Source organism: Nuphar pumila, chromosome 4 (genome assembly GCF_984573655.1).
Source record: "Nuphar pumila chromosome 4, dmNupPumi1.hap1.1, whole genome shotgun sequence".
Classification (NCBI taxonomy): domain Eukaryota; kingdom Viridiplantae; phylum Streptophyta; class Magnoliopsida; order Nymphaeales; family Nymphaeaceae; genus Nuphar; species Nuphar pumila.
Genome location: NC_143252.1, coordinates 31465675 through 31537763, shown reverse-complemented (window position 1 = coordinate 31537763; position 72089 = coordinate 31465675). Strand labels below are relative to the sequence as shown.

Genomic DNA, 72089 nt, shown 5'->3' with positions numbered 1-72089 from the left:
CCGCTTTGGGACTATTATAAAACACTCAATCGCGGCTGGAAAAAAAAATGTGGCTAAGTCTTAACATACGTAAGCATCCTGTGGTCACCATGACTTTGGCATGGATACAGGATATGAGTAAGCTGACATTTGAACATAAATGAAATAAAGAATTATTATATGGTGGAACTGGGTATACCGGAAGATGGGTTTATGTTACTGGTTCCATCGGGTTCTGGGTACATAATGATGGTGTATGTTACTAGATTCTCAGGTTCTGGGTATATTGGATCACAATGTATGTTAGCGGACCCATGGTCCATTTTAGAGAGAGTGGGTGGTATACACTCCGAGGGACAACTTTGTGTTGTGAGAGCTAGGCGTCTCACTCGGTCCCCCGTCCTCGGAGTTAGGGGACCAGGACCACCAGTGAGTTCTAGGTGGTCGGTCTAAGTCTTCTGCAAAAGTGTTTTAGGTGCATCCGATGTTGTTCTTGCCAATTGGGGATCTCTCTCGGTCAAGCATCGTGCCCCTTTTGGGTATCCGTACAACTAGATTATACGGGTTATAAAATAATGAACCCCGTATAGTCTCAGTTCGCTACGATGTTGAATGCATGTGCGTACCCACAGGGTTAAGAATGATAAGAAGAAAGAGATCAATAAAAGTGGTAATTCTTGTTACACCGGTAACGATCTAGTCATACAGAACTTAGAGTGAAAACTAATAGGATCACAAGTCCAATAATTTGAATAAGAGGTGAACATCAAAAAAAAAAATTATGCATATAGTTCTAAACATGTAAGAAAATTCCTATCTCATACACATATTTGTTCACATGACATTGCACATTTGTAAATAGCACTGTATCACTTACTCAGATAGTGGTAATCTGATTTTTTGTTTGGTTACACTTTTCAGGGGATATTTCACATGAGCACGCAGAGTGAAGGCAGCGACGTCGGCGGCGACGGACATGATGCTAGTATTTTTTGTTTGGTGTTCTGGACTCTGAAACTTATGTAATACATTATTGATGATGGAATAATATCAAGGTTTTCTTTTTGTAGCTCCTCATTTATCCTGCTTGCCTTAAAAAAAAATCTTCTCAAATTTTCCACTTTAAATAAATGGGGCGTTACAATAAGAGTTTTTTGACAACATTAGAACATATATAAGCATGATTGTGATACAGAAATATTTATTTGACAACCTTATAACACATATATGCATGCTTGAATCACTATGATATTTTTTTGACAACCTTAGAACACATATCTGCATGATTGAATCACTATGAATTTTTTTTTGGTAGCCTTAGGACACATATGAATTCTGTTAATGTCCTTCACTTTATTGCAAGCTAGTCTATGTGTAATTCATCCATGTTACTTTGATTGCCTTAGATTAGGTGCATTGCATATAATTTATTTTATTATATTTTGTTTATCAATACTGACCTTTATTTTCTCTTGTAGGATGCTAGAGATAATCAGCGTAGAAGAGCTGATGGAAGCATGGATGAAGGGGCAGATCGAGACAATGAAGAAGATGTTCAAAATCTTGGCGATGATTAGATTCATGTGTTGAATTTGTTGTACATTCTTGTTGTTTCAAAAAAAACTCTTTGTAAATGTTCGCTAGTAAATAATTAGAACTTGGCGAGGATTATAGTGGATCGATAAATTGTTTCAGCTGCTTTGTATATGTATTTTTTATGTGTACTTTGTTTTTTATACAGAGGATATATAAATTGTATAACAGGAAAAATCTTCTCGATATTTATATTTCAAACAATTTTTTTTTATTTTTTACGATAGATTAGCGATGAATATTATCCATCGCTAATTAGTATCGGCCTCCAATTTAGCGACGGATTAGGGACGGATATTTATGCATCAGAAAAATGAATCGACTGATATTTTGCGATGGATTGTAATTCGTCGTAATTTTGTCGCTACAGTAGCGACGAAATTACTGGTGGATGTGTATATGTCAAAAAACCAAATCTCTGCAAATTAACAACGGCCTTGCAACGAATCATGGCATTCGCTAATTCATCATAAATTAGCGACAGAAGTAGCGACATATATTTTTCATCGCTAATTAGTGACTAGAAAATTGCGATGAAAGATATCCATCTCTAACTTGTCGCTAAATTGTTCAGCGATGGATTACGACCGTCGCTAATCCATAGATTTCTTGTAGTGAATATCCTATTTTCGTTGTGCACCTATGGATTGCGCTGCTACCTCTCTCTCTCTCTCTCTCTCTCTCTGTATATATATATATATTGAAGCTGAGGTTGAACGTCCTGGAGGTGAAGGAGGAGAGGATGGAAAGAGAATGGGAGTGGTGTGAGATTGAGAGAACAATGACAGGTGGCAAGCTCCGGGAGGCCTGGCGATATTCAGTCTGTGCCAAAAAAGTGTATGAATATCTAATTGATAGAGAAAAAAGGGCCTTTGGAGGAAGAAGTTACAAGTGCTAGGGTATCTATTGCACTCCTGCAGTAGCAGGTGTCCTCCAGCTTATCGCAGTTTGCCTTTGTCAGAAATGTCTGTGGGGAATACATTGGTGTCAAATGCGGGATTTCAACAATGGCTTCCTCCTCTCCCTCTGTCGAAAATCGAAGAACCATTCTGATCGTGGCTTGGATCAAGATTTTTTCCTGAAGCTATCTCGAACTCTTAAAGACTGTCTCGATGCTGGTTCTATTGATTTATCATGTGTTCAATCTTTTTTATAAGGGATTCTCATGCAAGTCTTCCTAAAGCATGATGTCAAGGTCTCGCTAACCTTTCCCTTTTCCTATTTGCATTGTCCCAAAGACTTCAAGTATAAAAATGGAATCAAGCACAAGAGTCATGAACGCCAAGCTTCCCCAATTATTTGGAATATCTTGGCTTCCAAATCTTGTGGTGCAACTCTATGAAATCTGGAAAGACTTTGTGAAGCTTTGTGCGATTGGGGATTGCACCATCTAACTGACCAATAAAGGAGAATTCAGAAATCACCTCTCTCACTAAATGGCATGTTCTTAGATAATCTTTCAACACTTTTTCTGGATTGATCTCTCATTGCCAATAATGTTGCATTGTTTATCAAGAGAATTCCCTGGGAGGTCTTGGTTGTTAACTATGCATGTGCAAGTATCAAACCCCCATTCTTCATATATGAAAAAGAAGAAATGGAGCATGGCTGAACAAAGGTTGAATCTAGGCATGATAAATCATTGAAGGCGCTTCTTTGAAAGGCGCAATGCTCGCAAGGAATGTCTGGAGATTGGTGGTGTGGCTTCTGCTTCACCATGAATTTGAGAAGAAGATTTAAGTGCATCACTTGTGGTTTGCCAGTTCTTATGAACAATCTTAATCTCATAGTACGTGGTTCGATATGAAAAAGCAAAGAAGTGTTTGGAATATTTGAGAACCAAACCATCAGATTGAAAGAGATCAATCTACCCTGAGGAGGGTTTCTTTCAACCCTATATCTATCATAAGAAATGGAGGTCACCATCCTTTTCAGTCAATCAAAGTTGGTTCCATTTGGGTCCCTATTCGGAATTGTCTCTCGCCACAACCATATGCATCAACTGTATTAATGTCCATTGCTGGCCAACCTACTAGAGAGACCCATGCACATATTGATCCTGTTGTCGATGATGCTTTCATCTCCTTGTCAGAATCTAATCGGACCTGGCACCGCCAGAGACGCTCTCCCACTACTGGAACCCCAACAGTCGAGACCCTCACATTTAATGCTGCCACTAAAGCTAATCAAGGTACACATCGATTTCTAACTTCTAAAACTCTTTACCCAAAACCCAATCATCTTCCCATAATTATGCCGCAACCCCTTTGGAAACCCAAATAATTTGTTCAACCTGCCTCTCAAATCGAGCACCTCTCAACTGCTCCTATGTTGGATTCATTATCTGTGACCCACTCTGATCTGGCCTGACCTAGACCATATAATGTTCCTAACCTACCCTCCTCGGTTTGACCTGACCCAGCCTCATTTCTGCTTCAAACCCGACCCTCTCTGGTTTGGCATGACCCAGACTCACTTTTGTTCCAAACTAGTCCTGCTTTGGTCTGGCCAGTTCGAACATCTAGGTTGTACCAAGTTCGATCCATCCTGGCCTGGCCCAACCTAGCCTCATTGTTGATCTAAGCATTTCCATCTCATATCCAGACATCCATTCCACTACCATTTCAGTGGCTCAAACTCTCTCGCCTCAACCATGCTATCCCTTTGTCCCCATCTCTGCATGTTCAGCCACCCATTCTTATTTTGTGCCTGTCTTCACTGACCGGACCCGTCTATCTGAACCCTCTGTCAGCCTTGTTCAAGCCTAGTTGTTGTTGCAACCATGTTCATCATTGTTGTAAGAATATATGTCCACCTCTTTCTTTCAATATTGATCCATCTTGGGCATTTAAATTCACAACGAATATCAATTATCAATCGTTGCTGGAGGTTGATTGTAATCGAGTCTCTGACACAATTGACAACACATGGGAAGAGGTGCCACTGGAACTCTCTGATCAACTATCAATCGATTTATACATCAACATGGGCGAGGAACTAGTTAACATGCATCCCACTAATTGGAATACAAATCTTTGCACTTCGGTGAATGAGCTTGAGTCTTGTTTTGGTGTCACTCTACACCAAATTGCCAAGGACCATATCAGAAATGACATTGTTGACCATGCAACTTTGTTGGCTGCTAAAGGGGTCTAGTATTGTCCTCCTCTATTTGCGGGTTCGGGTCAAACTTTTCTCAATGAAGGTGGGTATGTGGAATATGTGTGAACTGGGCAGCCACAACAAGCAGGCTTTCTTTTCCAATTGGATAAATCAAGAGTGTTTTGACATTTTCTGTGTGTGAAACAAAGCTAGAATCAATCGACAGTTGTTTCATTCAACAGTGATTTTCAGTTCATTCCTTCGAGAGGACGATCCGGAGGACTACTTGTTAAGTTGAAGGATGTTTACACCTCAAATGTTTTTAAAGGGAACTACTCACTTACATTGGACTTCCATTTACCACTTAATCATGAGGAGTTTTGACTAACCTTTGTTTACAGTCTAGTAACAAGTTATTGTTTTGGAGAGAATTGTTGGACTTGACATCGAGCTCATTGCTCCCTTGGATTACTGGGGGAGATTTTAATACCTTACTTTCCATATCTGTCTCAAATCGGTTTTGCTAGAGCACAAGATTCATGAGAAGGTTTAATATGATTTTCTACTCTCAAGCAACTTGCATGTGATTCCAATAGATGGGGGAACCGTTTACTTGGTCCAACAAGCAATGTCCTCCTGTTTTGAGAACATTGGACAAATTTGTGCTATCACAAAGCTTCCTTAATGTTCACCATGATGCTCATGTGTTTATTGGACCATTTACAGTGTTCGGCCACACACCAATTGTTTTGTCTTGGGATGTTGGGAACCATAAACAAAAAAAGAATATTCCAATTTGAATTATGGTGGCTCTGTGATCCCGATATTATAGCATCTATGGCATCATGGTGGCTCCATCCTCAGCAAGATAACTGGGCTACACAATGGATCCTAAAGAAAATTGATTATGTGAGGAGGAAACTCATCCATTGTTCCCAGGAAAAAGGTAATACAAAATTTCAAGAAGTTGAGAGTTGGGAAGATCAACTTGTGCTCTTGAGAATGAAATATGTGTGGAGTCTAGTCTTGATGCGGTTGCCTACTTAAAAGCTAAACATGAACAAATTGCTTCATTGGTGGAGAAGTGGTGTGTCAAAAAAAGTTAGATGGAGGCAAAGATCACCAATCACTTGGCTAAAGGAAGGAGATCTTAACACACGATACTTTCATGCCTATGCATCAAACCGAAGGAGAATAAATGGCATTTCTTTCTTTGATTCCAATGATAACCACATTCAAGAATTGGAACTCTTGGACTACTTCACCACCAACTTAAAGATAGATTCACATCTCCCTCATGGCCGAAAATTGACTTGGGAATCGATTTTGACCCCGCAAGGAGGAACAAGTAAGTCTCATCTCAACTAATTTTGATATGGATGAAGTAAAGAAGGTTATTTAGTCTATGCCTTTGGGTAAGGCCCCGGGGTCGATGGCTTTCCTATTGAGGTATTTAACTGTATTTGGGACACATGCAAAGATGATTTTGTCTCCTAACTACAAGAGTTTCATGTCAATGTTGTCCTCCCTAGAGCCCTTGGACGATCTCTTATGGTTGTCATTCCCAAAGACGGTTCCCGTGAAAACAATAACAATTTCCAGCCAATATCTCTTAGCAACACCATTTACAAAAATATTATCCAAAGTGCTAGACTCTCGCCTTCAATCAGTCATTGATCACATCATTTCAAAAAATCAAATTGCATTCATCTCAAGAAGGAAGTTACACAAGGGTTCGTCCTAGCACATGAAGTTGTTCACTCAATACATCTTTCTTGCTCAAAGGCTTTTTTTCTTAAGCTAGACTTATCTAAAGCATTTGATATAGTGTGATGGGACTTCTTGCTTGCATGTATGGAGAAAATGTACTTTGGAATCAAATGGTGGTCTTGGATCAAGGAGCTTCTTTGTATTTCGGCATTGGAAATCACCATCAACAACACCCAAGGTTCAGTTTTTTAATTTATCTTGTGGTCTTGAACATTGTGACCCTTTGTCGTCCCTTCTGTTTCTCATTGTCATGGAAACCTCACTTCCATGATTGATTTTGCGATCGATGGTGGGCTGTTCATTTGGTTGGAGTTGTCTAGCCTCCCTACATTCTCTCACATCTTGTTTTTTTATGATATTCTCATCCTTGGCAAGGCCACCAAATCCAACATAGCAAACTTGTGGGTAATGTTGTGTATGTTTTCCAAGCTATATGGATTATCTATCAATGTTCTTAAGTCGAGCTTCATTCCTTTTAATGGGGAGGGGGGGGGGGGGGGAGGAGAAAACCACATTATGTGCATCTACCATTTTTGGATGCCAAGTAGGTGCACTACCTCTCAAGTACCTTGGTCTTTCACTCCATCAAAAAGTCATGAGAGATAGATTTTTGGAAAGATGTCAAGGACAAAATTTTTTGGAAAAATGATTTTTTGGGTTGGTTTCAATCTTGTCATTGCTCCAAGGGTGACGCTCGTGAAGCATGTGCTTACTTCTTACCTCCTACATTTTGTGCAAATCTTTCACATCCCAAAAAATGATCAATAGAGCTTTCCAAATTTTCATTTGGTCTAAGAAAGTACAAAAAGAAAAAACTCATTTGGTGTCTTGGGATATCATTACTCTAAGCAAAGATGAGGGTGGTTTGGGAATTTGAGTAGGTAGATGAACAAGACACTATTAGTAAAATAGATTTGGTATCAATCTTAACCATCGACAAGCCATGGGTGATAGTATTCAAGCACAAGTATAAGCTCCTTGGCTAGCTATGGGAATGGCATGGGCGTTCAAAATGTATTGGAGGATCCAAAATTTGAAAAGGGATGATGAAGATAATTCCTGAATTTCTTGAAGCAATTTTTGTGCAAATGGGTGACAGTTCCAAAACAAGATTTTGGAAGGATGCTTGGCATCAAGGGTGTTTGAAAGATCTATATCCTGCCCACTATTGGGCTTCCCGAGGTAGAGAAGAACCAATATCATTTTGTTGGGACCAAATTCATGGTTGGGGTATCCAATTATGACGTAATCCTTTTCATCAAGTGTTCCATGAGTGGATGGATCTAATGAGGAAATTGTTTGCATTAAGGCTTAATGATTCTTTGGATTCCTTGTGTTGGAAACACTCCAATGATGGTGCTTTTACCATTGACTCATGATATCGGATACTCGGTCATCCAACCATGCTTTGGATGCCCACCAAAGCGTTGTGGGACATTGCATTTCCAATCCATGGATCTATTAATGCTTGGATGATTCTACATAATCGGTTACTCACCCACCAAGTGCTCAAATCTAGAGGTATTCATATTGCAAGCATGTGTACTCTTTGCAAAAGGGAAGAGGAGTGTGTTACATTTATGTTGGGAGTGTGAATTCATTAGAGAGTGCTTCAAATTGGTTTGACAAACTGCAGCTCCACAGTGGAACGCACCAACGAACCTAAGAAGTGTCCTCTTAGCTTCTCATCTCCTAGATCGAGGCAAAAATTTATCTTTGTGTGGAGATGCTTCGTGCTTCTTATATGTCATCATATTTGGTTGCAAAAAAATCATCAAGTACATTCAGATGGCAGCCATCATTACATTTCCATCGCGAAGACTGCTCTTCATGAACTTCTTTTTCTAAGCAAATTTAAATGGGGTGATTTGAATGTTTCATTTTTAAAGGACCTTGGGTCCTCTTGATTTTTGTTTAAGTGACATCTCGTCACTTGGTGATGTAATTCTTTAAATTATGAAATGAATATATGGATATTTTTTCTTTAAAAAAGAATTTGAGAAATAGAAATATGAGCATTTCCAACACTTTTTTTGCAAATCCAACCATGTGGGTGTGCTTGTCATGGTGAATTTGCTAGGAATCAACCACTAGATCATGTATTTTCGATGAAAAATGTGATTTTTGAATGCTAGAATATTTATGAAGATTATGATCCATTGATTTTAAAACCTTAAAAAAATCACATTTATGTTGGCTTTCTAAAATAACACTGGAATGTAAAATGCAAAAACACATAGTGATAGTCACTATGATCGAAAGGAGCATTGACGGGAGTGCTCGACATTCTCCTCAGCCTATTGACGCCCTTGATGAGTCCGGGCCTTAAGTTGAGAGGAGTGCAAGACCCTTGAACCCTTGTGTAGCACTCATCACACAACCATGAGTCTTTATAGACTTCTAAGAGAAGCCTGTAGTGGAGGTTATAGTGAGAGGTTGCCATAAACAGTGGTTACCATGCATGGGCAGTTGCAATAACTGCCCTATAACTCCCATGAGTCATGCTATCTCATGATGTACCCATGTCAAACTGGGTCACATCAGGTTGGATATGATTCATATTCCAACATTATTCCACTTGACCCATTGATATGGAAAAGCACTTATCAAGGTTTTGTTGTTATCCCGATTCAATTTTCATGTGGATTCACATGCTATCTTGTATCACAAGAATAAATCATACGACTCATGGAGATGAGCATCTCTATATAAGATATCATATTTTCATGTACTACAATATTATTCATTTTCAGTGTTTAGCATGTTAAGAATACATTTATGAATAGGTTGGTCTCTAATTCATTCTATTGGTCCTTTCAATATTATTATTCTGATATTCTTTCTTTTCAAAATAAGAGACCCCTTACACAAAATCAATAATACACAAAGCTATAGAGAATCAATTTACCTTCACAAATGTGATCACATATAACCATAATGCATTGTCATACATCAGAAGGGATCAAATAGACCCATCCACTTTACATGTTGAAAATACAATCCTGGTGCTAGCCCTTTAGTAAGGAGATCCACAGTTATTTTCTTCGTACCGATTGTTTCAATACATACTAAATGATTATCATTCTTTTCTTTAACAATAAAGTACTTTAACTCCATGTGTCGATACAAGATTGAGCTCTTGTTGTTATTCAAGGACACGTAGCTTCATTATCACATAAGATCTTTAGTGACATCTCAATAGAGTTCATTATACTAAGACCCATAATGAAGCTTCTAATTCATATGGCCTGAGATAAAATCTCGTTTAAATCAATAATTTCTATCCCAATAGATTTCAAAAAAAAATTCATTGTCCTGCAGTGAGAGATGGTACCTCAAATATTCTTAGTCATTCGCGATTGCAAAAGCAATAGGCTAAGATTATTTGATTACTCTCACTTCTCATAAACAACCTTTAGAGCGATTGTTCTATTCTTCGTATGAGTGAAAGATTAATCGCTCTATATAAAATTTATATTGAAAAGAAAAATGTGAGACTCTTTATTATTCACATTTTCTAAGACAAGCATAACTAGGTCATTGTCGTTCCACTTTGGTGGAAACGATAATACTCATAGTTGTTTTGTCTCCTCAATTCACAAAAAATTGACTTCAATTGGTGAAACTATAAGATCATGTAATCATAAGCAATTCAGCATTATATTTTTGGATACGAACATGGTCCATATACATTTACTATTACACCCTATGTGAATTTGGAACACAATGACCTATCTTTGGATAGAATCATTATTTCATAAAGTCACACACAATCATAATATTGAATCTTAACACGGTTCAAAGAATTCTCAATCAACACAACTGAGATCACTTTGGTGATTGCATGAATCAGTTAATCAAGATCTTTTATCACAAACATATTCATATTATAGAGCATGTTGCATGTATATTCATGACAAAATATGTATTATGTCATCAAAAAATATAAATTCATGCTTCAACTTATATGCATAAATAAATTTTGATAAAAATACATCACATATATTAGAAATTTAGTCATAATTTATGCTTAAATATCACACAAAACTTAAATAAGATAAAAGCATATACAAGATATGCAAAAGTCATGTTTCTATGATAATAAACACCTATAAAGCATGAAAATTGACAAAATCATGCTTTTATGGGTAAAACCCAAGGTCTTCATGCTAGAACCAGTCTGAAATGGCTCCGAACCAGTAAACTAAGGGCCTAAACCGGTCCCAAAATAGTCAAACTTGTCTAAAACATGTACAAAATCCCATAAACCCCTAAACCTGAATGAAAAAATCTCTCATTCACAGATTCATGAAAACATACTTTCTACATTCAAGAACCTATGGAAAACTGATAGGAACAGATCAAAAAGGACTCTGAACCAATCCCTAAATAGCCTTTATCGGTCACAAAACTAGTTTAGTTCCTTAAAGGTTTAAATAGTACATGGGCCTTATTTTGGATCTGATCTGATTCAATCTATATCCGTATCTAGTTTCAATGGATCCTAGGTTGGATCCCCCGATCTGGATCCAGACCCATTTATGATTGGGTCCTGAGTTGGATCATACGATCCATGACCCGATCCAGATCCATATCAAATCTAAACAGGATCTAATTCAGATCCAGATCAACACCCCGATCCAAAAACCAGACTCGGTCCAAACAGAATCTAGGTTGAATTTGAGTCCTCGACCCGATCCCGATCTGATCCATAAAGTATCCAAGTTGGATTTGTATCCTCGACTCGGTCCATAAAGAATCTGGGTCGGATCCAGATCCTAGGTTTAGTGTGTCTGAGTCAGATCCAGACCCGAAACCTCAAATGGGTCTAGGTCCGGTCTCCAGGTATGAGTCTGACCCAGACATTGGGTCCAGACCCGATCCACCCGGTCCATAACTGTTCTCGGTCCTGGATCGAGTCCACTAGCATACGTAGATTTGATACCTGATCTGCACAAACCGGGTTTAAATCGGGTCAGTCGCCCGGGTCGGGATGATTTTGGTTTTTGAGAAACTGAAGCTTTTCGGTTTCTCAGAAACTAAAAAATACTCTGGCTACTCCTTAACCCCCCCCCCCCCCCCCCCCCGCCTGGTGTCAGACACCCTCCGCCCGCAACGCCGATGAAGGGAAGGGGAAGCCCTTTTTTTTTTACATCCATCGTCGGTTACCATCGCCACCGGTGGCCGGCCACTGCAGCCGACGACAATGGTCGATCAACGGTGACTAATCGGCGGCGGCCACCACCGCCGAAAGACTGTAGAAACAAAAATCCACTTTTTTTTATGGAGGGTTTACCCCTTCTATTCGGCATTCGCTGGTTGCCATCGCCACCAGCAGTCGGCCACAGCAGCTGACGGCAGCTACCCTCGGCGAGGGCGACCATCCTTTGTCGGCCAACCCTATCCACCGGTGATACCAACGACGGAGGAAAAATGGCAGAAACATTTTTTTTTATTTTTTTGCAGAGGGTTAATGCCCTCTTCCCAGCGTCCGGTTCCGGATGTCACCGCCAATAGCATCACAACATCGATGATGACTGTCTACTGTCGGTGACAACTTACCCCCAGCAGCTGCCACCGAAAGCTGGTCTACACCGTCAGCAGTGAAGGCGGCCGTGCCGGCGGCTAGCTGCCTATGAGAATGGTCGCACTACTGGTTGTAACATCCAGTAAAGAGGCTTGCAGTCTCGAGAGGTGGAGGGTAGACACAGGGAGATGACGAGGCAAAAAAAAAAAGAGAGTAGAAAACCCAAATTCTAGCGAGCGTCCCAAGAATGTCAGCACACTCACACGCTCAGTAGAATGCGATGTGTGGGCCTATAACCCAATGTTGGCTTTCTAAATTAGCACCTAAATGTAAAAAGCAAAAACACGTAATGGTAGCTGCCATAAAAGAAATGAGCGTTGACCCTGATGCTCGACGTTCTTTTGAGCCTATCGATGCCCTCTCGATGAGCCCAGACCTTAAGTGAAGAGGAGAGCAAGACCCTTGAACCTCATAGAGTGAAAAAACAGTGTCACATGTAGTGTTGTTGTGTAGCACTCATTGTTGGCAAAACCCTGTAAAATCAACATGGACAGGAAGTGTACCTGAATTCGCCATAGTTCGTGTAGGAAGTTTGGTGTTCTCCTCAGCCGGTCGACGCCCACAATGAGCCCAGGCCTTACGTCGACGGTGAGCAGGACCCTTTCCACAGCGTCCGAATGCGGAACAGTATTTTGGCAGAAAAATGCTACGAACACTTATCATCTTCGCAGCCTCATAACCCTTTATATAATGGGGGAATAAGGCAGTTACGTGAATGTGGTCTCTCCACATTCAAGTAACTCCCACCCACTAACCCCATTATTTGGCCACTAATGTGACTCACTAATGGTTGTGTCAAACCAGGTCACACTGTGGGTTGGACCCTTAAACCCAAAATGTTCAACATTCTCCCACTTGACCCATTGACACCTAAAGTGTACTAAATCGAGGCAGAGCCGTACCTGTGTTTTATGGGGCCTGAGGTGGAGGGAAAAAATGGCCCCCCTATTAATAGTAGGAGTTGGGAGGCAGCGCCTCCGATTTTTTTTTAAAGAATCAAAATAACAATAAAAATTTGCATTTACATTAAACAAATATAATATTCTAAATATTTATATTATATTAAATAAAAATGTATAAAGTATTTATATAAACTACCTAAACAATGGGCCCCTAAAATTTTTTTGGGCCCAGGGGCCCTGAGGCCCAAGCCTCATTGGCCTCTTTATAGGTCCGGCTCTGAATCGAGGTATATACCGTTATCTCAATTTAATTCTTCATGTGGGTTCACATGCCACCCTTTATCACAAGGATGAATCGTATGAGTCAGGGATATGAACACCCCTTTATGAAATGTCATATTTCTTTGTACTACGCTACAATTCACCTTCAGTGTTTAGGCATGTAAAGAAATTACCTTTATGAATAGGTTGATCTCTCACCTATTCTATTGGTCCTTTAATATTGTTATTCTGCTATTCTCTCTAACCCATATGAGAGATTCTTTATACAAAACCAACAATAACACAAAACCTTAGAGAATCAAAACATAAACACAAATGTGATCACATAATGTATTATCATACATCAGAAGGAATAAAAAAGACCCATCTCCTTTACATGTTGGGAATACAATCCCGGTGCTAGCCCTTTAGTAAGGGGATCCGCAATCATTTCCTTCATCCCAATTGTATCAATACACACCAGATGATTCTCAGTCCTTTCTTTAACAACAAAATATTTTAACTCCATGTGTCGACACGATGTTGAGCTCTTGTTGTTATTTGAAAAGGACACGGCTGCTTCATTGTCACAAAAGAACTTTAGTGGTCTCTCAATAGAGTCCACTATACCAATACCCATAATGAAGTTTCTTATCCAAATGGCCTGTGATGAAGTCTCGTATAGAGCAATAAATTCTGCCTCCATGGTATGAGCAACAGTGGTAGACCGTTTTCAACTTCTCCATGAGACAACACCACCCGCTAGAAGGAAAATGTATCCAGTAGTGGATTTTCTATTGTCAATACACTCTCCTAAATCTGCATCAGAGTATCCAACGATCTCTAGGTGGTCAGCTTTCCTGTAGGTCAACATATAGTCTTTCGTTCCTTGTAAATAGCACATGACCTTCTTCGCTGCCTTCCAGTGCGCAATGCCTGGATTTGACTGATATCTACCAAGCATTCCCACAGCAAATGCTATATCAGGTCGAGTGCAAGTCTGCGCGTACTGTAAACTCCCAACTGCTGAAACATATAGGACAACATCCATCTGAGCCTTCGCAATATCATCCCGAGGATAGTCCTTTAAGCTTAATTTATCCCCTTTCACTATAGGTGCCGAACTAAGAGAACCATTCTCCATCCCATATCTTTTAAGAACCTTAAGGATATAGGATTTCTGAGATAGGTCAAGGACACCCTTAGTTTTGTTACGACGGATCTCGATTCCAAGGACATAAGTGGCCTCACCCATGTCTTTCATATCGAAATGAGAGAAAAAAAAAATATTTTGTTTCATGTAAAAGACTCAAATCATTAGTTGCAAGAAGAATATCGTCAACATATAAAACCAAAATTATGAACTTACTCCCACTAGTCTTAATGTAAATACACTGATCAACAATGTTTTCAGTGAATCCAAAGTTCATTATTACCTGATTGAACTTCTTATACCACTGGCGGGAGGCCTGTTTATGTCCATAAATTGACTTATTCAATTTGCAAACTAAGTTATTCGAGTCATCTATACTGAAAACAGGAGGTTGTTGTATGTATACCTCTTCATCCAGATCCCCATTCAGGAAGGCAGTTTTCACATCCATCTGATGTAGCTCTAAATCAAAATGAGCTACGAGGGTCATGATTATCCTCAATGATTCCTTAGTTGAGACAGGAGAAAAAGTCTCATTATAATCAATGCTCTCTATCTGTGTGAAACCTTTTGCAACAAGCCTAGCCTTGTACCTCTCCACATGACCTTTAGAGTCTGTTTTGGTTTTATAAACCCATTTACAACCAACAGGTCTAACTCCATCAGGTCGAGGTACAAGATCCTACACTTGGTTCTTTGCCATAGAGTCAAACTCTTCTTTCATGGCATTGATCCAATGTGTTGATCTTTCACTTTCAATGGCTTCTGCAAATGTGAAGGGATCTTCATCAATGTTTATGAAATCATTTGACTCTTGTAAATACACCACATAGTCCGGATGGATAACAGATTTCCTAATTCTGGTGGACCTTCATACAGGTGCTATAGGTGGTTCAAAATGAGCCTTTGTATCCTGTTGTTGTTGTATATCCTCATCAACAACCAGATCTAGTTGGGATTGATATTCATTAACTGGACTTTCTCTTACATTACTCGAATGAATAATGATAGAGAAAATCGAGTCTTTATTCTTAGCAGGTGTGAAACCTGAATCATGCATTTCCTCAAAATCAATATTTTGAGACGCATCTATCCCAACAGAACTATTTTCAAGAAATCTTGTTTTATTTGTTTCCACTAACTATGGTGTATGAGATGGACAATAAAACCTAAAGCCTTTCGATCTTTCTGGATAACCAATGAAGAAACCACTAGTTGTCCTAGGATCAAAATCTTTTATATGTGGGTTATATAATTTAGCTTTAGTTGGACATCCCCATATGTGCATATATAATAAAGAAGGTTTTCTACCTGTCCATAACTCGTAAAGAGTCTTTTGAACAGCCTTCGTAGGAACCTTATTCAAAATATGCACAGTTGTCCTAAGAGCTTCACCCCCACAAGGTCAAAGGGAGGTTTGAGTGATTCAACATCGCTCGAACCATTTCTTTAAGTGTACGATTTCTCCTTTCAGCTACACCATTCTGGTAAGCACTATCAGGCATGGTATACTGAGGTACAATGCCTTCCTCTTTTAGAAACCGCGCTAATGGACCTTCATTTTGTCTCATCTCAGTGAAACAACCATAATATTCGCCACCTCTATCTGATCTGACAACCTTAATAACTTCACCAGTTTGTTTCTCTACTTCTTTCTTGAAGTCCTTAAAAACCTGAAAGACTTCTGATTTTTCAGATAATAAGTAGAGATACATATATCGTAAATAATCGTCTATAAAAGGTGACAAAATATTTTTCACCCGTATAACACGGTGAAAAAGGGCCGCATACATTCGTATGCACTATTTCTAACTTTTCATTAATGTGTTTGGCATCTTTCTTATATGTGTTAGACTGCTTAGCCTTTATGCAGTCAACACATGGCTCTATATTCGTAAAATCAAGAGATCCAAGGATTCCCTCTTTCACGAGTCTTTGGACTCTCTCTTTCGAGATATGTCCTAATCTTCGATGCCAAAGTAAATAGGATTGATCATCATTTAGGCCACGTTTATTGTCAATTATTGTGTTTTCAATGGAATGAGATTCCTGAATTTGGAATTTGGTTCTTAATCGATACAAACCATCACACATATATGCAGAACCTATATTCATTGAATTTTTCATAATAATAAGTTCAGATTTTTCAAATTTAAATACAAAGTCAAACTTATCAAGTTTTGAAATTGAAATTAGGTTCCGACTATAAGATGGAACATAAAAAGTATTGACCAAATCCAATATAAATCCCGACTCCAACACAATTCTGCAGGTCCCAACGCTCTTGACATGCGAACGCATCTTATTTCCTGATAAGATGTTTCTTTCATGCTCTGTTGGTTCCCTTTTGTTCAGAAATGCCTGCAAAGAGTTGGCAATGTGCACCATGGCACCAAAATCAATCCACCAACTATGCAATGGAACATGAATTAGATTGCACTCATGAGAAATGAATGACCTATTACCTTTATTTTCTAGCCACTTCTTGAACTTCAAACAGTTCACCTTCTTATGCCCTTTCTTTTTGCAGAAGAAACAATTTATAGAAAGGCCTTCTGACTGGGATCTAGCTTTCTCCTGAGATTTTGAACTCTCCCCAGTGTCTCTCTTCTGATTCTTTCTTTTGAAAGAGTTTTTTTTTGGCCTCGACCTCTGTTTATCTTTATGAGAGGCCATATGTGCACTTGGCATCCTCTCACCCTTCAATCTCTCCTCTTCCTCAACACACTTACTCAAGAGGTCATTAAAAGACCACTCATCATTATGTGTGTTGTAAGAGATTTTAAAGGGTCCATACTCAGTAGGTAACGAGGTTAAGATCAGATGGACTAAGAAGGAGTCAGAGATGGCGAACTTCATGTCATTCAGTTGAGTCGCAATATTCTTCATTTCCAAAATGTGTTGTCGGATGTGACTGTCACCAACATATTTCATAGACACTAATTTGGACATGAGCGTACTGGCACTTTCCTTATTAGAAGTGACGAACTGAGCCTCAATGGCTCCCAGAAATTCCTTAACAGTCCTACAATGAGGAATGGCGCCTCGAATGTTCTTAGCCACCTGATATTGCAAAAGCAACAGGCTAAGTTTGTTCGAGCGCTCCCACTTCTCAGAGGCAACCTTATGATCGGTTGTGCTCTGCTCTGTAAGAGCGGGAGGTTCGTCAATTCTAAGGGTCAGATCTAAATCCATATAGCCCAAAGTGAATAACACGATTTCTTTCCAATCAGAAAAATTTGATCCGTCTAAAATAGGGATACTACTTGAACCGTCGATATGGAAGAAACCTGATTATAAATCAAGGAATGAAAATGGAAAAACATTACTATTATTACTCAGACGAGACTCGTGTTGAAAAGGTAAAACTGAGACCCTTTATTTTCACCTTTTCTGAGACAAGCATAGTTGAGCCATTATCGTTTCACTTTGGTGAAAACGACAATACTCATAATTGCTCCGTCTCTTCAATTCTCAAGGAATTGACTTCAGTTGGTGAAACTAGTAGATCATAAATCTAGAGGCAATTCAGCATTGTACCTTTGGGTACAAACTTGCTTCAAGGGCTGGAATACAGATCTACTATCACACCTTGTGTAAATTTTGAACACAACGACCTACCTTTGGGTAGAATCGATGTTTCATAAATTCATACACAATCATAATTATGAATTTTAATACGGTCTAAAGAATCTTTAATTAACACGACTCAGATCACTTTGGTGATTACATGAATCAGTCAACCAAGATCTTTTACCAAAAATTTTATTCGTATTATGGAGCACGCCCATGCACACATTTTAATGCATGTATATTCATGACATAATATCAGTTCATACTTCAACAAAAATACATAAACTAATTGTCATAAATTTAGTTACAATTCATGCTTAAAATTATCATGCATAACTTAATCAACGCAAAATACATAAATTAACATGCATAAGTCATGCATTATTCAAAATAAATACTTTATAAAGCACGAAAAATAACAAAAACATGCTCATATGGGTAAAACCCAGAGTCCACAAGTAGGAACCGGTCTAAAAACACTCTGAACCGGTCTGAAACCGCCCCGAACCGGTCATCTAAGGGTCTGATCCAGTTCTAAACCTTATAAACCGATACTTAATATGAACAAAAGTTCATAAAACCCTATAACCAAATACCAAAATCCCTGTATCTCTTTATATTAATGAAAATAGGGTCTCAGCATCTCGAAACCGGTGAAAAATTGGAAAGAACCGGTCAAAAATGGCTCCGAACCGGTTCTGGAAAGGGTCGGATCAGGTTCCTGATCTGATTCAGTCTTAATAGTGTTCAGATCCTGCTTACATGGATCCAATCCGGTTTAAATGGGATCCGGGTCTGACCCGACCCATACTTAATACAGATCAGACCCGGACCGAACAAAACCCGGGTTAGACTCAGTCCGTAACAGACTCGGGTCGTACCTGGTCCAAAATGGACCCGGGTTAGACCCGGTCCGAAACAGACCCGGGTCGGACCCAGTCCAAAATGGACCCGGGTTAGACCCAGTTTGAAAACAGACCCGGGTTGGACCCGGTCCAAAATAGACCCGGGTTAGACCCGGTCCGAAACAGACCAGGGTCGGACCCGGTCCAACACGGACCCCGGGTTCGACCCGGTCCATAACAGAACCGGGTAAGACCCGGTCCTAAATGGACTCTGGGTTCAACCCGGTCCAAACCGAACCCCGGGTACGACCTGGTCCATAACAGAACCGGGTTAGACCCGGTCCTAAATGGACTCCGGGTTCGACCCGGCTCTTAATGGGTCCGGATCGGACCCTATCCAAAACAGAATCGGGTCTAGGTCTGATCTGGATAGTGAATAGCAGACTCAATCCACCCAAAAGGGTTTGGATCAGGTCTGTCATCGGGTCTTCTCGTCGGACCCGATCCTGTCCCTTTATAAAAAATGAAACAGAAACCCGATGGGTTTCTGTTTAATTTTTAGGGAAACCGAAAAGAGGTTTCCACCCTTTTCGGTTCCACGGCGACCTGCGTCACCCCACGGTGACGTCGATCCGACGACAGCCCCCCGTCAGAAGATGTCACCCCACGACGACGTTTCGCAGCTTCGTCGTCCAATGGCAGAAGTCCGGCAGCGCCTGCCAGTCCGGTGGCAGCCCCGGCGAAGTCAGAAAGGCTGCTGCCGACTGATGGCTGCCCTTGCCGGCAAAACGCCCCATGGCAAACCCTCTTCCCCTGGCAACCCTCCCCCCCCGGCGACAGGTAAGGGTTAAACAATTTTTATTTTTATTTTTATTTTTATTGTCGCCGGTTTACAGGTCACTCCGGCGATGAGGTTGGGTAACCTGGGGGCCGGCAAGACCGCCGTTGTCACCTTTGCAGCTTTCCGGCAAAAGTCCCTTGCCCAACGGCTGAAATTGAAAACAGAGAAGAAAAGGGTTTTTTTTCAGGCGACGGCTCACCGGCAGAGGGTAAACCCCTCTGCAGCGCAATGGCCACAGGCGATTCGGGGATTTACATCTGCTGGTTATCGGTGGTTGTCGCCCCACGGCGACTCCACCGACGCCCAAATCACTGAAATAGCCTACACGGCCACACGCAGTGGAAATGCGTGGCTTCGTGGGCCCATAACCCAATGTTGGTGAAACCCTGTAAAATCAACATGGACAGAAAGTGTACATGAATTCGCCATAGTTCGTATAGGAAGTTCGGCATTCTCCTCAGTCGGTCAACGCCCACAATGAGCCCAGGCCTTAGGTCGACGGTGAGCAGGATCCTTTCCGCAGCGTCCGAATACGAACAGTATTTTGGCAGGGAAATGCTACGAACACTCATCATCTTCGCAGCCTCCTAACCCTTTATATAATGGGGGAATAAGGCAGTTACGTGAATGTGGTCTCTCCACATTCACGTAACTCTCACCCACTAACCTCATTATTTGGCCACTAATGTGACCCACTAATGGCTGTGTCAAACCGGGTCACACTGTGAGTTGGATCCTTAAACCCAAAATGTCCAACACTCATTAAACTACCATGGGTCTTTATAGACTTCTGATCCAAGCCTGTAGCGGGAGGAAGCCTGTAGCGGGAGGTTACCATAATCAGTGATTACCCAGCATGCTTTGTAACTCCTGTGAGTTATGTTATTCTACGATATACCCAAGTCAAACCTGGTCACATGAGGAGCTTCTTATAAAACCAAGCATGTCCATACGGTTAGATTCAAAAGAAAAGAACAAAAAATCCATCAAAATAATGGTTCACACATTAGTTCTCATATTTCCAGTTCTCATATATATATAAAATAACGGCTGCTTAATTGTCATCAGCTTCTGCGCTGAGCTTTCAAAAAGATGCGGTAATTTGCGAGAAAAGCGCCTTGAAATCATTTGTAGGTGGGCCAGCATCCTCTGGCTTTGATGTCACGTCAATTGCCTTATTCCTTGCCTCAGGGTGCAGCAGTGCCTATAAAAATGAAACCAAAGCAATTTTCAGGCAGAGAACAGGATACCTGTATGATGTATGAGGAAACCTGAAGCAAATTAACATGTCGATGCATGTGCATCTGTGCACAGCAGCTATTAACATACCTGAATGCAAACCTCTGCTAAATCATCCTTGGTAACTGCAATTGCTTCTGTTTCTGCAAGCTCATCATCTTGTCCAAACATCAACTCACGTCGACCGCCTTCTTCTTCCAGCAACATTCCAGGTCTTGAACACAGAGGACAAATAGCAAATAAGTATGAAGATGAGAGGGAAATTGTACTCATTTAGTCTAACCATGTTGTGTCTGTGCATGTGCATCAAACATGCAAACACACCAACATGACTATTCTCTACTTTCCATAATTGATGGCATCCGGATTGCTGTGAAAGTACTAGTTATTGAGTATAGGGCTATGAATATTAGGGGTGTCAATGGGTCAGAGCTGGTTCAGACTCATGTGGGTCCAGACCAGGTCCAATCAGGTCTGCTATACGTAGAACCATACCCAGGTCCTTGAAGAATTACAAGAATTATATATATGTATGTATGTATATGTATATATAGAATGAGTGGTAGGTGCTTGATCCATAGGTGCTTAAACAAAAAGCACTCATGATGACCGTCCATTCGTGCACGCGTCTTAATTGGGACTCTGATTGGTCAGTAACTGATAAAAAAATATTTTTTTATCTTTTTTACATTAAAAACGCTGGTCTTGATAGGGACTCTGATTGGGCCCAAGTCTGATATGAAATTTTACAAACCATAACCAGCTCCATATACTAATTGGACCATTCAGATCCAACCTGGATTCTAATGGGACCTCTTTTTTTTATCACCAAACCCTGACACTATAGGGTTTGGTATGGGTCGGGTCTTGTCAACCCTAACCTTATGCACCAATGACTAGGGGTGGCAAAACCTGACACGACCCGCCAACCCGCCTCTTAGGCGGGTTCGGGTTGGGCTTAAGCCAACCCGTTTATTAAACAGGTCGGGTTTGGGTTGGGGGTATGCCAACCCGCCAACCCGGCTGACCCGTTTAATAAACGGGTTAGGCGAGTGGGTCAACCCGCCAACCCGACCCGTCAACCCGCCAACCCGACCCGAGAACCTGAGAACCCGTTTACCCGACCCAACCCATTTATTAAATGGGTTGGCGGGTCGTGTCGGGTTACCAGTTTATTAAATGGGTCGGGTTTGTGTTTGCCACAGCCGACAAGTTTAATAAACGGGTCGGGTTTGGGTTGAGGTATGCTGACCCACCAACCCGTCGGGTCGACCCGCCAACCCGTCAAAGAACAATAATGAGTACAACGGAGAAGTGCACTTATTATTTCAGCATTAAACAATACACAAGCTTGATAAGATTTGAGAAATAGGGCTTATTATTTCAGCACTTATTATTTCAAGCACTAACCAACTTTTGCTTGGTCGGGCTTGGGGCTGGGAAATGAGATAAGCCGCGTCTGGTTTAGCTTGTGTTGAGCTTGGGGCTGGGAAATGATATAAGCCGCTTGTGGTTTAGCTTGTGTTGGGCTTGTGAAAAGCTTGTTCGAACTCATAAAATAGGCTCGACGAACATGAACAATAGGTTCTCATATTAGCTCAGCTTGTATAAGCTAATTAAGCAGTAACAAATATAATTTAGAGATATTTTACATCACTAGAACAAATAATTGAAATATATGGCTTGCAAGAAATAGGCATAGATATAAAATCTTATTCCTTTAATTTATCAGCCTGTCGTTTTGTAGTCCTATTGCTCTTTACTCTTAAAAAATGCATTTTTTTTTGGTAAATAAGCGAGCTTGTTTTGCTCGTACTCCTTATGAGCTTGAATGCTTCAAGTTTGGCTCATTTATCTCATTTACCAGCCCCACTCAGTCTCATAATGAGCTTGAGCTTGTTAAGCTTCAGATCATAAGAAATTCTAGAAGGTACCTTATGAGTGTATATGGTACACCTGTGTTTACCAAATATTCCTCGGACTTACGCTTGCAAACCTGAAAGCACAAAACATTGTCAATTGACATTCAATTTCAGTCCCCTACAAAGTTGCATCAATCTTCAGTAGCAAAAAACACATTTCTAGATGACATTATTAATATCCTGACCCCCCCTTTCCCCAAGAAAAAAAAAGCTAACCATCAATAGAAAAATAGCCAAACACCAATTAAACGGAAAGAAAAATACAGAAGCACTAAGAGATGATACTTAGCCTATCAACGGGTCAGGTTTGGTTCGAATCCAGGTGGAACCAGACTTGGACCTGATTTTTGGGTATAATATTGGGTTCGGACTCCGGTCTATTCGGGTTCACTATAAGAGAAAACATACCCGGACCCAATAAAAACTATATAAACCAGACCCGGGTTGGGCCTGGGTCTGATATAAAATTTCATAAACTATACCCGGATACATATATTAATCGGGCCTTCGATTCTGGACCCAGGTCCTAATCGTGTCTTCTTATTTATCACCATACCTGGACCTTATAGGGTTTGGTCCGGGTCAGATCCGGGTATACCAGACCCATTGATACCCCTATAGCCCATAATCAACTAACAAATCGTCCAATAGGGACTCCAAAAGAGTTTCTAAACAAAGCCAACTTACCAACATATTACGATATAGAGGATTCTCAACAGTACTGATATAATGATCTGTCCCACCCATGGACCCCACCAAAACAATGTGCTTTATTCCCGCATTTACAGCTGCACAAAAACTCTTTAAGTAAATAAACATAAACCGCATTAACATGACACTAAAGGGCCCTCTCAAAAGAAAGAGGCTTCCTTTGAGTGAGAGTGTAAATAAAAGACTACTGCATGGAATCAAACTTTTATTTTTGACGATGGAAAGTGACTTCCACAACAGGTGAAAAATGACGTTCTTCCACCCGCAACATAGGGAGCGTGTAAATAACACCCAAAACCAGGTTGAAAACAAACCTGGTTTTGGATATCAAACCAGGTTTCTCATAAAACCTGGTTTTAGAGTGTGCTTCCTTCATTCTTTTGTGAATTCAGACTGTGTGATTCATGTCATTCAAAGAATAATTTTTTTTCCATCTCTCCATCATAGAATGGGTTTTAAATTGCATAACCCAAAAATAATAAGTTATTGAAAAAAGGAAAAAATAAAAATACCAACCGGCATCAATCTGATGTTTCCCTCCCCACCAATCAATCTAAAGTCCAAAAATAAAATGTAAATACAGTTGCACATAAAATACTCCAAAAAAAGTTTATGATGAATTCCACAAATCAAACTCCTGAGGTACCTGTTCAGGATTTGCCTTTGGGTCGTCAGGTGTACTTGTGAGAATCACCAATGCATCAATACCACCTTCAAATGCTGGAATAATGCTGCTGGCGTCCGTAATATCACCAACGAACACATCGTCACCTCCTCCTAGTTGCTCCTTACTCTCTTCCCTTCTAACCAAACCCCTTGCAACGAACTGATCACTCCTCTCCTTCAGTTTCTTATACACCAGTTTACCTGCAATCCCACAAAACACTCATTCAAAATGAATCCTCTTACAGCCAAAAAGAGAAAGAAACGTTAAAGGGTGATTTGGGTTTCCCCTAAAAAACTTTTACCAGTTCCGCCGCCGGCTCCGGTGACCAAGACCGTCATCAAAGCCATGGCTGGAAAGGCGAACGCTTGGGTTTTTTCCGACGAGGATGAGGGGCGCTATCCACTGCAGGGAATAGTGGCGACGTCATACACAGAAGGGAAGGTACATGAAACACAGGTGGAAAAGCCATCCCACGAGGAAAAGCCATCCCACGTGATTTGTCTTTTTTTTTTGGATAAACAAAGCTGCGGTTAGAACCCTACCACATGTGCAATAATAACTTGCAAGGTGACGTGCACTTAACAGTTTCTGTCTGACAAAAGGAGCCCTCACACGTGGAGGCATCCCACGTGATTTTTTTTTTATGTCATCAGGGACTTTTTCCTTAACAAACAAACACTACAAGAAAAATGCTACTTAGCTACGGAAATTTGTAACAGATTTTTTTTGTCGTAAATTTACGATGGATTAGCTAGAGAAAACTATATGTCGCTAACATTCGAATGATTTGTGGAATTAGCGATGAAAAAAATTCGCTCATGAATTCGTCACTAATTAGTGACGGATTCGCAATGAAAAAATTCTCATCACTAATCTGTTGCTACTTAGCGACGGATTCACGACGAAAAAATTATGTCTCAAACTCCATCGCAACTTAGCGACAAAAAAATTTCCATCGCAAATTCGTTGCTAATTAGAGATGGCATTTTTTCGTCGCTAATTCTCAATACAAGAAAACGTTAATTAGCGACAAAAAACTTCTGTCGCAACTTCGCGACGGATGAGCAACAAAAATTTTCTATCACGAATCCGTCACTAATTAGCGACGGAATTAGCGATGGAATTTTTTTTGTCATTAATTAGCAATGGAATTCGCGACAGAAAATTTTTTCGCTACTTTTCGATTTAAACCGACCCATCTAGGGCGCAAAATTTTCTCTCTCTCCACGTACGAAATTTAAACTGACCCAAAAGTCGTTCGATTTAAACCGGTTTTTGGCAGGGCGTTCGAACGAGGATGACTTCATGGTGGAGGAACGCAAGGAAGAAGAGGAGTCAGAGTCGTCGACACTGGAGGACCAAGCCGGCCCGACCTCTCTGGTCTCAAACGACTCTTCTTTCATCTGTTTCATCGACATTCTTAACGACAACGCGTTTTCCGTCCCGGTAAGTGGTTTTCTTTTTCGAGCATGGCTTTCCATTCCCGACCTCTATTTTTTTGGCCTAACGATTTTGTTGGGGTTTCTGGTTTGAGGTCGACGGACAAGCGAGGGAACCAAACAAGCGAGGGAACCAGGTTGGGAGGCCACCGGACAGTGCGCCGATTCGGAGGTGCAGCCACTGCCTTGTGCAGAAGACCCCGCAGTGGCGGCCCAGGTCGAACAAGCGAGGAACCAGGTCGGGGAATAATTATTTATCAATGATGATAAGTTATCATCACGATATTTATGGTCGATAATGATGTATTTTCTTATAGTGTGAGAGAGAGAGAGAATATGGTAGCTGCTAACCACTTTTCTAACTATTTATCATGCTAATCGGGCTTTCAAATGGTTTTTTCTTGTTTTTCGTAAATTTGACCATACAATTGTGTTCTATATGCTTGATTTTATAGGAATCAACTCTTGGATCATCTGATTTTGATACGTAGGTAGGTTTTTATAAGGTGTAAAAAATCAACGATCTAAGATATTTTTAAATATTCAAGGATTAAAAGATCATGCTTTCATCAAAAAACACGATCCAAGTATCGTTTCGTAGTAAATCAATCATGTCGAACACATTTGTACTATCAAATTTAAGTAATAAATGAGAAACACCTTTCAAAACCCCGGTTAGAGTGGTGGTTAGCAAGTACCACCTTTTCTCTCTCTCACTCACTCACTATATATATATATGAGAATTGAACATATTAGGCTCCATTTCTAGTTCTGCCTCATAGGTTTTAAGTATATTATGATAGATCTAAACCATTAGAGGTATTTATCTTGCTCGATTTAGTGGGAACCGACTCTTGGATCTTGTTTTTCGATGAAGAAACATTTTTTTCTAAGTTGGGAAAAATTGGTACCTTCATAGCCATTTATTTTGGATCAACCAAAAAACTTGTATACAAGTCAGATTCTAGAGATCCAAAAGCCAGTTCTCACTAAACAAAGCCTATAGATCACATCTACGGTGTTAAACACGAGAAAAAATACTTTAAAACTATGATTTTTTGAAGGGCCTGACAAGACCTAATGAAAAAGGGGGCCTAATTTATACATTACTCTTTATATATATAAAAAGAGTAATGCATAACGGGGCAGAATAAGAAATGGGGCCTAATATGTTCAGTTCAACCCTATAGGTTTTAAGTGCTTTATGGTAGATTTGAACCATTAGATGTCTTTAGCATGCTTGATTTAGTTGGAATCAACTCTTGGATCATGTTTTTTTTATGAAAAAACATGTTTTTATGAACCAAAAAAACTGGTACCTTTACAGCCATTGATTTTGGATCATTGGAAAAACCTATATACAGGTCAGATTTCGGCGATCCAAAAGTTGGTGCCCTCTAAACAAAATCTATAGATCACATCTATAGCATTAGATGTGAGAAAAAAATACTTAAAACTACAATTTTTGAAGGGGCCTAAGGAACGCATTACTCTATGTGTGTGTCCCAGGCCTCCTATTAATTTTTTGGTTTCGCCCCTCATCAATTTTTGTTTTGATGGTTAAAGCATATAAGGCCACCAAATGACCAGGTTAACCTGTTCTGTCATTTTATGGTCTTGCCTTGTGTAGGGGTGGCAAAATCTGACACGATCCACCAACTCGCTTCTTAGCCTCGACCCGCCTAACCCGTTTATCAAACGGGTTGGGTTCGTGTTAGGGGTATGCCATTTAATAAACGGGTTAGGCGGGCGGGTCAACCCGTTTACCCGAACCCGACCCACCAACCCGTTTACCCGACCCTGACTCGCCCGCCAACTCATTTACCCATTTACTCGTACCCGACTCGCCAACCCGCCCGCCAGTTTACCCAAACCTGACCCGCCAACCTGCCTGCTAACCTGCCAACCCGTTTACCCGACCCGTTTATTAAACAGGTTAACCGTGCCGTGTCGGGTTGCCCATTTAATAAATGGGTCGGTTTCATGTTTGTCACAGCCGACCCGTTAAATAAATGGGTCAGGTTCGTGTTGAGGTATGCTGACCCACCAACCCGCCGACACGACCCACCAACCCGGCCCGATTGCCACCCCTATCCTTGTGTAACTTTCATGTAGTAATTGGTTGTAGGTTATTCAGCAGGCCCCCGCATTTTGATTTACAGGTTATACAGTAGGCTTTCGGACTCTGGCCCAATCTAATCGATTGCATATATATTTGCCTCATCTTCCCATGTGACATTATTGGCTGTTGTGGGTGGGGGGGGTTTACTGTTCTAGGAGCTCATGCATGCATATTTGTTTAGGGGTTGCATGTGATACTCGTTTTTTGCAAGTACCATTTCTGAAATATAGAACCTAAGTTTCAGAAACTTTTGTGGGAAACTCATGGGAAACATGTGAAACTTATTTTGCATGAAAACTACATTTTCAATGTATATTTTACTTTAATTAAAAGTTATATATATATATATATATATATATATATATATATATATATAATCACTAGAATATGAGAACTAGAAATACGACCATTTTCACACTTTTTTTGCAAAACCAACCATGTGGATGTGTTTGGCATGGTGAATTTGCTAGGAATCGACCATTGGATATTTCCTTTTTCAATAAAAAAATGTGATTTTTGAATGCTTGAATATTTATGAAGATTATAAGCCATTGATTTTAAAGTCTTAAAAAATCTTGTCTAAGCATCAAAATTTGACGATTCAAGAGCAGGTTCTTATACAACCGAGCATGCATATCACATATATATGATTAGATTCAAAATAAAGGAATAAAACATCTATGAAAATCCTGGTTCACATATTAGTTTTCATATTTTTAGTTCTCATATTCTAGTGATTATATATATATATATATATATAATGAGTGGTAGGTGTTTGATCCACACGTGCTTAAACAAAAAGCAGTCATGCTGACCATCCATCGTGCACGCGTGATAGATGGTGAGCATATAAAAAATGCAAAAGAAGATAAAAAAATGGTGCTTTTGAATTGCCGCTAAAAACAATCTTCATAATACCAGGTGCATCCCCTGCTAGGCATTTAATAGAGTTTTGAAGCACTGCTAAAAGCGCCTTTGTGTGTTTTTTGTATTTTTTGTGTGATGATCGTCTATCATGTGCACACGATGGATGGTTAGCACATGTATAACGCCCCAAAATATTAACTTAAAAAATTACATGATTTTTTTTAAATCATAGCAGAATTTTCTTATTAAGAGTTTTGTCAAATATCTCGAGCGAGTTACAATTGGTTAATAGACACTTTCATATCAAAAAGCAAAATGTCATAAACATCGTTTTGATCAATTACATGCCAAGAAAATTCTTAAATAATAAAGAAAATTATTTAAAATAGAGTTCCACAGGATATAGGCAAAATTGTATGGTCTCATGTTGCCACCCACATTGATGCATGCATCTGCTCCATGCTGGTCATTCTTTATCTGAAAATTTTTAAATATTGGGGTCATACTACAACCTAAACGAGAAACATAGTGGCAATATGATGTTCATAGTATCAAGTATACAAGTATACATGCAAAGCATCAGAACAGTAGAGTATAACGTCAAAAACACATTCAAGACATGAAATTCAGCAAATGTAACATCTAGTTATTTGGCAATTAAAAGTATCATTTATAGCTATTCATCATAGAATAGAACACAATCATGTTACAACAATCGTAATATCAAGGCATGTATCTCAAAACATAAAAAGGAAATTGACCAATTATATCTTTAGATTTCTCTTTTTAACTTTTTTTGTGGGTACACATAGGTTCAAACATTATAGCAAACTGAGACCATACAGGGGTTTGTTATGCTTTTCTTGAATAACCCAAGTGACTAACCGTATGGATATCCAAAGAAAATGGTTTGTGATAGAGAGAGTACTCCCCAATGGCAAAAACTAGAACAGGATACATTTCAATACTTCTGCAGAAGATATGAATCTACCACCTAAGACACATCGATAGTCCTAGCCCCTTAACTCAAAAGATTGGGGACCGAGTGAAATATATAGCTCTTACAAAAATAAAATTATCTCACAGAGTTTGTACTATCTACCTTCTCCAAGGTAGACCACAGGTCCAGTAACATATATTGTCTTTCAAGTATACCCAAAACCCAGGAAAGTTGGTAACATATATTGTCTTTCAGGTGTACCTAGAATCCAGTAACTTAGGTTATATGTGCATGTATTCATTTTGTTTATTTCTTGGTGCGAGTCATAGCACCTCAAGGGATTATCGCAACCCCAAACCCACACCTGGGGCAATCTAAGTGTATGCACACCAACAACCTCAGTGCATATAAGGCACCACTATAGTTTTCTCATAATATAGGCTCATATATGAGCCACGCACATGTGCATGCATACAGGTAATAACAACATGTGTATCTCAATAAACAACTTCATATGATACAGGCCAGACATTAGTTTAGGTTATATGTGTGTGCAATATTTAATTTTATAAGTTTGGGTGTATGTATTGTACCCCATTGGTCTTTTTCAACTACATGGACAGTCTTAAAAATAGTATCGCACAATTGCATCATAACACATCCATAGCATGTCACACATATATATCTCACAAGTGCTCGTGTGACACCACAAAGGTTCTATAAGAACCACATGCTCAGTTTTGAGCTTTCACATAACTATGATCCAACAATTTCTCATATTGAGCAAAAAAATTATCAAGAGCATGCATTTATCAGTAAGTGGTCCATACACTGGACATGGTCGTGACATTCATATTTCAATCACATGCATAACAAATGCAGCATTGATATCTCATTCTTTTGCCAAGCTCAATAACAACATAACATTCGTTTCATACGCATGTAACAAATTTTCATTTTTTACGAAACCATGCCCATGCATGCTCATTTTCAGAACATGACGGCCAAAACAATAGAATAACCAATCTTATAATATTTTATCAAGTTTTCAAATGGAACAACAACCCTGAATGAGTGTACAACCATAGCTTGAGTATCCAATCATGCAATATTTTCATACACGTAAAGAGCATCCCTTTCAAATATATATATATATATATATATATATATATATATATATATATATATATATATATATATATATATATATATATATATATATATATATTGACTAGGCAATGGATGACCACTACCAGCCCTATCACGCACCCGTTATCAATTGAACCCACATCATTTCGACACCCAATAGCATGCACTATCAGATTCTAAGGGCAAGCTTGGCTATGGCAGAGTTGTTGTATGCCACAACCCCATGGCCTAGAGCACACCAGTAGGGTGGCACGCTCTGCTGATCACCTGCACAGAGGAGGAAGGAGGCTGATATTTAGTAGTGTTGCACCCTATATCATGGATGCAATGCACCATCTCAGGAGCAGAAGGTTGGGGTTAGGCAGACCCTGGTTGTTGCACCTATATGGGTGCAGTGTGCTACAACAAGCTGCAGGCTGGGGTTGGGCAGACCCTGCCTGCAGGTACCTGGATGGGGCAGTGTTGCGGCACCCAAAGAAGGGCAACAAACTGGGGTTGAGCCGACCTCAGTCGGCAGCTCCCAACGGGGTGTAATGCACTCTACAACACCCTATGGAATTTAGATCAGGGTCAAACAGACCCTGCCCCTACTGGAACAGTCTGAACTGACAACTAGTGAATAAAATCAGACATTGTGAGTGGGTTGGGGTCAAAAAGACCCCTACCCGTTCCCAAACACAACCCCACATCATGCATATATATAACAGAAAATAAATGAGCAATATCAATCGTATGGTAGTCAATGCATATCTATATTTTTTTTAACTAAAACAAGGAAAAATCTTAACGAATCATGCAAGGTGAACAAGTGCCTGTGTAATCAATATGACATAAGAACTACATGGATGTGAAATCATGTATTCATTCTTTTGAATCTAAATACAAAAAGAGTGAATCATGTAAAATACACGAACATGGTTTTTTCAAACTCATAACCAGTATGAATAGATTTACATGATAATATATATAATACATATATCTTTTTCTTTAAGAAATCTATTTAAAATAAGCATACACGATTCATCATGAACATAATTGTATGCATAAATGTATGTATGATACACTAATATCTATATGTATCTATTTCCTTCTTTTATTCATTTACTATTACACACATATTTTTGTAAACTAGCTACATGCGTTATGCTATCGATCACACCATTTAAGGCAGATCGACACACATAATAATGTGTTCCAACATAGTCATATATGTTGGTCCAATATTTACATATCAAGGTTCAATTAGATCCTACATCAGCCATGGCTAAGACCCATGCTAAATATACATACGCATTTTCATACATATATTCAGACGGTGCACAACATACATGTGTTCCATGACACCATGGACACACATAGAGATACTATGCCCTTACCTTAATCGACGAACCAAAAACCTGAAAAGAAGACCGTGTAGGTGGATTGGTTAGTTGATCACCCTCCTCCAAGATGCACCTAGTCCAGCATCTCCAAAATATGTGGAGGAAGGAGAAGAATAAAAGAGAAAAAGAGCAAAAGGAGAAGAAAAGGAGAGAGAGAGAGATCTTCATATAAATGCTAAAGGGGAGAAAGGCAGCTAGGCATGTGATGTTGTCCTTCCCTAGTGAGCTCACATCGAAAGGGAAAGAATGAGGGAGCACACCACTCTCTTGCCCATTAGATGTCCCTCAATCAAGGTAAGTATTGAATTCTTTTAATTTTGCTTATCTTTTGGTTTTTAATTACTTTGCTTTCCAAAATGATATATATGCATTTGAGGTAGGTTGAGTGTGTGAGAGTGTGGCACTTTCCTTGAGGATCACTCGCAAAAACTGGAAATAGAGAGGGACGCTTTCTATTTCAGTATGCTTTTCACACTCAAGGTGACTCCTTGAATTGCTTACTTCCTTTATTTATTTTCTCTCTTATTATTGTTGTAATTTTCTTTCTATATATATTGAATTTTGTCTCACATGCCAAAATAAGAGAGAAAGGGGGTTGATTTTCCCCATTTTGATAGGTGGGTCCCACTAGCACCCTTTCCTCTATAAACTTAAAAAACATGTTTAGTTTTAGTATTAATTAAAACTCTCATTTTAAGTTTTCTAATTTATCCAGGATCCAAATTTAGATTCTATTCTATTTTGGATCAACCAAAAATCAAAATCCAATTCTAAAATGGATTTCATATTTCTCCAAGATCCAATACCCAAACTTCAGATCCAATATAATTGGATTGGATCCCATATAATTGGATGAGATCCAAAATAAAAAATTACTAAATCTAATTTTTCATTAGCCCCTAAAAGATCAAGACTATATCCCAATTAATTTTTCTTACTTAACCTACTTGCCTTAAATAGTTTTTCTTGATTTAATTAACACCAAAAAGACAAGGAGGGGTGTTCCACTAGCAGACACTAATATTCAACTCAATTTCAAACTCAAATGAAACTCCAAGTTAATTTCACTGAAATGTCAATTTAAATCAACTTTAAATGAAATTCAATTTTACTTTAAATTCTAATTCCTCTAAAATTAAAACAAACTAATTCTAAATTAAACCCAAAATTAATTAAATTAAAATCCTACTGAAATTCATATTAAATTCACACAAAATGGTTGTTTTAATATGGATCAAATCACTTTGAATTCAATCTAGATTCAAATTTATTTTAGGTTTTCAGGTAGAATTTCAGATCCTGAATTAAAATCCAGTCCAGTTTGGATCCTGGATAAAGAGTCAGTTTAAACACTCAGAAATAATGATCCAAACAAGGCAATCAATTAAAAATTCAAATTAAATTAGTGAAAAAAATCTTTAAAATTCTTAGATGCATCCTCTCCCCTTAAAGAAATTCCGTCCTCGAAATTCGTTATACATACTACTCAAATAAATGGAGGTACTTCTTTCGCATTGTTGCTTTGAGTTCCCAAGTACATTCTTCAAGACTATGATATTGTCATCGCACCTTGACCAACGAAATGGTCTTGGTTATTAATATTTGTTCTCTACGATCTACAATCTCAACTGGCCTCTCCTCTACTATCAAGTCTTTTCGTATATCTATGTCCTCAAACTAGATCACATAAAATGGGTCATGCATATATTTCATCAACATCGTTACATGAAAGATATTATGAATTTGTGCAAACTGAGGCAACTCTACTCAATATGTTGTTTCACGGATTCACTCCAAGATCACAAAAGAGCCAACATATTTGGAACTTAGCTTACCCTTTTTACCGAATCTGAATACACTTTTAGTGAGAGACACCTTCACAAAGACATAATCCCCCACTCTAAAGGTGAGTTCTCTATGACATTGATTGTCATAACTTTTATGCCTTTTCTGTGCAGTGCATAATCGGTCTCATATCATTTGTATATATTGAGTATAATGTTGGAGTACCATCAGCGATTCCAATTTTTGCTCACCAACCTCATCCCAGTATATCGGTGATCTTCAGGGCCATCCATACAAAGCTTTAAAAGGAGCCATTCAAATGCTTGTGTGGTAGATGTTATTATATGCAAATTCAGTTTGTACCAAGTGTGTATCCCAATCACCCTTCTAATCCAGTATGCAGACTCATAACATATCCTCCAGAGTTTGTATCGTTCTTTTTGACTGACCATCAGTTTGAGGGTGAAAAGTCGTGTCAAACTTCAGTTTTGTGCCCAAGGCCTTTTGCAACTGACCCCAAAACTGAGAGGTAAATCATGCGTCTCGATCAGATATGATCAGAGCAGGAACTCTATGTAATCGCATGATCTCTTTGATATATAAATCTGCCAAACTTTTAAGGGATTGTCCTTTCTGAATAGGCAAAAAGTGGGTCGATCTGTTAAGTCGATCAACCATAATTCAGATAGTATCATGGTGTCTATGGGTTCGTGGTAAACCCATCACAAAGTTCATAGTAATATCTTCCTACTTCCACTAGAGAATTTCCATCAACTGCATTGTTTCACCAAGTCTTTAGTGTTCGATCTTGATTTGTTGACAAGTCAAGCATCTCGAGACATATCTGATAATATAAATCAAATTTTATACTCTTATTTTGAGACAACAAAATAATGGACTTGTTAATCACTAAATAAATAATTCTAAATCAGATTATATAGTGACATATCATTTTATGCTAATCCATCAGTACCCACATTGTATTAAACATCTTCGTACTACTCGGGTGGATGGTATACTTACTCTTATGTGCTTCATCTAATAATTCTTCTCTCAACTTAGGGTCATTTGGCACCCAAATTCGCTCACACATCCATATGCTTTCATATTCTTTAAGTCAGAAAGAGGAGTTATCCAGCTAGGTAAGCACCTTTAGTTTTTCATACTAAGGGTCTTCTTTGTGTCCAATAATTATCTTTACTAGAATTTTTGGTTGAGTTGTCAATCTAGATAATCTTACAACACCTTGGTCGCTGAAAAATGGCATCTACTTAACAAAGTCTTCTAACAGTTTTCACCCTATACCCACCAAACTGGCTAATGTACCCTCAGTCTTGCGGCTAAGGGCATCAGCTACCATGTTTGCCTTCCTTGGGTGATAGGAAATAGTGAACTCATAATCATTTATAAATTTCAACCACCTTCTTTGTCGCATATGTTGTTTTCTCTGTGAGAACAGATACTTCAGACTTTTGTGATCTGTAAACACTTCAAATTGTTCTTTATATAGGTAATTTCTTTATATCTTCAGGGTAAAGACTAGCGCCGCCAATTCCAGGTCATGAGCCGGATAATTCCTTTCATGAATCTTCAACTGTTGTGATACATAGGCAACAATGTTTCCAAGCTACATTAAAACATAACTCAAGCTTATACCTGAGGAAACTGTATAAACTATAAATCTGCCACTGCCCAATGGCAAGGCCAGTACTGGTGTCGTTGTGAGCTTTGCCTTCAGCTTCTGAAAATTCTCTTCACATTTCTTATTCTACTCAAATTTAACTCCCTTTCTTTGGAGCTTTCTCATAGGCATAGCGATCTATGAAAAGTCTTCAATAAATCATCAGTAATAACTTTCCAAGCTGAGAAAACTCCTTATCTCACTTATATTTTTTTGTTATACCCAATTCATTACCGCCTCAACCTATTAAAATATTCAAGATCTATTTATCAGAATCTATTAAGGTAAAGAAATAAAAAAAATTATCTAAATTTTCAATGGGGATAGTCATTCATCTTCATTGGGTCCACTGGGACTTCATCCTTCTAGATGACATGTCCTAAGAACATGACTTCATCGAGTCAAAATTCACATTTTAAGAACTTGGAGTATAATTGATGCTCTCAAAGGGTCCCCAATACAATCCTCAGATGATCCTAATGTTGCTCTATATTCTCAGAGTACACTAAGATGTTATCAATAGAAATGATCACAAATATATCTAGACAAGGCCAGAATATCTAATTCATCATATCCATGAAAGCAGTTGGTGCATTGGTGAGTCTGAAAGGCATCACCTCAAGTTCGTAATGTCCATACCTCGTCTGAAATACTATCTTCGAAATGTCATATCCTAAGTTGATGGTACCTAGACCTCATGTCAATCTTTGAAAAGACTTTGGCCTTCTGCAGCTCATCGAATAGGTCTTCTATGCAGGGTGCGATAAGGTTCCCTTGAAATCATTGTTATTTCAGACACCAACTCAATCCCAAACTCCACCTCACGGTGAGAGGGAGTTCCTCCAGAAACATGTCTGGAAATTCATAAACAATATCCAAATCTCTGATATGTATTGGTTTAGACTCCACCCCCATTACACTGACTAAGAATGCAGGGTCACCTCTCTACAGGTACTTTTGAGCCTTGAGGGCACAGATTAACCGATGTTTGAGAACAGGTCTCAAAAGACTGAATTTGACCTTCGACATACCAGGTCGAGAGAAGATGACCTTCTCTTCTCTACAAAGAACCCTGGCATAATGCCATTATACTCAGTCATATCGAGTATGACCAGATTAATGGGTAAACATTGTTCTCCTAATTTTATGTCCACATTCGACATATAATTTACATAAACCTCATTAAAACCAAGCAAATTATACATGACTAATTTATGTTTCAATGACTAGAGTGGGTTGTTTAGCAAAATTTGGCAACACCATACCGTGTTTAGCAAACCAAGCAGTAAATTGTTTCGCAAAATTTATTGATATAAAAGAGTGAGTTCCACCATAGTCAAATAAGACTAGAGTCGTTTGTCTAGATACTAACACCATACCTTGAACCAAGTCACCCTATTTCAATTGCTCTGTGATGGTAGCATAAACTCGACTAGACACCTTCTTTTGGGCTCCCTGTGGCTATTGTTGTTGTTGTTGTCCCCTGGTTGCGTACCTCATATCAACAGCTTGTTTCTTGTGTCACTCCTTGATATAATGTCTCATCTTTCTACAGTAGAGACTGGCATCAATCTCTTAGGGACGTTGTCCATGGTGAAAGCAGTTACACTTTTGGCATTGTTGGTTCTACATCTGCCCTAGTTTGTTTTCACTATTTTGCCTATGCTTCTTTGCCGATGGAGTGAACATATTTCCACCAAACCTCTTCTTGAATTTTTGTTTTCAATCTCTAAACTTATTCTGTTTAGACTTTTGTCTTTCTGTCTAGTCATTGTCTAGTAGGGTTGCAACCTGCCTAATATCAACATGTGCCTCAAGAGTGAAGTCGATATTTCTCAGAATTATTTTGAAGATCTATTGGACTTAAATATATGTATTACCTGGATGGCCTCATCGAGTGATTTTGGCCCTCATGTATACAGATAGTTCCTCAAACCCGCCTTCAAACCATGGGCAAATTTTATCGCCCTATCCTCTTCTATCAAGTAGACATTTAGACAATTTCATTCTAAACTATGAAACCTGGTGATATACTTGGCTAAGGTCGAGCCACTCTGCTGCAGGTATAAGAGCTTGTGTATCTTCTTGCTCCGTTCATGATTAGGAAAATAGGCAGCACTAAAAACCTCTATGAACTAAGCCCAAGTCACTAGTCCATTATAGAATCAGAATTCATAAGTGGTTTCCCACCACTTTTTTGTGTGCTCCTAAAGTCTATAGGTCTCAAAGTTGACCTGACAGCCCTCTGGAACCTCAAGAACCCAAAAGATTCATTCAATCTCGCGTAACCAATTCTCTTCTGCCTCTGGATCCATTTTTCCATAAAGGCAGGTTGATCCATGTACATAAATTTCTTATATAAAACACCACCCTCTACAGTCAGCCTGTTCTGAGCCACTTGCTGCAAGTTTGCTCCCATCTGTTGCATGCCAGCGGCTTGCTATCCCATAACCTTGGTTAGATTGTTTAAGGTGTTCATGACATCAATACACCTATTTTCCCAGGCCATCTATTAAAAAAACTAAATTATAGTAAGTTCTAAGTTTATCTGGATTATAAACTTGCTAAATGATGACCCTATTAATATTTCTAGGTTCTTATTCACACATACAAAGTTTGTTTTAATTTCTTAAAAAAATATAATAGTAACTCAGTTACAATATACTTATAGAGTTGTGCAGGGTCGCTGGAAGGGCCATGAACTATAAATTCTTATCCTACTTTGATACAAAGGTTGTAATGCCCAAAAATAATTAACTCAAAAAAATTATAGGAATTTTTTTTTTAAATCATAATGAAATTTTCTTATCAAGAGTTACGTCAAATATCTCAAGCAGTTAATAGAAACTTTCATACCATAAAGCAAAATGTCTTAAACATCATTTTCATCAATTACATTTCAAGCAAAATCTTGAATAATAAAGAAATTTATTTAAAATAGAGTTTTATAGGACATAAGTAGAATTGTATGGTCTCATGGCGCCACCCGCAGTAACGCTTGCATCTGCTCCATGCTGATCATTTTTTATCTAAAAAATTTTAAATATTGGGGTCAGACTACAACCAGTTTAAGTAAGAAACATAGTAACAATGTTAGTGTTCATAGTGTCAAGTATACATGCAAAGCATCAAAACACTAATGTATAACATCTAAAACACAGAAACATAGTAGCAATGTTAGTGTTCATAGTGTCAAGTGTACAAGTATACATGCAAAGCATCAAAACACTAAGGTATAACATCTAAAACACATTTAAGACATGAAATTCACCCAATGTAATATCTAGTTACCTGGCAATTAAAAGCATTATTTATAGCTATGCATCAATCGCAATATCAAGGCATATACCTCAAAACATAAAAAGGAATTTGACCAATTGTATTTTTAGGTTTATCTTTTTAACTTTTCATGTGGGTACACATAGGCTCAAACATTGTAGCGGACCGAGACCACACGGGAGGTTGTTATGCTTTCTTTGAATAACTTGAGTGATTAGCCGTATAGATATCCAGAGGGGACAGTCAGTGTCAAAGAGAGTACTCTCCAATGGCAAAAACTAGAATATAATGCATCTTGAGACTTCTACAGAAGACATGGATCTACCATCTATGACACATTGGTAGTCCTGACCTCTTAACTTCGAGTACTGGAGATCATGTGAGATGCCTAGCTCTCATAAAAAAATGTCCCATAAAGTTTATACCATTTACCCTCTCTAAGGTAAACCATAGGTCTGATAACATATATTGTCTTTTAAGTATACCCAAAACCCAAAAAAACTGATAACATATATCATCTTTCAAGTATACCCAGAATCCAATAACTTAGGTTATGCAATGAATATTATTGTCATACATTCATCAATACAATTGATCACTTTCAAGGTCGATAGTCATCAACACGGGCACAAACATGTATATAATCAAATAAAAAATCCTAAGATTTTAGATTACCACTTTGGGGTACTAACACATATCAATTCAGTCGACCAAACATAAGGTTATGAGCCATTATCCAGACTCGAACATTCAATTGATTTCAAAAGATCTATCGCATATCTCATTTCATATATCAATCAACATGCATGATATCATATATCTTGACATTTAAATTATAAAATCACATATTCAGCCAACAAGGTGTCATGAACCATAGCTCAATCTTAAGTCTAAATATTTATTGCATGCATTCATAATTTTACATAATGTGGCATTTAACAACATATAGACGTTTGTCATAACATAGTCATATGAAATCATCAAGATTCAACAAAATCTACATATTCATAGATTAAACCTTAACGCATGCATAGATAAAATATGAATTTCATGCATGCGTATGTGAGCATGCACATTCCATAATACGAAGCAACTAAACTTCAACATATGTAACTCTTACGCATTTCGAGTTATTCACACAACATGAAAGTCGTATATACATGTTTCACCACATGAATCACTATGCAATGTAAGCATTTCATGCATTATATATATATATATATATATATATATATATATATATATATATATTACTAACATTAACATATAATTCACTTAAATCATGGTTCATTCACGAGAGCACGAGACATATCAGTCCATGCATAATGGCATTTGCATAATCCTACATGATTTGTTCATAACATATATGACATGTTTTATAAAAATATTGTTTTGTATAAGCAATTTAATTTGGTTATGTTATCACATCAATCATGAAACATTCATTTTATTAATGCATGCTCAAACATGTACCTATAACAAACACACTCTGTATTCTACTAACTATAATCATGACAAGCATGATCTCCTAAACGACAACATGAAAAATATTTTTATTCTCATATATTCAAATCATGTTCAGCATGTTCTTCAAATTTCAATCATAGCAGTCCTAGATATTCACAACTAAATGTGGCGTGTACACGTAACCATATTGCAACACAACATAAGCAGTTTAGATATATACAACAGCCTTAGATATGCACAACTAAGTATAATTAAGTGATAGATAAAGTGGTCACTACTCATATAGGCAGCCTGAAGGAAATATTAAAGAGGGGGCTACTATTCCAGCTCTTTCCAACCAAGCTCTCCCTACTCCCTCTTTTTCCATCACGTAACTAAAGGAAGGTTTCCTTCCCTATCTTATTTCTTAACCAATAGCTCACATTTTTCCTCCCCTCTTGTGCATCACCAAGAAGCCTAAAAAGCGCAGCCTCCCTCCCACCAGAGACCCTGATCACCCTGACAGTTCTGACTCATATTTGAATAAGATCCAATGAGATAAGGTTGAATCCAAATCCAAAGTGTGGTGATGCTGGGGCAGTTAAAAAAAGTTAACAATAATCTCTTTACATGTTAAAAAATGCAACCAGATTTTGATCCAAATCTGAATCAAATCTAACCTCAAATGCTGATCTGTATCCAAAAATAATTATTTTAGCAAATCTGAATAAGATACTAATGCACATTCTGATCTCACTTTAAGGATCTGGATTTGGGAATACATGTTGGATTTGGGTCCGATATCAGACTATATCCAATCCATTTTCACCCCTATCTCTTGTGGTTGAATTTGGGATTATACAGCTAGGAAAGCCCAACAAAAGTGAGAAGATTATACCGATAATCTACCTGCACTTGGTTGAACCAAACCCGGGCTTTCAGCTCACAACTTCATCTCACTCGATCTGAGCTGGAACCTCAACCGTGTTTGTTTGAGCTTGATTACCCAGTCAACATTTTGCACTAGTCCGGCCTGTTTTAGAACTTGAACTCATGACTCGGGATGAGTCTTGATTTTGGTAGATGACTTACAATTCGAACAACTCGGTAACCGAACTATATGTGTGTGTAAGAGATTCTTTGAACAGATAGCAAATATCCAATAAGAGTATATATATATATATATATATATATAGAGAGAGAGAGAGAGAGAGAGAGTGTGCATATGCGCCTATATAATAGTGATAAATTAAATAAAACATATACCATATGAACTTACAATTTGTATATCAAAAGAGAGAGAGAGAGAGAGAGATCAAAGCGTGGTATTCCCGAACAAAACAACCGAAAACATTATTGAACATTATCAAACTTGGAACGCTTTTTTTTTCTTTTTGGAGGACTCAGCATGCTAAGGCATGCAATGTATCCACGTAAGCAACTGTGGACCCCACAATCTCATACCCCCATAACCAAAGAGTAATTTCCAATTGGCCCAGCAACCCATACCGTAATCCGGTCGGAATATCACCGGACCCTTACCTGGTGTGCTTCTTTGGATCCACCCCACAAGCGATGGAGCACTCGCATCCGCCGGCGAAGCACGAGCACAACCCTCCTTTCCTTTCCCTGCCACCACCATCACCAACAACACTGCCCCCAGGCGTCGTCTTCCAACCGCTCAGCTCCCGGGACGAGTCGGCCTGGTAGTCGTAGACCGACGGAAACTCGGAGCGCCACTTCTCCAGCTTCTGCCTGAGCTCCTCCCGCCCGCCGCTGCTCGGCACACTCCAATTCTCCACCGAGGCGTCCACCTCCGCAGGGTAGAAATCCACTACCGACTCGTCGACCACGGTCTCGGTCCCGCCGAACGACGATGCCTTCCCGACCTTCTTCAGCTCCGGCCCCTCGAAGGCCTCATCGTACACCGAACCAGCTTTCTTCGGCAACACAGAGTCGTCGGAGGGGTACATGCCCTTGTTCCGCCGCATCAGCGGGAAATTCTCTCCCATGAGATCCTGGTAGCCAACGGCTGAATTCATCCGCGCGTAGAGCGGCCGGATCGGCCCGTCGAGCACGGAGGCACCGATGTTGATTATCCCCTGCGGGCGGCCGGATGACCGCCAGACCTGGAGTGCACTGAACTTCATGTTCGACTGCCCGGTTCCCTGGTTCGGGAGGAGGTTCCCGACGAGGACCCGGGCCGTGCCAAGAAGGGTGTCCCGGAACCAGCCCGTGCTGTAGATCTCCACCATGATCGCCGACGTCTCGTTTTGGAGGAACGACTGGTCGACTCGGAAGATGAACTTGTCGTTCCACTGCGGGGCGGTGTGGTTTCCCGAGTCAACCCGGGTGGCGAGCTTGTGGTCCGGGTGGACCCAGGTGACCGCGTAGGTCGACATGGATCGGCCCACGGGGTGGAGGCCCTGGGCCGAGATGATGTTGATCTCGAGAAGCTGGAACGACTGGGCGGCAATGCTGATCGCCGGTGCCTTCTTCGTCATTCCCCTCCAAACCGGAAGCGGAGCAACCGAACCGGTGGTGGAGGGGTCCGACTAGGAAGGGGAGAAGGCGACCAACAATGCAAGAGCCTTGGGTCCCTTGTGGCAATATAAGGGGTGGACCTTCAAACCGCGTTTAGTTGGCGAGGTGGGGCCACACACGCGACAGAGAGGAGGATGCCTTATTTGGTCATCCTGGCCGTTGGCATCCTCCTCACTCTCTCTTGTCACCGTTGATTCTTTACAGCACAGTAAAAATCGTTTTAATAAAAAGAAACAAAAATAAATCTGATCTGGTATTTGAGTATACGCTCCAATCTCAGATCTCAGGTATATCAAATGCAGAATTTCAAACAAAAAGCCGCCACAAATCTGAGATTCTTTCTTTGTGATATAATGGGAGAGAAAGGAGGATATGAGATCTCACTTAGGGGGTTGGACCTGTCTTCATATCTCATATTAGAGCATATAGGGGTGGCAATTTCTGACACGACCCGCCAACCCGACCCGCCAACCCGCCTCTTAGGCGGGTTCGGGTTGGGCTTAAGCCAACCCGTTTAATAAACGGGTCGACCCGCGTAACCCGTTTATTAAACAAGTCGGGTTCGGGTTGGGGGTATGCCAACCCGCCAACCCGACCCGCCAACCCGTCTGCCAACCCGCCAACCTGCCTACCTGCCAACCCGATCCGTCAACCCGCCAACCCGACCCGCCAACCTGACCCGCGAACTTGAAAACCCGTTTACCCGACCCAACCCATTTATTAAATGGGTTGGCGGGTCGTGTAGGGTTACCCGTTTATTAAACGGGTCGGGTTCGTGTTTGCCACAGCCGACCCGTTTAATAAACGGGTCGGGTTCGGGTTGAGGTATGCTGACACGCCAACCCGACCCGATTGCCACCCCTAAGAGCATATATCACAAAGAATAATGATTGAGTCTTGGGCCGACCTCAAAAAGGAAATGAGAGAACATTTTCTTCACCACATTAACAAGAAGATTGCTCGTGACAAGTTGATGACACTGAGGCATATGGGGACTATTCTAGAATATGTAGCTTAGTACTCTCTTGTATACCCAACTGATTTGTTAGTTCATGGACTATGGCCCTCAACTCTTCGACTTCAGCCCTTACATCACTATCTAACTTTTTGAAATCATCTTGTGTCCTTTTAATAGTGTTGGCACATGCACGGGGACATCTTATGACTAACGGTTTTATCGGGCAAAGGTGCTTGAAGCTATGGTTTTTTTAAGGGTCTTAATAGGAGATTCTATATAGAGTGAGAGAGAGAGAAAACTGGAAATCAGAGATCTAATGTGAATCATGATTTTCATAGATTTTTTGTTATTTTTACTTAAATCTAATCGGATGTGATCGACATGTTTGGTTTTATAAGGACCAGGTCTTGAATCATCATATTAGATTATGATGCACAAATAAGATTTTTTAAGGCTTTAAAATCAATCACTCATAATCTTCATAAATATTCAAGCATTCAAAAATCATGTTCTTTTCATTGAAAATACATGATCCAACATGTGACTCCTTGCAAATTTATCATGTTGAACACATCTACATGGTTGGATTTAAAAAAAATATTAGAAATGCACATATTTCTAGTTGTCATATTCTAATTTTCATATTTTCAGTTATATATATAGGAATAATATTTGGCCTTATTGAAGGCACAAAACAATTGAGCTAGAAAGCATAGGTTTATGCTCTAACGACTCAGTATGACCACATAAATGTGTTCAACATTGTTTTGTGCTAAGATCAAACCTTGGATCATGTTATTTTAATTTAAAAATATGATTTTTTGAGTAGGAGAGTTGTTGATTTTTGAAGCACTTAAAAAACTCACATGTCACGATCTCATGATTTAACACTCAATTTCTTCAAAATAACCTTGTAGATCACATTCGTAAGGTTTGATCAACAAAAATAACAAAATTTGAAAATATGAAAAAAGTAATTTATACTCAATAGCTTTAATAGCACCGAAGATATACGTTAAATAATTGTATTATCCTTGCAAAATGGAATGCTTCTCAAAATACTTAGCAATTTGATAAAATCTCACGCATATCCAAAATCACGCCTATAGTATAAATTCATTTGAAATTCAACTCAAACTCAAATTCACACTCAAATTAATCAATGAATTGCAAGAATCAAAGTAGTTATCTTAATGAATGTATGTTTATACTAAGACTAGTTATCCTCAAAACATGTTTCACATGTATATGATAAATTAATCAATGAATTACTTATTCAAAATAGTAATCTTACATACATGTTTCATATACACATATATAACATTTTAAATATTGAATTACAAAAATTGGCACAAGCACATATATATGACAATTTAATGAATGATTGAATGTAATATTAAAATTGATTGCAAACATTTTATAAACAAAATGCACATAATAACTTTTGAAGAAAGTACTTGTCCACAAGTACAAGACCTTTGCAGCTATGACCTCTTCCTCAGAGCATGCACTTGCTCCTCTAAGGGCTCATCTTCCACCTTCTCAGACTTCTCAACTTCCTCCTGCGTACTCTCCACAACCGAGGTCTTCTAATTTTACTGAGGTACCTTCTCTATAGAGGGGCCCTTACTTTCCTTCTCCTTAAAATGAGGATCCTCAACATTGCTTACCACCTCAGCATCCCCACCTCCTATCTTTTCCAAAGTCTTATACACCTCAACCATAACATCATCCTCTTGTAGGGTACCTCTTCTTCTCTTCTTACCCTCACAGTGTTCACACTATCTCTTTGCATCTTAATACTGTCGCTAAAGGTGGCTACGTTTTCTGCTTCCTCTAGCCAGGCATTGAGGTTAGCAACAACCTCAGACTCAATCAATAGCTCATTCAACTTCTTCACCACTAACTACACACATGAATCTCTCTCCCTAGATGCTTTCAGGATGGAAGACATGGATTTGATCACAAGCTTTTCAACCTTTCTTTTGCAATATTTTTTGAACACTAACGGTGTTTGCTGCTTATTTGAGCGCAAATTTTTTAGTTTCCTCTTACTCATGCTATATTTATCATAGTATATATCAATCACCCATATTTTTGGCCACATAGTAGGTTTATTCTCTATTCATGTGTCAAGCCTCAATCGTACTTTATAGTAGGACGGATCAGTAAGTGGGTAAGGTATTTGTTGCTCTCTTTGCCCTATTCTATCAGTACGTATTGGTATAAGTGTTGTTTCTTTCATTACAATATCTTCAATCATCATTTTATAATCAATAATTACAAAATTTTCTACAAAAATAAAATGAACAAACTTGTGATTGACAATTATTGTCTTTAGAACTTATTGTCCAGGGATTACATTGAAGATCATAGCTTCAAAGTGAAGTCAAACCATGTATATAGCAAAAGACATGATGATCATGAACATAACTCTAAAAAAAACAAGGTGCACACTTGAATATGTTAAACATCATATCATACAAATGAATATAAATGGGAAGAACTTTGTGCAACATGAACAAATTATAATACAAATTAAGAGGCATATGAGAAGATGGAGAGACTCTTACAAACACAATATGCAAAGAGCATATGCTTTTGTTTTCACATCAAAAGTATCTTGAAGGGTAATTATGAAAATGAAGAAATATATGCAAAATTCTTGAACTTTTTCTTGATTAAAAGATTTATCTACAATCCACATTTTTCAAGGAACTAGTATTTCATTAATGACCAAAAAACAATGACCATAGATTATTAAAAAAAAAACAAAGCTAGTTATCCTCCAAATTCTAGGCTTATAGAATCATTGTAAGGTTTCTTAAGCTATGGTTGAAAGGTGACATACAAATATATTTACAATTTCTTGTTGATAACTTTTGACATAAAAAATGTCTCATTGAGTTGGATTGCAGCCTAGAGCCAAAATTTACCAAGCAAAGAAGACTAGCATTCTTATGTCATTTTTACTCATCCCAAAAATTCATGTTTTGGAATTGTCAAGATTGAAGATCATTTGTCTAATTCCTTTCTTTTTCTGAAACTTGTTGTTTCACAATGAAATTGTCATTTCTTTTCTCTTTTTTGTGGATTTTCACTAAATACACCTAGATTAGTTTTCAAAAGTTGTCAAATTTATGCAATTATCGATAATACTAATAAAAATATTAGTTTTCCCTTGCACTTTCAATATAGGCTAAATAATGCAATGTTATAGTAAATTAAACCATAATTTTTTATCATAAAACTCAAATCAAGATCCACAAAATGTATTCGATTTTTTATCAAGAGTAAAATCAAGTAGCATCAAGAAATAGGATAAACGGGCCATATATATATATATATATATATATATATATATATATATATATATATATATATATATATATAATGTCAAAAGTATGGGCTTATCAGAAAAGAAAATGCTAAAATAACATAAACATGTAAAATATGAAGTAATTTTTAGAGTTATACATTTATCAATTCATTTAATAGGAAAAGAGAATGCCAAAACAACTTATTCATGCAAATAATCAGTTAAAATAACTGATTCATACCAAAAAAATTAAAAATTAATTGTTTCAACCGTTAAAGATGTGTTTACCAAAACATCTCACCCTTGATGGTCTTAGACCCTCAAAAAGTCACCAATTAAGTGCCACTGAAAATAGTCACCAAAAAATGTTGGGAAACACACATTGGGGAAAAAGGGGTTGGGGACCACAAACCAAGCCCTAAAATGCAAAAAAAAAACTCTAAAATGTCACCATCATTTTTTAAATATCGAAATGTTGCATTTAATGCTAGTACGAACATTCACAAAAAATGGAGAGATTTGCATTTAAGTCTTCAAAAAAATTATGAATCTCATGTGTGAATGTTCAAAAAGTCTATAAATGAGACACAAAATATGCATACACAAATATTTGTGAATGTAAGCAAAGATTTGCGGATCTTTCCAAGAAGTATTTACTTAATCAAGGTTCGTAGGTTATATTCACAAATGTCGTACTATATTTGTCAAGGTCTCATGAGAGTGTGAAAGTCTGACACATTCGCAACTGGTATTTGTGAATGACACAAATTTAAGGAGCTTCGTGAGAAGTATTTACTTAAGTGAGGTTCACAGGTTATATTAATGGAGGTAGTACTAACCTCAATAGGTTCACATGTGTGAAGGGTAAACATGTCCTAAAAAAGTTAAAAATTAGCAATTTTGGATTTGTGAGGGATTTTGTCAAATTTCTAGTTATTTTAGGAAGAAAGCCATTTTGCAAGGACAATATGATTATTTTTTTATATATATTTATAGGAAAATAGAAACCTACAAAATACAAAACCTACTAAATAAAACTTGAGAGTAGATTTTCGGGGTTTTTTTTTTTAATTTTGACCCCATAGATGTGTTCATCACGATTGATTTACTAGAAATCCACACTTGGATCATGCATTTTGGATGGAAAAAATGGTGCTTGGAGTTAATTTAAAAAAATTATGAAAATTGTAGCTATTGATTTATCAAACCTTATAAAAACCTATCCATACATCAGAATCAAATGTTTCAAAAAGTGATTCCTATACAAACAATGTACAAACAGAATTTTTAAAAAACAACAAAATTCATGAAAATTCAATAGCATGTTTCATTTAGTAGGGTTTGTATTTTTGGGTTTTCATTTTCCTATATATATATATATATATATATATATATATATATATATATATATATATATATATATATATAGAGAGAGAGAGAGAGAGAGAGAGAGAGAGAGAGAGAGAGTAACAATGGATGGAGAAATGCTGGACGCACATCGAATGCACGTCCAGCGTTAATCAAAGGGAATTCCCTGGGCAGAAAAATGCTCTTTAGCACTGGTTGAGAACCACCGCTAATGGGCGCTTTTGTTTTGAAACAGAACCAGCCGCTGATCGTGAGTGTGTGCGTCCGATAACAGTGGACGATATGTGTTGTCCACTATTGTGCTCTACTATATATATATATGTGTGTGTGTGTGTGTGTGTGTGTGTGTGTGTGTGTAACAAACATTTATAAGGACAAATGCTCTGAATCACCATGGTGCTGGTTATTTTGATCCAATCGGACCTCACAGTAAGATTCAGCACGACCAAAGAAAGTATCTGTTGTAAACCATTGATATTTTAAACTTTATAATAACCTACCTACTTGTCACAGTCAGACGATCTGTGGGCCGACTCCTAGTAAGAAAGACATGCAAATCATATTTATAATGCTAGTTTCATGAAAAACAAGAAAAATATGGAAAAAAGGAGGCATCTATGGCCACAAATGGCTGTCGCTATATATATATATATATATATATATATATATATATATAAACCACCAAATGATAAATCTCTAACTATACAAATGTTTCTAGCTTGAATTATTTACTATATTAGATATAAGATTTCTTTCGTAAGATGATAAAAATCGAAGGCTCACCATTCATGAAAATAAGAGTGGTTTAAAATGGTATAGAACATCATATTAAAGTCAACTTTCAAACATGAAAATTATATCCAGTTCAAGCTAAACATCATCCAACATTTAGATTTATCTTTTGGGTGCTTAGATTTATGTGAATAATCTGTATACCAACATAAGTTGTGGTAGTACTGTACCACCATAGAAGCACACACACACACATATATATATGGAGTAGCAGATAACCACTTTTCAAGCTAACAGCCATACTTTCAAAGGGGTTTTTTATGTTTTCCTTAAATCTGACCATGAAGATGTGGTTTACATGCTTAATTTTATAGGAATCAACTCTTGGATCATCCAATTCCAATACATAGGTAGGTTTTTATAAGGTTTAAAAAACGACGGTCTAAAATTTTTCAAAATATTCAAAGCTTAAAAAAACATATTTTTCATCAAAAAAAACATGATCAAAGTATAGTTTTCTAGTAAATGGATCATGCTGAACACATCTATATGGTTAGATTTAAGTAATACATGAGAAAATCCCTTCAAAAGCCTGATCAGCAAGTCGTTTAGCTAGAAAAGTGTTTAGCAGCTCTCTCTCTCTCTCTCTCTCTCTCTCTCTCTCTCTCTATCTCTCTCTCTCTCTCTCTCTCTCTATATATATATATATATATATATATATATATATATATATATATATATATATATATATAGACATGCAAACATGTTGAATGAAGTATGCTAGATGGGCTTTTATCTTTTTCTAGGATTCTGGCCTCGTAGATGTGTTTAACATGGTTGATTTACTAGGAATTGACACCCAGATCATCCGTTTTCAATGAAAAAAGTGATATTAGGAACCTTGATTTGGGATGGTTGATTGTTTTAACCTCATAAAAACCCACCTATGTGTTGGAACCAAATGTTCGAAGAACTGATCCTTATAAAATCAAATATGTAGATCACATATGTATGGTAAAAATTGAAAAATAAAATGAAAAAAATCTGAAAAACCTGCGTGTCAGAGGCTTCCTGCCTAAGCAAAAGTAACGGTGTTACGCCATTACCTTTAATACAAAAAAAAAAAAGAATGAAAAGGGGTCTCTCTCTCTCTCTCTCAATGCATCAGGGTTCAAGTCATCTCTAGCAAGTCCCTTGGCAGAACCCTAACGCGCATAGTTGTCTGCTATTGAGTCTCCTCTCAAGTGCCTTTATCTTTTACGGTGAGTACTCCTATGCACTAGTGTTTTGGAGTGAACCCTCTCCGTCGAGTCCTCCAAAGCCCCACCTTTGTGCCACCATGCAACTCTCCACCTTTGCTGCCCCATTGTCGCCTTCCTCACCAGTGAGGCACACCATGATGGTGGCTCCATCATCGTCACTAGAGCCCTACCTCCCAACACCACCAATCACCATCCCACTTTCGCTATCGTCCATAGCCTCGGTTACAGCACCACCATTCAGCTCTCTACCTTCGCCGTCTTCCTCACTGGTGAGGCACACTATGTTTCTCACTCAGTGTCGCCAGCTTGTGGATCTTCGATTTTTAAAAGGTTTTAAAATGGATATTTTTGAAATAGGTTTTTCTCAATTGATCCGGGTTTTGAAATGTGAGAATATGGGTTTCATTCGTTCGAGAACTTTCCCTTTCCTCCTCCACTGAGTAGGGATCTAGCGATTTCAAAGGAAGTTTTTCATCTTTCTATTCTCTTATGCACAATCCAATGTACCTCGACCCGAATGCTAAAAAAATGTGAGGTTGATGGTGTAGGGCACCACCAATGCTCCAAAATATGAAAACAAACAAGAATATGAAAATTATAAATAAAAACATTCTAATAAATGAAACTAAATAAGGTAAAAAGCCTTACCACAAGCTTAGGTAGCTCTTCTATGACTTTCGACGAGCATAGAGTGAATCCAACAAAGCTTTCATAGGGTGAAGGCTTCGCGGGTTGGAATCCAACAGATTGAATCTAACAAATTACATGGTTTCAGTAGGATGTGGATGTCTAGGATGGATTTTGGCTCTCACAACATCAAAAATTTCACACTCTGTGTCAAGATGTTGTGAGAGGTGGGGTAGACCCCTATTTATAATTTTTTAAATGAGTCATGGACCTAAATTAACTGGATATAAGGCCAAAATATCTGGGCTGCTGTATAGTAGGCTGAATCTGATTGGCTACGAGGGTCACATGTTATTTTCTGATTAGTTGAAGTTGTATGGCAAAATTTGATAGGTTAGCTTAGCTTTTTCTAGGGGCTAAGCAACCTAAAGTGGAGTAGGTTTAATACATCTAGGATTTAGGATGGCTTATCTCTAAGCGAGGGGGAAGCTTTTAGAGTTTTCTAGAAGGATAAGACTTTAGTGGCATGAATAGAGCTTCCAAATGCTTCTATGGATTGGATTTAGGATTATCATATCTTCATATTTAAATTCATCCATTATGACATGCTAACTTGTTTTCACTATAACTCTCTATTTGAATGTCAGATTGAGACATAATTTGCTGCATTGAAAAGCTAACAAAATCAACTTTAGATTATATTTTAGATGAAATATCAAATTTGATAATTTTTGTGGTTAAAAATGAACTTAAAAGTGGGTTCTACCTGAAAAACAGAACTTTGTAAAAATAAGTCAACTTTTTTATCATAACTCTTTACTCTGATGTCATATTAGCTTGATTTTTGCCACGTTTGAAAGTTAAAGACTCAATGGTTTAATTAATAAAAAATATTGAGGATGCCTTTTTGAGGGGTATAATGTAATTGTATTAAGATTTTCCTTATAAAAGATATAAAATACCTTTTTTCAAAAAAAAATAAAACTATTTGATCAAAATTGAGGTGTCTACAAATGCCCCTCTTTGTTTTCAAGCATATGAAGCTTGGTCAATAACAAAAAAGTAGACACCTATTTTGAAAAGTCAAAGGGTTGATGCTGACACTAAGTTTTTCTGAAAAAATCTTTCAAAAAGACATGACATGACGACAAACATGCGCTCTATAACTAAAGGCATATACATAGCCACACACGAGAGTCTCTATAATGTTCTTTTATATTAGCAGAGAGATCTTGGCAGAACTACGCTAGGCATCGTGGAAGAACTACACCAAGCCAAAGACAAAGTATCACCTTGTTTCACACAAGGGCTCTCCCTTAAACTTTGTTAGGTGAGCAGAAAGTCTTTATCAAACAAGATTGAGCAAAAGATGAAACAAGTGTCATGTCACTTAAGATTGCACAAATAGATGGTTGACCAATTCTTGAAAGATAAACAATTCTTTAAAAAAGAAAATGATAGAGACAAACTTTTGAAAAAATAAACACTTTGACTCAGGCATCAAATGTGCTTGGAGAATGAAATGGTTATGCGCTCACCAATTAGGTATTAGACTGCTCCATCAGTTTGTAGGACAACCTATGTTGGAGTCTATTGTCCTGCTATATATGTCAAGAAGATCCTAAGATAAGACTGAGTAGGCTTTTTATAATGGGATAGCATACTATGTCAACTGCAAGAGAAACTGGGTTAGTAATATACAGAAAATGCATATGACATGTTAATGCGTGAAAAATTATTGTTGATTTGACCATTTTGAGTTAAGTTAATCATGAACTCATAAGACAAACTTTTTGACTTGGGAAATATCAACTTGTTGAGCAAACAATGCAGAAGATATTTGATCTTAACCTGCTTGAAGTCAATATTGACATTTATGATGAAAAATAATTATTGACAAAATGCATTGCCAAGTGTTTCACACTTCCCAACTTAGTAATCAATCGTTCAAGGTGAGAGGGTCTTGTTGATGATCAACCATCGGTTTTAGAATGAAACAATTAAGTAGATAAAATATAGTAAGAAAATAACACATTTGAAAAATTAAGCTATACCATGGATCTACATATTGCGAAAAAACAATTTGGATAAAATCAACAAAATTGCAAAAAAAATTGTCAAGAAGAAACCTTGTTGCAAGATCAACTTGTGAAATTTTATGAGTCAACCTAATTGATTAAATGAAATATGAATGTTATTGATGAGACAATCAATTCATGGTGCTAAGGAACTTCATGACAAAACAAAAGATGGCATTTATGACTAACAAGGCCGTGGTGAAACTTATAAAATGCATTGTGAATGATGACCAAGTCTAAAAATGATGTTTCAAATGACTTCCTCTTTTTTTTAAAAAAATTAAAATAAATTGGCCTTTAATAAATTTTTGAAGGTAAAACTTTTCATCACTTGAATGAATGCTTGTTGTGGAAAATGTTGCAAACATGAGAAGAGTGAGTGCATAATAAGTGTGTACAATTTGCACATTTTAGCAGCAATTTGATTTTTTGCCAAATGTTGATCCAACTTCACTTTTTAATTTTTTTCCTAATTGAAGTCATTATAAAATAAACAAGCTCACTATTCTTCACTAAAATAAATCCCTTGTTTGACCCTGAAACTTCAAAGCAAATAGTCATAAAAGCTCATGTATAAGCTCATGCTTTAATACCTGTCAATCTAATCTTACAAAGAATAAGACTAAAAACTTTTGAATGAACAAGACTTCAAAGACATGTAGGCTTAAGAATAACAGCTCCAAGCACATAAAAGCTCATTCCAATGCACTTTAACCTCCTCACTCTAAAGTTTGTCTTGAACTTATCCCATGTTGAATATTTTTAAGTGGCTAGTCATTTTCCAAAGACTGGTTATTGGGCTTTCGGAAACAAAGGAAAATAATGGTAATGTCGATGTATTGAGTGATGATTTTTTTTTAACTTTGGGTAACAAGGCTCAAAAGGAATAACAAAAAAGGTGTATATGATATTCTTGAACAAGGCTCAAAGCTATAACAAGGGGGTAAGGTATACTGGGCATCTTTTGCTTGGGATCTTCAATTGCAAACGAATCACTGAAACTTCTTGAAGCTTCATTTTCTCACACTTTTTTATACCCTTCTTTTTTTCAATAATGCATTTTTTCTTCTTTTGTTGCTGCCACTTGTATCTAAGACCGAGTGACAACTTTAAGGAAAACCACCAAGCATAAGGGATGGTATGACTCATTCTTGCACTTTTTTTTTACAATTTTTAGCTTTTTTTTGGCATTTTTTACCTTTTTATATGTGAGAGAACTTTTATTTTCTTGATACCCCTCTTCATTGGGTAAAAGAACATGTCTTTAGTTTGTACAATGCAATGACTAAATAAATCCTTTTTAGGGATGTCAAAAACAAAATTTGAAAGCAAAAGATACCAATGCATAAGATGGATAAATCCACATGACATACCAAAGGAGGGAGTGAGATGCAAGGACAAAGCATAAGGTAGTTTTGACATATTTTTAGCTTGAAAAGTTTTTTCTCTGAATGGATTATCATGGTCTTAAACCATAAAAATATGGAATTGTGCATGCCCCTGTATGGTTTATCTTTACTATTTTCAGGATTCACTAAATTATTCATCCTTTTTTCACTGCAATCTCATTCATTTTATGTTGCCTTCTCATAAAGAGTCCTACCTTCAAGCTTCCTCTTCACAATAATGGAAAGAAATTAATTAATTGCTAATGATACAAGAATGAGATAAAGTACATGTTGACATCTCATAGATGCAATACCTTTTTGACAAAAATCATTCAAATGATAATATTTTTTAGCAAAAAGGGGTTTTTTCTTTAAAAAAAATGAATTTATTTTCAATTTTTTTTAGTTTTTCAACTTTTGGGGGGATTTTTCAATTAACTATTTATAAAAGACAGTCAAAACAAGTTAATCTTATTCCTAAATGATGTGAGAATGATAAATGTATAACTTTGAACTATAAGAGATTGAAAGCAAACTTGATTCAGACAGTGTAGTTTTACATCTAATGATTTTTTTAGAAGGAATCTTTGACCCAATATGGAGAATATGGTGAGCTTTGAATTTGCCTTAGTAATAGACTTCAAATGCCATGAGGATATGTTAAGGACACTTTCATCTTGAAGTATAATGTGACTCATATTTCAGTTTTATCCTCCTTCTTTCCAACATTGATCTTTCAAAGGATTGAGAATTGGACTTTTGCTATGATGTTGCCTAAGATTTAGTTCTATAAAATGGAAGATGATATTGATCTTTCATAAATGCAAATTCAATATGGATTCATGAAGAAACTCCACTATCAAAACTATAAATAACTAATTTTATCTAGGAAAGCTTAAAAACTAAGGAAAAGCAAGAAATAATAAGAAAAAAAATAAGCAAAAATTGAACAAAAAAGAATTAACTAGGATTTGTCATATTAACTCTAAATTTATAATTAGATCTCTCCTCTTAAAAAAGAAGAATCCCTAATCTAATCAAAACAAACTACTTTCTAGATAATCTTCTAGAAAAGATAAAATCTATCATAAAAATATGGATTGAATACAATGATCAAAATAAAAGAACTAAAATAGCAAATAGAAATCCAAAATGCAAATAGGTCTAATCGGACCCTTACGGATCCAATTATTCTGCTCCGCTCTTGCAACAACATGATTGAATGTTTTTGTTGACCTTTAAGTTCTCTTGACCCAACATAGACCTGCTCTGCATATTGAATGTCGTAGAAGCGTCCGTTGTTAATCAAAGAAGGATCAATCAGTTCATAAAATTTTAAAAATTTGAATATTTATTTACTTATGAATATATATTTAATATTTACCGCCCAATAGGATCCAGTGACAAAGTTGCAAATCTCTTTTCACACTTCAGAGTTGACTCCCTCAGGAGTGTTTTGTTTCTTCATCGTGGTTTTCAAACCACTTGTGATGCATGTAAAGACCTTCTCGCACCCTTGAGTATGATAGCTAAAGTTGTTTATCCATGGTAATAATATATTCAGCTATATCCTTTTATAAATCAAACTCAGCATGTACCAAATTATCAAAATATAGTTAGTAACACTTCTTTTATAGATTAATTTATTTATCAAACTATAATTAGGTAATATACTTACATAAACTGCCTTGTGCAACACCATCTTCTTGTCCTCTGAGACCTTTATCCATGACTTGTGAATGATATTGGCCCCACTCTTTGACGATGCATGAAAGCTTCCTAGGGAATACGGAGGTGTACTCACTTACGACTCCTTGGGTCTCATGCTTGATAGGTACTGAAGTCTTTCGTTGCTTGATTTATTTCTGGTGGGTTATACATTTGTTCTTCCCATGTTTACACTAAGAAGAATTTGGAGATGCTAATTTGTTGTAAGAAATAAATATTAATAGGAATGACAATAACAAATTTTTAATTATACTAAAGAAATACTCGATTGATATTTATCTGAGGTTGTTGTGGACAGCTCTAAAGTTGTAGTGCCTTGTAGTGTATGGGGTCTCCTCTTCCTTCCTTAAAGTATCACTCACATGTGATCTGAAGTCAATCTCGTCTAGGTGTTCACCTTGGTTGGCGGGAGAAGAAAGAATGTGCATGTCCTCATCATGAATGACTATATGTCGACATCTATTAATTTCATGTAAACAATATTAGATCAGACTACAATATACAGTGGAAAAAAGAATACTAAGGTATTTATATTATACTTTCTTTGTGACCCTAGATACTTTGTCAACTCTTCAATAGGTAGATGTTCAATTGCACTTATATTAATTTTTGGGTCTAGCCATGAGTCCAAACAATTAGCAATTTTTGGCAATATTTGTATGATTTAATTTAAACATAAAATAAAAAACCACAAATAGATTATGATGATTGACATGCCATTAATTATAATTGACTTTAATTCTTAAACACCAAATCTAACTTATCAATTATTTACAAAATTTTGCTCAACATTTTAGTTATTATATTTAGCATATGCTTTATCTGAATTTATTTCCAATACCTATTTGAGGTATTAAATAACAATTTTGTTGTTCTTTGTTGAAATAATTTAACATATAATTTTTATTAAATAATTAATAATCATGGATTTTAGTTTGTTTGACTAAACAAATGCCAACTTAATACAACTAAGCTACTAACAAACTATTATTTACAAAGTTGAGAAAATCATAAAATGATAAAATCACACACTTGAAAAACTTAAGAGAAGACAACAAATAGTCCTAACAAACCAATACAACCAAGCTACAAAAGAAAAAAGAAAGAGAATGAAAAACACAAAAAAAATCCAACAAATCATGTGTAAAGAAAGAAAGGTTGTTTTTGATATCTCAAGAGTGATTCTCATGATTTTAAAACAGCCTTATCATTATCCGTTGTTGCCATTTCCATATTGTAATTTTCTTTCTTTGTATTTTTCTTTTTTCCTGCATATTCTTTCTTATTTCAATCCCACGATGTATGGGATTTGTCTATTCTATGTAATGTATATATATTGTTACATATTCAATGATAAGTGTAACTCTCTCATTTTTTATGCCCCCATTTTTGTATCGCATTTCACATGGTATCAAAGCCTTTCTTCTCCTAACTCTTAGCAGCCTATTTTTTTCCTTTGGTTTTCATGATCTTCAAGACTTTTCTTGCTCTTCAAGCTAGAAAGCTCAGATGATTCTTTCTCTAACACTACCTCACAAATTCCAACATACACTCTTTTGACAGTCCTACGGTTTCTTGATAATCTAGACCTATTGTATTCAATTGGTCTCAATGGGGAATCCCATGTATCATCTTCTTAGTCACTTCAGAAGTATTGACTACCCTGGTCTGGTTGAATTTGGTGGCATAACAGTGGCCATCACATTTGATCACTGAGTACGATTGTTGTGAAACTCAGTTTACCGTCAACAGCATAGCAGTGATTGTTTTATTGAGTTTGATTGATCAACTCGGCAGATTAAAAGTTGAGTATCTTTGGAGCCAATATATTCTATGCTTCTGTCAATTTTTTCATCATGATTGTTGATTCTTAGTCTTCGGCAAATTCTCAACCTATGATTTACAATGTTGATATGGCAAGCAGATATAATTCTGGTCACTCAAGTTCTTGATGGAGAAAATTATGCAATATGGAGCAGGGCTATGATAATGGCCCTCAGCGCCAAGAACAAACTTGGATTTATTGACGGTACCATTGCTAAACCTGATTCTACTTCATCTGAGTTACCTCTATGGATCTAATGTAATCATATGATTTTGTCATGGATATTGAACTCTCTTTCAAAAAAATTAGCTAACAGCGTGATATATTCTACCACGGCGAAAGAGGTCTGGGATGATCTCAAAGAAATATATACTCAAAGTGTTGCACCATGAGTATATCAAATTCAGTATGCTATATCAAGACTCCAGCAAGAATCAGTGTTTGTAGTCGACTATTTCACTAAACTCAAATCAGTGTGGGATAAACTTTCATCATACTCCACATTATCATGTTGCACGTGTAGTGCTATGGAAGAAATCAATGATCAACAACAAAGAGAAAAAGTCATTCAGTTTCTTATGGTACTAAATGACTCTTATAATGCCATTAGAGGACTAATTCTTCTTTTAGAACCTCTTCCTTCAGTAGCAAAAACCTACTCGGTTGTGATACAAGAAGAGAATCAGAGAGAAACTCGCATATCTCCTAGTAGGATTGAGAAAATTGCATTCATCGCTCAATAGAATTTTTTCAGAAAACTCACACCAAACTTCAAAAACAATTGACGTGTTTGCAGTCATTGTAATAAAGTAGGCCATATCAAGAAGCGCCGCTATTTCTTGCACGGGTTTCCACCTGGATTTAAAGCCAAAGCTTCCAATAACATATCTTCTCCAATAAGCAATGTTGCAGCCCAACAAATGACAGGTCATCAGTCTACATTGAAACATAATGGAATATCAACTTCAGCCATGGAAAAGACATCTGAAGGTAACTTTAGTGCACAGTCCAATGTTGCTCCTTCACTCACAATGGAGGAATACAATCAGCTAAGTTTGTCAAACATCAATCATCTTTGGTCAATTTTGCTGGTATGTCATATTCTTCTCATGCTTGCAATTAGATCATAGATTCTGGCGCAAGTGAACACATGGTAACTTCACCTAATATGTTGTCCCAGTCTTGCCTTACAAATGAAGTTTTACCAGTTCGTTTCCCTACAGGAAAATTGACTCAAGTCTCTCATGTTGGATCTGTTAACATCACACCTAATTTATCCTTGCAAAATGTTTTGTGTGTTCCCCCTTTTTGTTTAAATCTTCTTTCTGTCAGTAAAATCATGAGAGCATTGAATTGTTCAACCATGTTCTTCTCTAATTACTATCTTATTCAGGACCATGCTTTCAAGATGACGATTGGAATGGGTGAGGAAATGGATGGGCTCTACCACTTAAAAGTTTCAACAAGCATACCAGCAGGCTTGACCTCCATCAAAATCTCCACTTTTGACCTATGGCACCAACGTCTCGGTCATCCATCTCATAAGCGTATGAAATTGCTTCATGATTACGAAATTAATTTTTCTATGAAAGAACATTGTACTTGTGAAGTTTGTTCTCATGCCAAACAAACTAGACTCATGTTTTCTTTAAGTGAAATTTTGTCAAATAAAGCTTTTGAACTTATTCATTGTGATTTGTGGGGACCCTATTCTCAAGCATCTCTTACGAGAGCATATTATTTTCTAACCATTGTAGATAACTTCTCTTGAGGCACTTGGGGTTTTTTAATGCGACATAAATTTGAAACCAAGTCCCTTCTTCAAAAATCTTTTAAGATGGTAGAAATTCAATTTAAGGCAAAAATCTTAAAAATTCAAACTGATAATGGGTTAGAATTTTTCTCCCTTGAAATGCAAAATTTTTTGACTAAATGAAGAGGCATTCATCAATATAGTTGTGTAGAAATACCACAACAAAATGGCGTTGTTGAGAGAAAACATCGCCACCTTCTTGAAGTTGCTAGAGCTTTCATGTTTCAAACTAATCTCCCTTTAAAATTTTGAGAGGAATGCGTTCTCACTGTTGCTTACATAATTAATTAAACTCCTACATAGAAACTTGATGAAAAAACTCCTTATGACAGACTTTCAATAAAAAACCTTCTTGTACTCATTTAAGAGTTTTTGGAAGCTTATGTTTTGCTACCAATTACACTCACCATAAAACTAAGTTCGATTCTAGAGCAAGAAAATGTATAATGATTGGTTATGCTTATGCACAAAAGGCTTATAAGTTGTTTGATTTAGAAAAGCATGAGGTCTTCCCTAGTAGAGATGTAATCTTTCATGAAGAAATTTTTCCTTTTCATAATCATGAAGAAATATCCATTGTTCCAGTTTTACCTTTACCTATACCAAACCTTCCTCAAATTTCACCATTAAATCAATCTGAACCCACTATACCTGAGCCTATTATTGAACCTAATTCGCCTACTCATGAACCTCTGCGTCGAACCACTCGTGAACGACACCTGTCGATACGCTTGAAGGATTTTTATTGGTCAGCCACTGAATCCTCATCAAATTCAATCACTTCCAAGCAAGGTACTTGGTTCCCTTTGGCTAATTTTGTTTCCTTTGATAACTTCTCAATATCACATAAAGCCTTCCTAGTTTCCATTTCTCATAATCATGAACCCTTTACCTATAGTCAAGCCATTCAAAATCCGTGTTGGCAAGAGGCTATTTCAGCTGAACTCCGTGCTCTTGAGGAAAGCAATACTTGGAATGCCACAAACTTACCTCCAGATGTTAAACCTGTTGGCAGTAAGTGGATATTTAAAATCAAATACAAAGCAGTGGTACAATAGAATGATATAAGGCACGACTTGTTGCCAAAGGTTATACTCAACAGGAGGGTCCTGACTATAATCAAACCTTTGCGCCTATGGAAAAACTTACTAATGTTTGATGTCTTCTATCTATTGCTGCTATTAAAAATTGGTGCTTGTATCAAATGGATGTGCATAACGGTTTCTTACATGGAGATTTTCATGGAAATGTCTATATGAGTAATCCTGTGGGATATTTGAGATAGACGGAGAATTTAGTGTGTAAATTAAATAAATCTCTCTATGGTCTCAAACAAGCCCCACGAAATTGGTTCAAGAAGTTTTCTGCTGCCTTACTTCAGTTTGGTTTTCTTCAATCCAAGGCCGACTACTCTCTGTTTACATACCATAAACATGATAGATTTGTTGCACTCTTGGTCTATGTTGATGATTTAGTGTTGGCTGGTAATAATGAGGATGAAATCAATCAGGTTAAAGCATATCTACATAAACAATTTCACATGAGGGATTTAGGTCCTCTTAAATATTTTATGGGCATTGAAGTCTCTAGATCCAAATTTGATATATGCATTTCACAAAGGAAATACACTTTTAAAGTTCTTGATGAAGCAGGACTAAGTGATGCAAAACCGGCTAAATTTCCAATGGAACAAAATCATCAATTGAGCTCGTCAAATGGAGAAAATCTAAAAGATCCATCGTAGTATCATCGTCTTGTAAGGAGGTTAATCTATCTAACCATCTCACGACCTGACATTATGTTTTCAGTACATGTTTTAAACCAGTTTATGCACTCACCAAGAAGGCCTCACATAGAAGCAGCTTTAAGAATAGTTTGATATCTTAAAAGAAGTCTTGGGCAAGGCTTGTTTTTCAAAACTTCTTTCTCATGTCATTTTTCAGTTTATTGTGATTCAGACTGGGCAGCATGTCCTGATACTCGACGGTCAGTAACTGGGTATTGTGTTCTCCTTGGAGAGAATCTAGTTTCATGAAAAACAAAAAAGCAGAATATTGTGTCTCGTTCTTCAGCTGAAGTCGAATATAGGGCGATGGCAAACGCAGTATATGAACTAATTTGGCTGCAGTATCTCCTTGATGATCTTAAGATCTCATTTTCTTCACCTGCAACTCTTTTGTGTGATAAGCAGGTAGTGTTACACATCGCCTCTAATCCGGTATACCATGAATGAACAAAGCATATAGACATAGATTGTCATCTTGTTCGAAAACAAATAATGAAGGGAGTAGTTCGAACAAAATATGTGAATACAAATCTTCAGTTGGCTGATTTATTCACTAAAGCTCTGGGAAAGGATCGGTTTTAGTTGCTTGTCTCCAAACTGGCATTTTAGATCTGTATGCTCCAGTTTGAGGGGGGTGTAAAGAAAGAAAGGTTGTTTTTGATATCTCGAGAGTGATTGTCATGATTTTAAAACAGCCTTATCATTATCTGTTGTTGCCATTTTCATATTGTAATATTCTTTCTTTGTATTTTTCATTTTTCCTGCATATTTTTTCTTCTTTCAATCCCACGATGTATGGGATTTGTCTGTTTTATGTAATGTATATATATTGTTACATATTCAATGATAATTAAGTGTGACTCCCTCATTTTTTATGCACCCATTTTTTATCGCATTTCACACCATGACCCTCACACAAAATGATCAAAAGATATGAATAAGGATGCAGACATAAAGTACCACGATTCTGTTTATTCTTATTTGTATGGAGACTGGTCTCCTCTATATTCATGCAAATTAGCACCTTTCTATAAACAGGGTTAGATTCAGCTCATGGCCTCGGCAAATCATTCAACAGTTAATGTGCACTCTTTTGTTGCATCGGGTATCTGAACACTACAATGAATGAAGCAACCCATTTAGAGCTGTTGTATTTTATAAAAAAAAATTATAGATTTTTCAATTTCCTAACATCTCATTTAATTTTCTTTGTTCCCATTATATGTACACCAAAATCATATCTGAATCCAATTAAAATCTGGTATGGTGTCGGCTTACCAAATCTGTCTAAATGAAGTTGGATTTGGTCAGATATTGGATAAAATCCGATCCAATGACATCCCTACTGTTTCAGGGCATGCACCTTGTTAAAATGATAATTAATGCTGAGAATGGTTGAAAAATGGTCATATTGCTCTAATGGTGGTTGAAGCAAGTTTTGCCTAAGTTCAAAATCATTTAACCAACCTGAAACCGAATCTGTCATCCTTGGCATCTACAGCTGCCAAACTTCTATTTTCAACTAGATTTCTTTGCTCACATTGTGATCCATTCAAATAAATGATGATTGTTGGTTGAGTTTTGACAGTTCTAGTTTGATCATTCCAGCTTCATTTATTCATGAAATTTCAAATAAAATGATGGTTGTTTATTTATTTGATGATGGCTGTTTGCTAATCTATTTGAGCTAGCCAGTTTCTTGCCAAACTATTAACTCTAATTATTAAATGTTTATCTATCAGCATCTGGTTTGTGTGCATGAAAATATCCCTTGTTTGGCCAGGAACATGCCAGTGACTTAATTTTGTCTTTCAATCCATATAGTAGATGCCTTGATTCTAGGCAACCCGAATTAGAGATCTTGCTTTTTCTTGATTTCATGCTTCTATACTGCTAAAAATTTTCTTTCTTTTCTTTTTTCACCATGAGAATGCTCTGACAGCGACGAGTGGGGTTTTGGTTTTGGTTTTGCTTTTGCTTCTATAATTGGATGCTGCTATGATTTTGGTTTTTTGCTGAAAATATAAGGTCGGCCAAATATTTTCGTCTAGAAAAATGCATAGCTTATTATAATTTGTGGGGTTGCCATTCTTAGATCAAGGTAAAATGTCCACAACTTCCAACATGACTGCGACGAGGTGCATATCAATCTGATTGACACAACCAAATAAATCCATTATCTGAAGTCTGTTACCCTTAAACATGATTCCGAGACCCACGGGCTAAAGGTTAATGTGCATGCTAGTTTTTTCCTTTCTAAGAGAATATTGAATGTCCAGAAGTTTTGGAAAATAATTATTTTATTGTTTGTTGTGTGACTTTTAATAAATAGCAGGTGACATTGATGCAGACGGTGGAGCCCATGGCAGACAGAGTTAGAGCACGCAGCATGATTGTTGGCCAACACAGTTGACACCAAAAGTGAACCTCCGTCAGCAAAATCGCTAGCCAACAACTTCTTAGCATACAACACGATGGAGACCGATCAAAGGTTTCGCTACATAGTGGCTCCATCATGGGCAGACCAAGATCAACCGATAGCACTCGATGGTGAGTTTAAACCAGACTACAGCCAAGTCCACAGCTCATCTCTCTCACACACGCACAAGGGTCTCTCACTCAAGAAGTACGCAAAGAAGAGGGGATTTTAAAAATTTTATTTCACTCAAAACTCTTGTACTCTAACTATTACGGGAGGGGTGAATATTTAAATAGAACAAAAGGAGAAGGGAAAGGCGTGAAACCCTCCCAACTACGAGAGGGTGGTGTATATTCCCCCCGGATGATTCACTGAATCCCACGTCTGTGTTCGGGGCTTTGAATGAGCACCACGTATACAAGCACATGGGGCTCGTATTCCCGTGTATGTTGACATCACTAAGCATTGAAATCTGGTGTGGTTGCAAAGACTTCAGTACTCTTTCTTGCTATTCTTCTCATAAAGTGATGGCTTGAGAAAATGATGAAAATGTCTTTCATTCAAAAAAGAAAAAACAAACAGTTCAAAAAAAGGACAAACATGTCCTCCATCCAGAAAGTTGAGGATGATGTTGACTCTTCAAAGTCTTCTTCTTCTTTCTCCGTAAAACATTATAAAACCCTCTCTCTCTCTAGAGAAGAAATCAAGGGAGGCAAAGAGTTCTCCCTGGAGAAGGCCATGAACATCAACCCTCTCACTCTCTCTCCCTTCTCTCTCTACTTATGTGTGCATCCAACAGACGATCCTATCACTACATGAAAGTCGTGGCTTAGCGACGGACTATATCAATCGCTAATCCGTCGCTAAACAGTTTAGCGACGGCTTAGCGACGGATTAGCGATGGATAGAGACCATCGCGAATTTTTGCTCGCTAATTAGCGAAAAAACTTATCTGCCATTAATTTCGTCGCTAATTTGCGACAGATTAGCGACGGATAATGTCTGTCGCTAAATTTAAAAAAAATAATAAAAAAAAATTGATCCCTGTCGGGCGGTATTCCGGCAGCAATAAGCCGGACTTATACCGCACCCGACAGGCATTGCACAGAACCAGTGCTCTCCAGCGTCGCCGTCCTCCGTGAACCGATGCTCTCCGGCATCGCCGTCCTCCGTGAACCGGCGTCGCCGTCCTCCGTGAACCGGCCTCCTGCACCGATGCCTCGAGGTTAAAGTGGTTCGAGTCTCCCTCCGACTTCACCCTGGACGGAAGGACGATCGCAGAGGAGAAAGACAACATTCCGTCTTCAATATTGTCGTTCCTTGACAGTCCAGAGGCCGGCCACTTCTTCTCATCCACTGCAGCTGCTGGCACCGCCATCTTCGGCTCCAACGAGCTGCCAAAAGCTGAGGTTCCGGCCACCGCTTTTGCGTCTGCCTCGTCGCCGTCCTCCGTGAAATGGCATCCTCCGTGAGACGGCGTCGCCGTCCTCCAGCGTCCTCCGGCGTCGTCGTCCTCCGGCATCGCCGTCCTCCGGCATCGTCATCCTCTAGCATCCTCCGACGTCGGCGTCCTCCGGCGTCGCCGTCCTCCGTGAAACTGCCTCGTCGCCGTCATGCTCTCCGACGTCGCCGTCCTCCGAAGAAGTCGGTTTAAATCAAGCGCGGCCGATTTAAATTTCGAACGGGGAGAGAGGGAAAATTTCACGCTCTGTTAAATCGAAAATTAGCGAGGGAATTTTTCTGTCGCTAATCCGTCGCTAATTAGCGACAGATTAGCGACGGAAAAATTCTCTCGCTAAAATGTTTTTCTTGTATTGAGAATTAGTGATGAAAAAATCATTGTCGTTAATCCGTCGCAACTTAGCGACGGATTAGCGATGAAACAACTTTCATCGCTAATCCATCGCTACTTAGCGACGGATTTATGAAGAAAGTTTTCTCTAGCTAATTTGTCGCAAAGTTGCGACGGAAAAAATCCGTCGCAAATTTCCGTCGCTAATTATCATTTTTCTTGTAGTGTATATTGCTCCATCAAACACCGACTGACCTGCACACTGATTGTAGCATCGTTCAACTTGATGAGTTGTGGAGCTTGATTCATAGTTTTTGCCCTTATAGGAGGAGGGTTTGGGGGCTCCTCCCAACGTGGATAGCATTGTTCAACTGGATTCGTTGTAGAGCCTGATTCAGAGTTTTGCCCTTACAGGAGAAGGGTTTGGGGGCTCCTCCCAGCGTGGGTAACATCATTCAACTTGATGAGTTATGGAGCCTGATTTAGAGTTTTTGCCCTTACAGGAGGGGGGTCCGGGGCTCCCCCCCCCCCCCGGGCGCGGATCCCGCTGCGAGGTCAGCGGGCGGGGGTCCAGGGGGGGGCCTGTTGGATCATATTTCGGATCACACAGTTTCACACTCGTCATCATGATATAAATCAGGAAATACAACAAATTATACAGCATGATTAACAGACGACTGAAACAATAACAGGGTGCAGGCATGTCGGTTTCCACAAGCAACCAAAATGCAGACAGCAGCATATAAACAAACATATGCATAGAACACAATAAACATAAGAGAAGCATGTTAATATTGTGTAACAGGCTAAGGCGTACGGAAGTACTCCCCTTAGAGAAGATTTGCCCCCACATACAGTGCAAATCAGGGTCTGGCGTCCTTCCCCCAGGATACAATAGCCACGACGAACCGAACGGTGCACTCCGGCGGGTCGTCCTTCGAAAACAGCCTCTTCGAACCAACGTTGCAGAACAACCCCTTTCGGGATAACTCAGGAAAGAGAGAGAGAGAGAGAGAGAGAGAGAGAGAGAGAGAGAGAGAGAGCAACAGGGAAAAGAGAAAACGCAGAGCTTTCGTCTCTCAGCATATTCGTAACCCCACCCCTGACCACGCTTTTATAACCCACGAACGGTTATGAAACGTGGAAGGTGCCCGTTACGGAATCCGAGGGGACGTGACCCGTTAACGGACTTCGAAAGATCAAGATCCGTTACGAAATCCGAGGAGCCATAACGGACACAAACTACGAGAAGTCGTGACCCGTTATCATTTCTCATAACCCGTATCCACAGAAACTTTGGGTAAAAAGGTACTTTGGTCTTGAATGGATATAGACCTAAAGGGCCAATTACCTGAACCCGAACCCGAGCCTGGGCTGGCTCGACACGACACGGCACGGCACGGCTGGCGGGCGCGTGTGCGCGCGCGTGTGTGTGGTGGACATCCCACTCTCTTGTTTTCAGGAACAAGTGCATGAGTTTACATGTGGCTTATAAAGCCCACAAAAAACTCAAGCACAATCAATATGGGACTATTCAAAACAAACCTTTTCCAAAAGGTAAAAAGCAACCCACGTTTCTTCTTGGAATTCTCTCTCCCTTCCTTCTTACACCTAACATTCCCCCACAAATTCAAAGAATGAAACGGGAGGAAACCAAGATGCAAGATGAGACAATCTGCAACAGGACATATCATGCTTTCAGCAATGGTACCTTCTGGTTTGAACCACTACCTTAGTTGACTAACTTTACCCCCACAGGAACGAAGTGAACTGAAGTCTTGAACTTGAATCTTTGGTGTAGGAGTGTTCATCAGCAACAACATGATAAAGGTTTTGGTTGTAATCTTTAGGGGCGGCACGTTAAAGTCCATACGCCCGAATCCTGTTTCATGAGTGACTTCAGGAATAGCCCAATTCTTTAAACTGTGGTCACACAGTCACACTCACATAGGTGGGCTTCTCCAAAGATGCACTGCTGACATCTCGCCTAGAAGGCTTTGAACCCATTCAGAGTTTTAACTCTTCCTTAACTTGCAGCTACAGCACCTTTCTAGAGTAAACAAGGGAACAGACACAGATACAAAGTATCATATTTAATAAGGTGTTATCCAGTTCACCCTACAGCTTGTTATTACCACATTGAACCTACTTTGTGGGATCTCCACTCAGATAGGTTGGGTTGCTACTGTAGATGAACTACTAATGGGTTTCAGCCCCATCCCCTCTCTGGATTTCAGGACTAAAGACTTATCTAGTTCTTTCGTTAATGAATCAGTTGTGTTTTCTTTGGATCCAACATAGTCCACAGCAATCACTAACTGAGACACCAATTCCCTTACAGATTTTATTCTGACTTGGATGTGTCTCCTCTGCTTTTGGTTATATTTTGTGCTTTTAATCTTTGCAATAGTGGTCATATTGTCACAATGCACAGATATTGCAGGAATTGGCTTACACATTAAAGGAAGTTCCTCAAGAAGTCCCTTTAATCATTCAGCTTTCAATCCTGTGACATCTAAAGCACGGAGTTCAGCCTCAAAAGTAGACCGAGACAAGATGGTCTGTTTTACTGATCTTCAGGCGACTGCGCCGCCACCCAAGGTAAATACATACCCTGTCACGCCATAATTGCCAGAGTTCATGGCTATCCAGCTCGCATCACTATATCCCTCAAGAACTGCAGGGAATCTCTTGTAATGCAAACTCAAGGAAATAGTTCCTTTCAGGTATCTAAGTATCATGTCCAATGCCTTCCAATGAGAGCGATTTGGACAACTTGTGTATCTACTTAATTTTGTCACGGAGAACGAAATATCCGGTCTCGTGCAATTTGCAAGATACATCGAACTTCCAATAATCTGGGAATACCTCAATTGAGACACAGGAACACCAGTCATATTCTTATGAAGAGGGATAAAAGGGTCATATGGAGTTGCTACAGATCTCCCTTGGTTATAGCCAAATTTCACAAGTACTTTCTCAACAAAGTGAGACTGAGAAATGGTTATTCCCTCAGCTGAACGAGTCAGCTTTAAGCCTAAGATCATATTTGCAATACCCATATCCTTCATATCAAACTTACTACTAAGAAACGACTTTGTCTCATTCACAATTCTCATATTGGAACCAAACAACAGAATGTCATCTACATATAAGCATAAAATAATACAACCATCACTTTTAACTTTGCAATAAACACACTTATCAGATTCATTGACAACAAAGTCAAATGATAAAATAATATTATCAAACTTCTCATGCCATTGTTTAGGGGCTTGTTTAAGTCCATATAATGACTTAACAAGTATACAAACTTTATCTTCATTACCAGGAGCCACATAACCCTTAGGTTGATCCGTATAGATCTCTTCTTCAAGATCGCCATGTAAGAAAGCGGTCTTCACGTCCATTTGATGGACCGAGAGATCATAAATGGAAGTCAATGCAATAAGCACCCTAATAGTGGTCATCCGGGTAACCGGAGAATAGGTATCAAAATAGTCTATTCCCTCTTTTTGTTTGAACCCCTTGGCAACCAGTCTAGCCTTGTACTTGTCAATGGATTCATCTGGTTTCAACTTCTTCTTAAAGATCCATTTGCACCCAATTGTGGAACTACCACGAGGGAGGTCAACCAGTTTCCAAGTACCATTAAAGATAATAGAGTTCATTTCACTCTTGATGGCGTCTTTCCAATGCTTTGCTTCAGGTGAAGCCATTGCATCTCCGAAAGTGGGAGGATCATCCTCAATAAGGTAAGTAATAAAGTCACTTCCCAAATCCTTGGTAATCCTTGGTCTCTTGCTCCTTCTAGGTTCAACCACTTCCTCAGACTCACTGGGTCTAGGATGAGAGCAAGATGGTTCTACCCCCACATCTGTCATCCTTTCCACATGTTCGGGAATGGAACCAAAAGTTGAAGGTATATCTAAAGAAGACAGATTCTGAGGTACACCAACTTTCATGGGAAATACATCCTCAAAGAATGTAGCTTCTCGAAGCTCAACAATAGAGTTAACATCTATGTCAGATATCTCAGACTTAATTACTAAGAACTTGTAGGCATAGTTGTTCTCTACATAACCCAAAAAAACAGCATCTACTGTTTTAGGACCCAGCTTCTTCCTATTGTGTTCTGGGACAAGTACCTTAGCAAGGCACCCCCACACTTTAAGGTATTTCAAGCTAGCTTTCCTATTTCCTCAGAGTTCAAAAGGGCTACTATCCTTATGCTTCTGAGGTACTCTATTCAGAATATGGAAAGCCGTATTCAGAGCATCCCCCCACATATAGGTAGGTAATCTAGAACTCACAAGTAGAGTATTTATCATGTCAGTTAGGGTTCTATTCTTTCTTTCTGCAATCCCATTGGATTGAGGAGAGTATAGAGCTGTAAACTCATGAACTATTCCAACAGACTTGCAATATTCATCGAGTTTATTTGAGGTATATTCTCTTCCTCTATCAGACCTAAATCTTTTAAGTTTTCTACCAGTTTGTGTTTCTGCTTCATTCTTAAAAATGAGGAACTTATCAAAAACTTCATCTTTTGATTTTAGCAGATACACATAACAGTATTTAGTGCCATCATCTATAAAAGTGATAAAATACTTTTTATGATTTCTGGTTAATACTTCATTAAACTCGCAGATATCTGTATGCACCAGATCCAATATTTCAGAATCTTTAACAATCGTATGGAATGGTTTCCTACATTGTTTTGCTTGCACACAAATTTCACATTTTTTAGTTTTATCAATGGAATGCTCAGGAATCATTTTCAAGTTCATCATGTGTTTCACAGAATTGAAATTCACATGACCTAATCTATTATGCCACAAATCAGATGATTCTATGTTATATGCAACATTAGACAATGAATCAAAGGAAACATCATTTTCTAATATATCACTGCAAACTTGTTCAACACAAAGTTTAAACTAACCATCATCTAAATACCCCTTGCCAATAAAAGTTCCAGAATGTAAAATAACAACTTTATTACATTTAAAGTTAAATTCATAACCCTCTCTAACAAGACATGAATCACTTAGAATGTTCCTTCTAACTACAGGCACATGGTGCACTCTGTGTAAAGATAGAACTTGTCCAAAAGAAAACTTCAGATCCATGCGTCCAATCCCTAACACCTTTGCAGTCGTTGAATTGCCCATAGTCACGGATCTGCCTGCAGGAGCCTGATATGAGACAAAGACAGACTTATTAGCACAAACGTGCACATTAGCCCCAGTGCCAACCAGCCACTCTGTTGGCTCATAAACGTGATAGATTTGCGGATTAACAGAAACATACCCAGTACTAGTCCCAACGACCTCAGTCACCATGTTGACTTGAGGCGTTCCGTCTGTGGTCCCATGAGTTTTGGCCTTCTTGGAAGGACATTCCTTAGCCCAGTGCCCAACCTGCCCATAGTTCCAGCACGGTTTGTTCTTTGCCTTTTTCTGGATTTTGGCCTTAGGTTTAAACTGGTTTTTCATTGCAGATTTGGGTTTTTGTCCCTTGCCCTTAAAAGCTCCAGTCATCATGTTCACTTTAGGTTGTTCAGTTGGCATTACGATCTGTTTATGGCTCCTATGCTCCTTTTCAATAGCAATGGCTATCATAAGATCATCTAAGGAAATCTTCCCTCTACGGTGCTTGAGAGACATACCAAAGTCTACCCAAGACTTAGGAAATTTCTTAATGATGGTCATAACTTCAAACTTCTCAGGAAGTTTCATTTTAGCCTCAGTCAAACTATGGAGCAACAGCAGAAACTCGTGTGCCTGCTCAGTGACCGACTTGCCTTCTACCATCTGATATTTCAGAAACTTGGCAACAGAGTACTTTTCAAGACCTTGGTCTTCGGTATTGTACTTCTTGTCAAGCTGATCCCATAGACCCTTAGCAGTGGTAGACGAAGAACAGTAGACATCGAACAATGTGTTGGACAGAGCCAACATTATGCAGCCACGGCATATATTGTCTTTTTCTTTCCACTGGGCTGCCGCAGTGACTGCAGCAGGGTCAGGGTCAGGGTCAGTATCAAAAACCGAAGGGCAGTCGATTTCCAGAACCGACAACAGCCCTATCGTGGTGAACCAGATTTTCATGCGTTGCTGCCAACACTTGAAATTCTGACCGGCAAACTTTTCTGGCATACCGGACATGTCTACTTTTGGTACAAAAGCGGAAGAAGTCGACATGCTTAGAAT

The 72089-nt window shown here is 38.2% G+C and overlaps 2 protein-coding genes across 2 annotated transcripts; both read right to left on the bottom strand.

The window, feature by feature from the left end:
• Nucleotides 1-20532: 20532 nt before the first annotated feature.
• On the bottom strand, nucleotides 20533-24564 carry LOC149839845 (uncharacterized protein At5g02240-like). The gene is made up of 7 exons (XM_090002849.1): nucleotides 24447-24564; nucleotides 24125-24345; nucleotides 23995-24031; nucleotides 23455-23555; nucleotides 22780-22841; nucleotides 20936-21059; nucleotides 20533-20810 (listed from the first exon to the last, which is right to left on the bottom strand). The coding sequence occupies exons 1-7, from the start codon at nucleotides 24490-24492 to the stop codon at nucleotides 20691-20693; spliced, it is 711 nt and encodes a 236-aa protein (XP_089858975.1). The 5' UTR covers nucleotides 24493-24564; the 3' UTR covers nucleotides 20533-20690.
• Nucleotides 24565-38394: 13830 nt separating this feature from the next.
• On the bottom strand, nucleotides 38395-42518 carry LOC149839844 (uncharacterized). Its single transcript, XM_090004253.1, has 2 exons — nucleotides 41778-42518; nucleotides 38395-38539 (listed from the first exon to the last, which is right to left on the bottom strand). Exons 1-2 carry the CDS (start codon nucleotides 42488-42490, stop codon nucleotides 38536-38538), a joined length of 717 nt encoding a protein of 238 aa, XP_089860379.1. The 5' UTR covers nucleotides 42491-42518; the 3' UTR covers nucleotides 38395-38535.
• Between the last annotated feature and the right edge of the window lie 29571 nt (nucleotides 42519-72089).

Bases quoted from the DNA above. Each gene is read 5' to 3' on its own strand.
- LOC149839844 (XM_090004253.1), bottom strand. From the start codon at position 42,490: ATGGTGGAGATCTACAGCACGGGCTGGTTCCGGGACACCCTTCTTGGC.
- LOC149839845 (XM_090002849.1), bottom strand. From the start codon at position 24,492: ATGGCTTTGATGACGGTCTTGGTCACCGGAGCCGGCGGCGGAACTG. The intron at 23,556-23,994 runs GTTGGTATTTTT...GTTTTTGTGCAG, and splicing joins GAAACATCAGATTGATGCCG to CTGTAAATGCGGGAATAAAG. The intron at 22,842-23,454 runs GTAAGTTGGCTT...TTGTGCTTTCAG, and splicing joins CTCTATATCGTAATATGTTG to GTTTGCAAGCGTAAGTCCGA.